Source organism: Octopus bimaculoides, chromosome 14 (genome assembly GCF_046866305.1).
Source record: "Octopus bimaculoides isolate indiv1 chromosome 14, ASM4686630v1, whole genome shotgun sequence".
Lineage (NCBI taxonomy): Eukaryota > Metazoa > Mollusca > Cephalopoda > Octopoda > Octopodidae > Octopus > Octopus bimaculoides.
Genome location: NC_142941.1, coordinates 30,590,664 through 30,662,752, shown reverse-complemented (window position 1 = coordinate 30,662,752; position 72,089 = coordinate 30,590,664). Strand labels below are relative to the sequence as shown.

At 37.5% G+C, this 72,089-nt stretch overlaps 4 protein-coding genes and 1 long non-coding RNA gene across 8 annotated transcripts; all 5 read right to left on the bottom strand.

Moving 5' to 3' along the window:
- Positions 1-3,866: 3,866 nt before the first annotated feature.
- Positions 3,867-9,840, bottom strand: LOC106876606 (uncharacterized). Its single transcript, XM_014925217.3, has one exon. The coding sequence runs from the start codon at positions 5,631-5,633 to the stop codon at positions 4,437-4,439; it is 1,197 nt and encodes a 398-aa protein (XP_014780703.3). The 5' UTR covers positions 5,634-9,840; the 3' UTR covers positions 3,867-4,436.
- Positions 9,841-22,628: 12,788 nt separating this feature from the next.
- On the bottom strand, positions 22,629-24,929 carry LOC149132666 (uncharacterized). The gene has a single exon (XM_089362635.1). The coding sequence runs from the start codon at positions 24,838-24,840 to the stop codon at positions 23,509-23,511; it is 1,332 nt and encodes a 443-aa protein (XP_089218761.1). The 5' UTR covers positions 24,841-24,929; the 3' UTR covers positions 22,629-23,508.
- Positions 22,629-25,642, bottom strand: LOC149132665 (uncharacterized). The gene is made up of 2 exons (XR_016244274.1): positions 24,922-25,642; positions 22,629-23,108 (listed from the first exon to the last, which is right to left on the bottom strand). It is a non-coding gene; the product is annotated as an uncharacterized LOC149132665 (long non-coding RNA).
- Positions 25,643-40,864: 15,222 nt separating this feature from the next.
- On the bottom strand, positions 40,865-54,822 carry LOC106876604 (uncharacterized). Of its 2 annotated transcripts, none has more exons than XM_089362628.1 (2): positions 54,465-54,822; positions 40,865-43,962 (listed from the first exon to the last, which is right to left on the bottom strand). In XM_089362628.1, exon 2 carries the CDS (start codon positions 43,026-43,028, stop codon positions 41,571-41,573), a length of 1,458 nt encoding a protein of 485 aa, XP_089218754.1. In that variant the 5' UTR covers positions 43,029-43,962; positions 54,465-54,822; the 3' UTR covers positions 40,865-41,570. The 2 variants fall into 2 exon arrangements, with proteins under 2 accessions (XP_089218754.1, XP_089218755.1); XM_089362629.1 differs by having other exon boundaries at positions 51,934-54,467.
- A 3,056-nt stretch (positions 54,823-57,878) lies between these two features.
- On the bottom strand, positions 57,879-69,451 carry LOC106876608 (uncharacterized). 3 transcript variants are annotated; one of them, XM_089362625.1, is made up of 3 exons: positions 66,848-69,451; positions 66,168-66,388; positions 57,879-63,534 (listed from the first exon to the last, which is right to left on the bottom strand). In XM_089362625.1, exon 3 carries the CDS (start codon positions 63,241-63,243, stop codon positions 62,128-62,130), a length of 1,116 nt encoding a protein of 371 aa, XP_089218751.1. In that variant the 5' UTR covers positions 63,244-63,534; positions 66,168-66,388; positions 66,848-69,451; the 3' UTR covers positions 57,879-62,127. The 3 variants fall into 3 exon arrangements, with proteins under 3 accessions (XP_089218751.1, XP_089218752.1, XP_014780705.1); XM_089362626.1 differs by lacking the exon at positions 66,168-66,388 and having other exon boundaries at positions 66,475-69,451; XM_014925219.3 differs by lacking the exon at positions 66,168-66,388.
- Positions 69,452-72,089: the final 2,638 nt, after the last annotated feature.

The window sequence follows — 72,089 nt, the reverse complement described above, 5'->3', positions numbered from 1 at the left end:
CAGAACTAGAGGAGAAGTTTCAGGTGTGGAAGCAAGGTCTAGAATTGAAGGGCCTTAGAGTCAACCTAGCTAAAACCAAAATCCTAATAAGTAGGAAGGTAGATAAAACACAAACCCCTTCAGGTAGATGGCCCTGCTCAGTATGTAGAAAAGGAGTAGGTAGTAACTCTATAAGATGTACCCGGTGCAAGCTATGGACACATAAGAGGTGCAGCAACATCAAAGGCAGGTTAACTAGCAAGTTAGTTTTTGTTTGTGGCAGATGTTCAGGTGCAATAAAGACTGCAAACAAACAGGAAACAACTTCTATCTCATTCCAGGGTGAAAAACTAGAGGTAGTCGATAGCTTCCGCTATCTGGGCGACCAAGTTAGTAGTGGGGGTGGGTGCGCTGAAAGTGTAGCTGCTAGAATAAGAATAGCCTGGGCAAAGTTTAGAGAGCTCTTACCCCTGCTGGCGACAAAGGGACTCTCACTCAGAGTAAAAGGCAGACTGTATGACGCATGCGTACGAACAACCATGCTACATGGCAGTGAAACATGGGCTGTAACTGCTGAGGACATACGTAAGCTCGCAAGGAATGAAGCCAGTATGCTCCGTTGGATGTGTAATGTCAATGTGAATACCCGTCAGAGTGTAAGTATCTTGAGAGAAAAGCTGAACATTAGAAGCATCAGTTGTGGCGTGCAAGAGAGACGATTGCGCTGGTATGGACATGTGGTGAGAATGGAGGAGGATAGCTGCGTGAAAAAGTGCCACACCCTAACAGTTGAGGGAACCCGTGGAAGAGGTAGGCCCAGGAAGACCTGGGCTGAGGTGGTGAGGCAAGACCTTCGTACATTGGGCCTCACCGAGGCAATGACTACGGACCGAGACCTTTGGAAATGTGCTGTGCGTGAGAAGACCCGGCAAGCCAAGTGATATCGTTGCCAGTGCCCCTGGACTGGTTCTTGTGCGAGTGGCACATGAGATGCACCATTTTGAGCGTGGCCGTTGCCAGTACCGCCTGACTGGCTCCTGTAGGATTTTCGAGCGAGATCGTTGCCAGTGCCCCTGGACTGGCTTGTGCGGGTGGCACATAAAAGACACCATTTCGAGCGTGGCCGTTTTCGTGCGGGTGACACGTAAAAGCACCCACTACACTCTCTGAGTGGTTGGCGTTAGGAAGGGCATCCAGCTGTAGAAACTCTGCCAAATCAGACTGGAGCCTGGTGTTGCCATCCGGTTTCACCAGTCCTCAGTCAAATCGTCCAACCCATGCTAGCATGGAAAGCGGACGTTAAACGATGATGATGATGATGATGATAAACAGGCTTCTTTCAGATTTTTCAGTTTCTATCTACCAAATCTGGTCACAAGGCTTTGTTCAGCCTGAGTTACTCGTCCAAGGTGCCACACAGTAGGACTGAACCTGGAACCATATGGTTGGGAAGCAAACTGTTTATCACACAGCCACACTTGCATACAACAAGCTTCTTTCACCTTCCATCTACCAAATCTACTCTCAAGGCGTTGGTTGAACAAGAGCTATTGTAAAAGACACTTGTCCACAGACCCACATGGTTTGCAATATTATTATCATCATCAGTATTAATGTCCATGTTCCATGCTGGCATAAACTGGATAGTTTGACAAGGATCCAAGGGTTTGACTTCATCATGCTCCAGTGTTTGCTCTGGCATGATTTTTATGGCTGGATGTCCTTCCTAATGACATCCACTTGACAGTGTGTACTGGGTGCTTTTTTCATGCCACTGGTACTGTTGTGGTTACCAGTTCACAAGTCAACAAGCCCAAGGGAAGGAGGATGCTGCATCTGTATGTTAGATGGAAATTAAGAGATGAAGGAAGAGGTTAGAGCAGAACAGGTTCTCATTGTACAAGTGCTACATGGTTACTCACCTTTAGGAAAGAGAGTGAGAATGAATTAGAAGTAACTCCAAGGAGCTAGTCAGTAGCGGTCACATATCCAGGAGGCACTTTCAGGTAGGTGCAGTAGAGGGTAGAGAGAGTGGGGGGGGGGTTGCTAGAGTGTATGGGGGAAGTAGGAAGAGATAGGCAACATCTGTAAAGATTGAAGAGTTGAAGGGAGAGGGTGCATGAGTTGTGGAAGCTACAGGAATGCTAGGGAGAAGAGAGACATGTTCGAGTAGGCAGCAGAAGCAGAGTAGAAAGATAAAATAGGTGTAATGCAAGAGAAATAATTTGGTAATCCAGAGAGGGGAGATGGCTACTGTAACAAGTGGGCATAGAACAATATTAATGGATGAAAAGTAACTATGGGTATACCAGCAGGTTAGTAGATCCTCATTAAAGTACAACAGGGGTGAATTCTTTCTAGTAATTCACTGTCCAGTATAGCTAGGATAACTAGGGAGTTGTAGCTTTATATGATTTAACCCTTTAACATTTAAACTCCTGTTTTATGTACAAACAGGCAGATGAGGTTTCTCACACATAACCTACAATAACATTCTAAAAAAATTAACAATCAACATCATCAAAATATCATAGCTACAGAATAATGCAGGATTAATTCAAAATAATGTGAATAAATAAGCATTACTTTTGACAGAATAATGTGAATGCTAAGGGAAGGTAATAGGTTCTCAGATTGTTTATTTATATAATATCATTGTAAGGTGGGTGTGAGAGGTTGGATCTAGTCAATTTGAACATAAAACCAGTAGAATATTTGGGGCTGATATGGCCATATTAAATGCTAGAGAGTTAATATTTACCTTTCATATTGAAGTCATGGCACATGTAGAATAACAAGTAATGGCAATTTTACACCAGCAACAGATAAAGAAAAGCAAAAGTGTGTGGTAATGCAACCACCGTCCAAGTAAGGACTGTAATCCAGTAAAAGATAGAAAATACAAAACATCCACCTATCTGCAGGATTCTACCTTATCACCAGAGTTAATTGGACTTTGTGGGAGCAATTACAAAACTGGTAAAATTTCAGCAAACAATTTGGAGCAACAGAAAGATTTAATCCTTTAACATACAAATTACTCAGTCAAATATGTTATGATGTGATAGTTTATGTTTAGATAGATATTGTAGGATAGGTGTGAAAAGCTGGACCTTGGTGGTTTGATCATAAAACAAGTAGAATATTTGAGCCAGATATGGCTGGTTGAAATGTTAAAGGGTTAAGACTTAAACTCTGTTTTTAAAACTTCATTGAACTATCAACATTATTATAAAGGTACAGAATATGTATTCTCAGTCTGTAGAAATAGAAACCAAATCACAACTTGACATCTTAAATGACGAGTTCATCAGACAATTGAGTCCTTGATAGACAAAAAGATGAGATGCACAAAATTTGGATCTAAACAACAGACTAAGGTGTACAGGGGATTCAAGAGATAATGTGACAAAGGCAAGAAACGAAGACCTTCAATAGTTTGTTGACAAACTCGTAATACAGTACTGATACGTACAACTGGTCAGGCAATGAAAGAATATAACCACTGTCCTAAAAGCTAAGTTACTGGGATGTTGACTACTTCAAGTGTATCAACAAAATCATAAAAGATAATTTTGAGTGGTTCTCAACCAGGGTCCATGTAACAAAACAGTAAATTAGGGATTCACAATAGTATATTAAGGGCCCTTGACAAAAAATTTGCTTCAGATGTATTACAAGAAACAGCTAGGTTTCTTTCTCTAGCATTTTACATAGTTCAACCTACACATGTTAATGTGTGAAAAACAAAATAGGAGTTTTGAAAGAAGTTTCTTTAAACATCGAATGGTTATGGGGCTTCACCAGAATAAAATAGTAATCAAAGGGATCCATAGATAAAAAATGGTTGAGAACCCCTGGTCTAGAAGATATCATTCAACAATATATAACATATTTAAATAAGATTTTTAATATAAAATGTATAAGATTTTAATTTACAGATAAAATGTTAGAATTTCAGCCACGTTTTACATGAATTTCTCAGTTCTTTTCAAGTCTATTTACAAGAGATATGTAATAGATCAATCAACACAATGATATTTGCTTGTTTTAACATGGGGTTTTGAAAGAATAATTTTCTGCAAATTTCGCATCTTTCAGGATTTTTACCTTTGTGTTTTTCCAGTTATGATTAATTTTAAAAAATATTTAATGACAACTTTTCCAGAATTGTTTTTGTGGATTTCACGATTAGAAACCCAGAGAATTATTTTTCAAGATTTCACACTAATATTTTCCTCCAGTCAATTTTCAGTTGTGGGTTACATGGGCAGACTTATTTCATGCGTGTGCTCATTTATTAACCACATGTTTATAATTCACAAAAAGATTTCAAAACAGTTTCAGTGAAAGTGGGGGTTAGGGTTAGGGTTAGGGTGGGGGTACATTTGTAGACGACGCGACGAGAATTTCCAACATATTTCATCGAAATAAATGTCTCTTTGGAGGAGCCTTTCTCACGTTTCACTGTTAAAAGTCTTCCCTCCAGCATGTATTCGTTCATGTCTGTTTAAATGACTACTATTGACAAAAGACTTACCACATGTTTCACACCGAAAAGGTTTCTCTCCCGTGTGTCTACGTTTATGAACTAAAAGACTAGAACTAACAGAAAATGATTTATCGCATATTTCACAATAATAAGGTTTTTCTCCAGTGTGTACTCGTTCGTGAGTTTTTAAATCACTGTTATTTACAAATGATTTTGTACATATTTCACAGCTATAGGGTTTCTCTCCAGTATGTCTACGTTTGTGACTAATAAGATCAGAGTTCCGAGAGAAGGATTTACCACACATCTCACAAAGATAAGACTTCTCTCCAGTATGTAATTGCTTGTGGACTATAAGCGAAGACTTCACAGAAAATGATTTCTCACAGATATCACAGTGATAAGGTTTTTCCCCAGTGTGTCTACGTTTGTGGATTGTAAGTTTACAATTTTCAATAAAATACTTCCCACATATTTCACAGTGAAACAGTTTTTCTCCAGTGTGTATTCTTTTATGTGTTGTTAAATTACTGTTATCAACAAAAGATTTTCCGCATATATCACAATGGTAAGGTTTTTCTCCAGTATGTATTCTTCTGTGTCTTGTTAAATTACTGCTATAGACAAAAGCCTTTCCGCATATTTCACAGTGGTAAGGTTTTTCTCCAGTGTGTATCCTTTTGTGTCTCGTTAAATTACTACTATGAACAAAAGATATTCCACATATTTCACAGGGGTAGGGTTTTCCTCCAGTCTGTATGGTTTTGTGTGGTTTTTCTTCCGTGTGATTACGTATGTGAATAACAAGACTCGAATTTTTAATGAATGATTTCCCACATATCTGACACTGAAACGGGTTTTCTTCAGTATGTATTTTTGTGTGTCTAGCGAAATTACTCTTCAAAACAAAAGACTTTCCACATATATCACAGCGGAAGGGTTTTTCCTTGTGGTGTACTTTTCTGTGCGTAATGACTTCGTATTTTGACGAAAACGTTTTCTTACATATCTCACAGCGATATTCAGCAATCTTCCTATGTACTGACGTTTGTTTAGTAAACGTTTCACTACATAATTCTTCGTCATTATATGTCTGCGTATCGGTGTCTATATTGTTAAAAACGGGTTTAGTAGAAGAGTCCAAGTGATTAACGCCCTCCATATTTATTCACGGAGAATTCTTAAAAACTAAAAAAAGCTGTCTGCGAATATATTACCATTAATCTTATATCTTCGATATCATGGGACTGTTTACATGTGTGGAAAACAAGTAAAGTAGATATATTTTCTACTTACCACAAGATCGCTTGTTGTTGTCTGGGTCTTCTAGTGACTCAGATATTCAAAAACAATTCTATTTCTAGGTAACGAAGTAGAGATACGATTAATGGATGTTATATATAAAACCTATAAACTGTCCATAAAATAACTCATGATAAACGTTTTGATGAAATCGGTGTTTTAGTGAGAGAGGTAGTAAGGGGCCTCTCAGGAGAAGTGTTAAGAAAAGATATGTGGGGTGTGATACAGATGTTGGAGAAACAAAATGTGTATGCATCTATCTATATATAAGCTCGGTACTTATATATACGGGTGTGTTTGAATGAATATATGTCAGCGTGTTGTCTTAATTAATCAAGATTTTTTTTCCCACGGAGAACAATGATCAAAATGTTCACAATACAAATAACACTTCCGTTTAGAAGACCAGTTCGTAAGTCAATAAGGGTCAGAAACGCTAATCGCTGATTGGTTGGTAATTAAAACCCATTTCCCGAATGCTGATCTCTCATTGGTTGATTTTTAAAAATCCCACTTATCACATTCTGTAAAATTGAGAATCGATCAATTTACAGTAAATTGTCATGACATGAAATATCTAATTATGCAAGATGATGGAAAACCGACCCTGAAATATACAGATAACCCTATGTTATGCACATATCTTAGACAGTTACAGTAGCTTGAGATAATCGATACATAATATAGCTGAAGTTATTAAGTCAGCGGTGTTGTTGATAACTTTTCCCTGTCTGAATAACGCCGGTGACGTGTTATAAGGTCCCTATTACAATTTAATACATTCAGAAACTATTTCATTTTCCACCTTCAGTTTTTATATTCAGCCAAAACTAAATATATGTTTATACGCTCTATCAACGAGAGGACTCTGTGCAAGATCAATAGACGTATTGGAAAAATAAATCAAGAGAATGGTCACACATTGATCTGTTCGTCTTAGCTGACCTGGTTAATACAGTAAAACCGTCTTTACTTATTTGGTTAAGAACCCCTGGTTGAGACGAACAAATCAGCCCTAGTACTTATTTCGAAGTTTGGTGCTATAGAATTAAGTTTCATTTGCCGAACCGCCAAATTGCAGGGACATAAACAAACAGCACCGGTCATCAAGCGGCGTGAACGTCAATCACAAAGATGCATACACACATACATACATACACACGACGAGCTTCCACACAGTTTCCGTTTAGCAAATTTACTCACAAGGTATCGTTCGGCCCGGGGCTATACGAGGAGGTGCCCAAAAGAAACCAGGGTAATTGTTCAGTTTAGGGATATTAAAAAAGTAAATAAAAAATTAAGTGGGAGATAATTAATAAAGCGACAAATAAGGATATTATTTACTTTGGAACTGATCAGAATGGCACGTGGAAGACCAGCGTACTGCAATTCATTGTTCCTGAAATTCAAATCGTCAACCGTGAATCAATCTTGGAATATCACCCAATGAACCGAATCACGAGAAAAAATTCTTCAGTGGTTGGCACGGCGTCAACTAATTATGAATTTATACACGGGCGAAAATTGTAATTTGCCATGTTACCTTACTACAGTATTTGTTGTTTAACAGTAAGTTGACTTACTAGTTATCTCCCCCTTAATTTTTATTTACTTTTTTAATATTCCTAAACTGAACAATTACCAAAACCAAAATTTAGCAATATTATTTTATTCACTTAGTTTTACATGTTTACACTTTTATTGCCTTCAAAGTATTCTCCATTTAAAGCAATACATTGGTCCAGATGGGTTCTCCACTGTTTGAAGCAGTCCTGGAACTCTTGTGAAGTGATACCTTTTAATGCCTCCGTCGTTTTTTCCTCACCTTTTCCACATCTGCAAATTCTGTAGCACCAACTTTCATCACCAGTGATGACTTTCGAAAAAAAGTCTGGATCAACTTCCAACTGTTCTTTTAGTTCATGACTTGCATTCAGTCGTGACTGCTTTTGATCTTCAGTAAGCAAGAGAGACACAAATTTTGCTGCAATTCCTCACTCAAAATTCGTTGGCAGCAGCTCCAAGACACCCCAATCATATCAACAAGTCCGTCAATTGTTCAGTGACAGTCTTTCAAGATCACTTCAAGAATTTTCATGATGTTCTCATTCATCTAGGAGGTTGACGGTCGTCCTGAACAAGGCTGGTCTTCAAGCGACCAGTGACCATTCCTGGTAAACTTGTGTTTTGCTTGTAGCAGCATCCTTGTAAGCTGTTTGAAGCATGACAACTGTTTCAGCTGCCATTTTCCCCTACAGAAAACAGAATTTCACAGGAGCACACTGTTCCTTCATTTCAACCATTGCCAAAATCTATGAACAGAGAAGAAGCATGTGGCAGTACAACCTCACTTGACGACACTGGTTAGCAGACTGATGACAGAGGCTTGAATCAAGTGGCTTCTAGTGGCAGAACCCCAAACTACAATGGGCTTGTCCCACAGAGAACATTTCTGGCTACTTTTGGGTACCTCATCTTAGTACGAGACACTTTCCCAAGAAAGTGGAACTTGAAACTACATGCTTGCAAAGAGAGCCTTTTAACCACATTGCCATGCCTACAACATTGTATATAATAAATATGCATGTCTGTGACTTTATGTGTATATCTGGATTATGACTTATGTGGTAGCATTTACCACACTTTCAGTAAATGTTTTAATTGTCTATGTCATCGCAAACAAGCATACACTACCCTCTTGATCCTTCCATCCTTTATAACCAGTGGGAAATCCTTTCAACTTACTCTGAAATGAGACACCAAAATGAAGCTGTGTTGAATGCCATGGGTGGCAGTCACAAACAATTGTCATGAAAACTGAAATGCACATGCATGTCATGGAGGTTATGAGTATAAAAATCAACTTGAACTGCGTTCCTAGCATTCATAACTTGGATGCATCAGGTATGACCCGATTGTCAGCAGCTCAGAGAGAACAAGCTACTGGCCAATTGCAAGCAAGGCAACATACCCTGGTTGTTGCGAAAGCTTACAATGTCCATGTCAGCACCATCTATTGCCTGCGACAGTGATACAACACCGACAGCACTGCAGACCATGCCCACAAAGGCTGCCCCCAGATGATCATGCCCAGGCAGGATTGCTTCATCCACCTGCAACACCTCCATGATTGCTTCAGACTGGCCAGCATAATAGCTCGCAAGACTATTGGCACTGGACAGTGACTATCAGGTATGATGTCAACTGTCTCCCAACAACCTGCGTTGCTGTCGTCCTGCTCAAGGGCCTGTCCTCACCACCTGCCATCATCATGTATGACTACAGTGGGTTACACAGCACAGACATTAGTGGTATCGACGAATGTGGTCGATAGTCTTCTCTGATGAGAGCCAGTACTGTGTTTCCACCTCAGATGGCAGAGTGAGGGTGTGGCGTAGGAGGGGTGAACACTACAGAGATGCATCTGTCATGGAGAGAGATGCGTTGGGTGGCCAAAGCATCAAGGTTTGGGGTGCTATAGGCCTGAATCAGAGAATTGGGCCCCATGTGTTCCAAAATGTTGGTGCATACAGAGAGAATGGCTATCTTGACTAGATCCTAAGACCTCACATCGTGCCCCTCTTTGCACGTCACGATAGCCATATGTTCCAGCAGTCCAATGCTCCCTCCCACATGGCCAGGATCACCATGGACTTCCTGTGTCAGCACAACATCAGAACCAGAACCATGCCGTGGCTAGCTCTCAGCCAGGATTTGAACCCAATTGAACACCTGTGGGATGAAATCTCCAGAGATGGCTGAACCAGGTGGACCCAGGCTGACAACTCATATGGAACTGGAGGCAGCTTTCCTCAGGGTGTGGACACAGGTGCCAATGGCTTTTGTGAATCACCTCATGCACTCCAATGGTGTACGGCTGTTTTGAACACCCAGGGAAGACACAATATTGAACATATCACACCTTACAATCTCGATATGCTGGATCCACCCTCAACCAGAACACATGACAACAACCCATAGACTGTGGTCAAAGTGCATCCAAGAAGTTGACTTTATCAGATTTATCAAGATGTATCTCTGACATAATGAAAATAAAACATATTTCACAGTCACACACGTCTCGCATTTCTTTTGTGGTTCAGTGTATTTACCTATAACACTTTCTTGTTTACATGCAATCCTGTCAAAATAGAGGAAGTCATTAAGGACGATTAGCAAGCTTTACTGAGTCTGTGTGAATATAGTTATTTATTCATGTGTTGCCTGCACTATCAGACAAATGTATTGCTACTGGCAGTTATGTAATTAAGTGTTTTCCAATTCAACATAAACACTATTCATTGATGTTGAACTTAGAATAATTGAATATTGAGTGAGCAGAAACCAATTGCTGCTCAAGAATGTAAACATTGGCTTGAGACATTTGAAAATTGCCTTATTTCAAGATAATTTGAACAAATAAGGTTTTTTGTTTTTCATAAACATTGATCCAAGTGATACAAAAATGTCTCAATATTTTTATTTATAAAATGCTATTAGTGTTTTTCCAGATAATATCTAAAACCTATCAATGGAGGTTTTACACGTCATCACCTTACACCTCAGTGATGACCTATCAAAAAGTTTTTAGAAGACTATCTGCAAACCCTATGAAGCTAAAAATTGTAACTTTTAATCAATGAATGCAGCTCAACACTATGAAGAATCAATCTGCAATGCATTTATCAATTGCTTTGAGTTGTTAATTTAGCAGTGTTTATTGAAAAAAGATATTTAGATTTATCGATCATATTTGATCAAACAAAAGCTCTTCATTCAGCTCAAGGAAGTACGTGGTTTACTCAGTTGATACTTGTGACCTAACAATATTTCACGAAATCAGTGTAGACTTCATTCCAGTGATAGCAGCAGTTAGTACTAAATATTTTTCTGTATGGTTTCAAAGTATCCATGGACTAAGTGCATGTTAAGCTGTATCATAAGGGTCATCTTGATGATGTGTGTTGCACTGCTTTGTCGTCCGCTGTCTCTGCTACCACTATTTTTACTAGTCAATCAATGTTGGTAACATCCACAGTCGCTACTGCAAGAGTGAAGCTAGTCATTGAGGGACATAAAGTAAATGGCCTGATAGAGAGTGATTGTTTTGAAAACTGTATCTGTCCTAATTTAGTCAAACTCCACTCAAAACGTGTTTAGCACAAGAGCAGTTCTGTTTACATAGTTATTACTCCACTCTCTACACAAACATTGGACTCTTGGAAGGTGTACCTTTAAAGTGATCAGTCGAAACCCCCAACACTTTAAACAGGTTCTTGACACATATCCTTTACTTCATAGTCACAACAACAAACAAGCTGGTTCAGTTCGAGGTATTCAGTTCAATTCACTTTAATAATAACTACCAGCATGTTCTAATAAGAAATGAAGAAAAAGAATTTAAAAACATTTGCAACTCAAGGAAACTTCTAATAATTTATTCAAGTTGTCTGGTTTCCAGAGTATTGTGAATTTAATTATCAAAGAAAACAAACTAATTAGAACTTTTGCGCACTTGGGACACCATTGCCATTTGGGATCTTTTTTAAAACGGGGGCCACATTTTTCATTAATGAAACACTTTGAAACTTGGAACACTGGTAGAATGTGTCATATAAAACATCTTTTTCTCTTAGTCTTCTTTAAAAAAAAAGAAATCCATAAGTTATTCCATGTTAAAGTTGTCGTATTTCTGTAATTTCAACCAATCACTGACATCCATTCAGCCGATATACATTAAGTGCCGACTACATAAACAAACGATTCTGAAACAATTAACCCTAACCCTAACCCTAACGTTAGGGTTAGGGTTAAAGCAAATTTAAAATGAAAAAAGCAAATAAAACGAAGGTATGGAGATTAAATACGCTTTACATCGCTCAATCAGCCAAAGGAGTAAATGTAAACAACTGAATACTTGTCAGTGATTGGTTGAAATTATCGAAATAAGACAATTTTTTACATGAAATAAATTCGAATACAAAAATATTTTTCTGTTCTATAACACAAAATAGATAAGTATACGAAGTTTGAAAGTCTTTCGGTACCAAAAACACTACGTAAAACATTAATGAAAAATGTGGCCCCCGTTTTAAAATAGATCTGCCATTTGTGATATGACACAGAAAGATCACAATGATAATATTCTAAAGTTATTTACAACTGCTAAAAGAAAGAAAATGTCACAAATTTTATGTTGTCTCAATCTTGTTAAACAAGTTTTCCTCAATGCACTTTACTGAAGTGGCTTCGCTGATTGACAGGTGACGGTCTCGGTTAGAGCATGCGTGGGCTAAGATTACGCGCCTTCCATTATCAGTTAAAGTTTAGACAGTGTCATGTGACAACTTGCTGGGGCTGCCTACTGGACCCTAGCAGCGGGAAATTTAGACAGTGTCACGTGACAACTTGCTGGGGCAGCCTGCTGGAGCCTAGCAGCAGGTATAAAAAAGGGGAATTTGACAAGACAGTCAGTCGGACGCTGACACTCGTTGATGCTGCATCGAAGAGGCCAGGGAATAGAAGAAAGAAGACATTCACCCAACACCAGAGCTGAGGACACCTCCAAAAGGGGAGGCCCCGCCACGTCAAAACGGTAGAGGAGTAGGGGCCAAAACCGGACGTGGTTCCTCCTGATGACGTCTTGAGCTAACTGGATCCTATAAAGGAGCTGTTGTGGTAGCAGACCACGAAACATGGTTGAAATTCCTCTGAGTTGACACTTCATGATCAGAAATCACTTTGGCGTATTATGCAATTCAGGAATTACTTGTTTGCATCAATTTGTGACATATCAAATTATTCCATACTCCATAGAGGATGTTCAACAAGTAGTTGGTTCTTGTAATGCATGCACAGAATGCAAAATAAAATTCCATCATCCAAATAATAGACACCACTAGTCAGTCTCTTAAACTGCAAATCAACTTCAAATGACCCCCTTGTATCAGCAAAAGTCGATATTTTCTTAACATAGTGGATGAATATTCCAGGTTTCCTTGCTTAAAAAATTGTAAATTGTCTTTGCCAGTGGTTTTTTGTTTGCCTGCTCATTCATTTCAGTCGTGGAGCCTCTTTTATGAGTCTGGAAGTGCACAATTCCTCACTGGTAAAAGAATTTCTTGGTTATTACTTTGAAAGTATTGAGAGGTGGTGAGGGTCAATAAAGTAATTTGGGAATTAATTAGAATAGTTTAAAAGCAATGTTTTCCAATAGGGTCTGTATTGCCCTTTAGTGGTAGTCATTTGGAGTTATGAGTGTCGTGAGTGGGGTGCATGAACAAATTTATATATCATCATCAGTGAAATAAAGATAAGAAAAGAACATCAAACTATGCTAACAAATCTGATTATCTTTTAATATACCTAATTATATTTTAGTTTAAAAGTGGTTTTAATTAATACCATGGTGCATTCCATGCACAAAGACCTGAAGATTTTCACTGTAGCCTAACATCTTTCTTGGTGTGCCTGTGTGGATTTTTCAGTCAAGCCGTCTCTTGGTGAGGCTTTTCAGGAAAATCCGTCCACCTTTGAGTGAAGATGTCCATGTCCTTTATTTCAATTAATAATTTCTTAGATACACTCAAATAGCAATATATCAAAATAAATTGTCTGTTACTGGGTACAGCAGGTCATTCAAGGAACCTAAACCTAATTTTTTTTAAGCATTTCCTTGTTTCCTAAAATCTCAAACAAATTGGCAACATTAGCTAAAAGTATAAGCTATGCTCTGAGGAGAATGGATGGTTGACTCTTTCAGCCATCAGTAAGTGAATGACTAATAGGTTTGAATTGATGGAATGTTGGAAAAATCCAATTGTGGAATCAAGCATTTTAAAACCTGAAATTCTGACAATAGCAATCCTTTACCTACTACACTGCTATCAACTTGAATGGCTGGTATCTCAGTAGAATCAGTATGAAGTAGTTCCTCTTTATCCTGAGCATTCTTTATGTTCAACAGATAAAATGTTAGAAATTTCATAATAGTACTTCCATGCCACTTTCAAATCTTCCACAGAAACAGTGAGCCTACCTCTATCATTCCAAATAGATTTCTCTCCAATATATTGTCTTGTAATCCCAAAGAGTTCACGCATCATGTAAAAATCTCTTCTTTTCTGTCTCACTCTTAGCCAAGTATAAATGTCGCATAGGTGCTCTTCTAGCTATTTGATAATGCTCTCAACTACCACCTAACTCTAGTTTTTTTCCAAGCCTGTCTCTTATCCTTTATTGCTCTATCAAACATATCATTCCACCACATCACTTTTTGTTTGGTTGTGATTTTGCCCCAGCCACAGGTTTGCTCTGTAGCCTCAAACAGGTTATTTCGTAGGAATACCCTGTTGACGTCTATGCTACAGGTGTCTAAATCTTTCTTACTACAGTCATATGTGTCAATTAGAATTTTTAAAGACCTATGCTCAATTGCAGTATCTTTTAACTGCCTTCCTTCTCTATATCGCCATCTGTTCCTGTGCCTACCAAGCTCTGGTTTTGAAGTCCTAAGCCACTAAACTATGCTGCATAGTATATGAATATTTTCCCTTCAGTTTTGTATATTTTCATATAACCATAAAATACTGGCCATTTTGTTCTACAGTTATTTCTCTTTTCCTACTCTTTAGAGAGGTGATGATGATATACAAACAAATCTATATAAATAAAAGTGAAATCTTGTCTGTCCAGGACCCCTGTATCTCTGTCTGCATTTGCTCTACATAGACATATTATACCTTTTTGGAATCAGGATTATCCTGAGATTGAAAATCTACTCTTCCTTTGGTTTTTGAACATCCAGCATGGGAATCTGATTAAAAAGCATTTGGGTTGCTATTTTTAGCAGGTCAACCATGAGTGGTTTCAATGATATAGTACAAGAGTTACCTCCCTTAGCTTTAAGCTTCAGTAAGGAATTTAGTGGTTCTTTTATCTTTTCCAGTCATCAGACTGGACACCACCTTGAAGAATTTTTATTGAACAAATCAACACCAGTTCTTTCTTTTATGTCTGGTACTTTTTTTTTATTGGCCTCTTCTACCAAACCACTAAGTCACATGAACGTAAACACACCAATTATCAGGTGATGGTGAGAGACAAACACAGACACAAAACCACAATATATATATCTTCTATTCAAATCTTAAAAGAAGTCCAAAAATTTGTGAACTTACAAGTTTTTCATTTAAACTAAATTTAAAGTGAAACCATATTGGTAGGATAATACCAAATTGGTAGGGTACCAATAAATGCTTTATTATTATTGCTCACTACAGTTTGGGGCTGCAGGCCCAATTAGCCGTCTACAGGAGCTAGCTTAAGTTGATTTTCTCAAATACCCTAGTGGCTCTCTGGAAATAGTGGATAATTTCTGCTACCTAGGGGAACTAATTAGCAGTGGAGGAAGATGTATAGAAAGAGTAATTGCTAGAATAAGAATAGGATGGAGAAAATTCAGGGAGTTTTTACCTCTGTTGGCAACCAAAAGTCTCTCTCTCTCTCTCCAATTGAAAGGAATACTGTACGATTCATGTATACAAACAGCAATGCTATATAGTAGTGAGACATGAGCCCTGAATGTAGAGAACATGCAAAGACTAGAGAGGAACGAAGTCAGTGTACATGTGCGACAAACAGTTGGAGTATTGAAAGAAAAGTTAGGCATAAGAGGAATTTACATGCAATGTGCAAGAGAGAAGACTACACTGGTTTGGTCATGTGATGCATAAAGAAGTGCTAATCACTTAAAGTGGAAGGAACTTGTGGAAAAGGGAGATCCAGGAAGGCATAAAACAAAGTAATGAAAGCCAATCTCAAGACGACAAAGAATTGAGATGTCTGCTGCCTTGCTATACTAAAGACACCACAGCAGAATTGTTATCCTAAAACCACCTTGGTAATGCTTGTTTGTGAGGGGCTCCACCCCACACCCACCTGCATCCTCTCTGTCCCATCAACCATTTCCCCTATTATTTCATTCCCTAACACCAATTACTTCGCTATCACCAGAGCAGAATAGGCACATACTACATCCCACTGGTTTCTTAGTTACCTTCCTTCCCCCACCCTGAACCACTTCCATATCCCATTACCTTTCCCTGCTTACTGTCTCCACCAATCACCTCCTTTTTGTGCCTTCTCTTCTGTGTTGTTAACACCTTGCTATCACCCACAATGCCCTCACATATCTATTACATCCCCCACCCCTGAGTCTCTCCTATATTCACTCTACCATCTACCACAGTCACATGTCCACACACATCTTTGCTGCTTCTATGTCACTACTGCTCTCTTTATCTTGCCTCCTTTCTTTTCCAATTGGGGTATCCATGTATCTACTCTACAGCAAGACACCTATTCCTGTTCCTCTATACCTTTAATCTCTCGTCAAGTGATACAAAACTACCCCACACAATACTAGTCACCATTCCCAGCTAAGGGATTTGTTCTACAAGTTACTAGGTGACCCTGTCAGTGCTGGTGCCATGTAAAAAGCTCCTAGCACATTCTATAAAGTGGTTGGTATTAGAAACAGCATCCAGTCACAGAAACTGTGCCAAAGTATACGATGGCAGCTAGTGCAGCTTCTAGCCTTACCAGCTCCTGTCAAACCATCCAACTCATACCAGAAGGGAAAATGAACATTAAATGATAAAGATGATATTTCAATATATGTGCTCAACAGTCTGTACTTGACTGTAGACAATAAGTCAAGATTTGCAAAAGAAAGATTTCAGATATTTAAAGTTCAGTTTAAAAACTTCCCTTCATTGTGTAGTCTTTGTTTGTCTTTTTAAGACACTGTTTGTAATAAATGATTTGCCACAAAAGTCACAGCAATAGTTTTTGTTTCCAGAATGTATTTGTTCATGTGTTCTTAAATTACTGTTAATGACAAAAGATTTTCATGTCTTACAACAATGTGGTTTTTCTCCAGTATGTACATGTTTATGAACTACAAGCAATTGCACTGAAAGACTTCCCACAGAGCTAACAATGAAATGGTTTTTCTCCATATGTATTCTTTTGTGTTTTGTTAAATCACCATTACAAGCAAAAGATTTGCCACACGTTTCACAATGATAGGGTTTTTCTCCAGTGTGTCTACGTTTGTGAATTGTCAATTTAGAATTCTCAGGGAAGGACTTCCCACAAATTTCACAGTGAAATGGTTGTTCTCCAGTGTGAATTGTTCTGTATATTTTTAAGTGACTGTTTTTCATAAATGATTTCTCACAAATTTCACAATGATATAGTTTTTCTCCAGTGTGTATTATTGTGTGTGTTGCTAAACTATTCTTGTAGACAAAATATTTCCCACATATTTCACAGTGTCAACGTGTTTGTGGATAGTAAGACTTGAATTATTAACAAAAAATTTTCCACATACCTCACGGCAAAACAGCTTCTCTCCCTTACGTATACTTTTATGTCTAGTTAGAGTACTGTTATCGACAAAATGTCTGCCACATATTTCACAATGATAAGGCCTTTCTTCAGTATGACTCCATTTGTGGATTGTAATCTAAGGATTCTCAGAGAAAGATTTCCCACATATTTGACAGTGAAACGGTTTTTCTCCAGTATGCATTCTTTTGTGCCTTATTAATTTACTATTGTAGACAAAATATTTACCACATATATTACAGCAGAAGGGTTTTTCCTTATTGTATATTTCTTTGTGGGAAGGTAATAGTGATAGAATAGGGGGTGAGAGCATACTTCTTGCAAAGAAACAGCTGGATAAGGTCATAGAGGTAGTGAGGGTGCACGATAGAGTACTTAAACTCAGGCTAGTCTTGCAGAATGGTATAGCTACAATTATCTCAGCCTACACCCTACAAGTGGGCCTACCAAATGAACAGAAGGATCACTTTTATGATATTCTTCTGCAGGCTACCTCAAAGACGAGTGACAATGATCTCATCTTTGTGGCTAGAAGTTTTAATGGGCATGTCAGACAGTAATCTGGTATCTTCCATGGTGTACATGGGGACCATGGAGTTGCTACCAGAAATAAAGAGGGAACTAGGCGATTAACTTATGATCTTCATTAGCTTACAGCTGTTTCCACTATAAGTTGTGGTGGACTCCACAGCACCTTATAGCAGAAACAACTGTAAGCTATTGAAGTTCATAAGATAATCATTTATCTCTTTGTCATCTCAAGTGTCTTCTACTATAGCCTCAAGCCAACCAAAGCCTTGTGAATGGATTTGGCAGATGGAAACTGAAAGTAGTGTGTCATATATATATATATATACATCATCATCATCGTTTAAAGTCCGCTTTCCATGCTAGCATGGGTTGGACGATTTGACTGACGACTGGTGAACCAGATGGCTACACCAGGCTTCAATATATATATATATGCATATGTGTTGAGTGTCTTTATGTCTGTGTTTATTACCCTTCACCCTCACTGCCCAATAACTGTTCTAAGAATGTTTACTTAGTGTTTTGGCAAAAGAGATCCATAGAATAAATATCAGGCTTAAAAAATATAAATACTGTAGTCAATTCGTTCAACTAAAATTCTTCAAGGCAGTGCCCCAGCATGGCCGCAGTCTAATGACTGAAACAATATATATATATATATATATATATATAGTAAAAATAGGACTCAAAACCTTAAAATGCTGTGAATGAATATTTATTGCGTAGTTTAGCTTGACATGGTTATAATAATGAGACATACATTACATGTAATGAAACTATAGATGATTGGATGCATCTAGTTATGTAAAGGAAAGCATAAAATATATTAGGATGCCAACTCAGTTCAATACAAAAAAATTAGAAAAGAAAAACTAATAAAGGCTGAAATATGAAAGAGTGAACATTGAGGACTTATTGCTGTGAATAAAACCATGACAAAATTGTCTCCCGTCACAATAAGAAAAAAACTGTCAAGTGCCAGGATTGTTGTCTCATCAGAAATTTCTTTGCCATTTTGAATTTAGCACAAAATGTTTTAAAAGTCGTAGACTGGGCTTAAAATAACCCAAAATAAAAATTTTGCTATTAAATTTTGCAAAAATATGTTTCTTGTAGTTCGATTCTAATTTATTTTCTTGAAAATTTAATGACATCGAATAAGATATTTCACTACTAATTTCTGGCTCATTTTTGACGATGTAATTGCAATAGCATCACTTCACAATAGCAACTGCTTTGTTCAAGTTTCACATTCAGTCTTAAATTGACAAAAGTAGATCTAACCCAATCCAAAGTCTTAGTTCAGTTAGGGTGGAAGTGATTGCATATTCAGGAAAATCTGGCAACCCAGTTATACTTTTAAATGTTACTCTTTTATACTGAAATTCTGCTCATCAGTAGGAATTTTTTCAGTAAATTAAGTGTTTGCAGTTTGTGTTCATAGTTTCTCCAATTTTAGGTTGATCTGCCATAGCTAAAGAGAAAGAGGCAACAGATGAGCAATTATGACTCATATATGCAATTTGACTTCCCTCTATTATTTAATAGTTTCAATGTTAGACTTTATGCCACCCCTTCATTGCATGGGTGTTTGCAATCGCATACAACATTTAGGACAGGCTTTGGTACAAATGTGACTAATCAGTGGCTATCATTCGAATGAGTATGGCACCACTTATTTGGCATCACTGTGAGCATATTCCTCTTTGTGTATGAGGAGAAGGAAAGTGTTTTTTTCACTTGTGTTCAGTTAATAAACTGTAATATCTCTCTTGCTCTGTCTTACTCTATCTGTATGTGCATATTTCGGCATGTGCGTGTGTTTGCCTCCAGTGCTAAAAAATGCCATTGTCCAAACAGGCTAAATGTCCAGTAAGCCACACCAAATCATTTCCTTCTGCAGTCAAGTGCATCTGCATGTTATTTCCAGTTCATTCACATTATAAAATGCTTAAGTTTTCCTTTGACTAATAGTGAGATGTCACAGATCCATCTGGTCTCTTGATGGCTGAGCTAATGATAAAGACAATTCATTTATTTATACACAAATGTTCTTTTTGACACTATCTCACTTCACAGATTTGCTTAACTAATCCAGTTATTCAACTTTGGATTACATACATTGGCACTATCATGCTATTAGCTGTCAGAAGTGAAAGTGCTCACTGCCTGCTAGTGAAGTATCTGTCTGTCTGCCTGTCTGCCTGCATGCCTGTTGCTGGCCTGTCGATTGAGCGAGCTATATGTCTGTCTGTCTCTCTCTCTATCTATCTATTACTCGAAAGTTCGCGCGTCCGTGCTAGCTAGTCGTGAGTAGAAAACACAAATTTAATATAAAAACATATTTCCTGAAATTGCAAATTATTTAAAATATAAAAATATAATTTTCAACAGAGAGAATTTATCAAAATAGAAAACAAATGAAGTTTGAAGTTTAAAAATAATAGGATCGACCACTCACGACTAGCTAGCGCGGACGCGAGTACCCTTATACTCTGTGTTTTCAAACGCATGGATATAGGTGTCAAATTTGTTCCAATAACTTTCGAGTAATAGATAGATAGAGAGATAGAGAGAGAGAGAGACAGACAGACATATAGCTCGCTCCGGCCAGTCATGGTATTAGCTGTCAGTAGCCAAAGAATCGACAGGCCAGCAACAGGCATGCAGGCAGACAGACAGATACTTCACTAGCAGTGAGCACTTTCACTTCTGACAGCTAATAGCATGATAGTGCCCATACATTCTCTGAGAAACTTTCCCTCATAGACACATATTACAAGCTCACTATTTCTTCCATCTTTATGTTTTGAGTTCAACTTCTGCTGAGGTCAACTTTGTCTTTCCTCTTTTCATGGTTAACAGAAGTACCAATTGAGCACTTACCACCACACCTGAAATTGTTGGACCTGTGCAAAAATTTGAAGCCAATATTACAAGCACACTAGAAATATGATGTTCTCAATCACACACAGCTTCAGATTGAAAGTATCTAAAATGTGAACAACTTTTTTAAAAAATTGTGTGGCATTTTTATTTAAATTTATTCTAATAACTAACACACATACATACTTGCTTTTCACTTGTAGTATCAGTTGAGTCCTTCAAAATCAAAGAGAACTGCTTATTAGTAAGGGTAAACCAACAGTATTTTCTTAAGTGCTGTGCATTTATATTATGCAAGTTCAAATCAGTTGCTATTGACGATGAAGTAAATCTTTTATAAATGATGCTACAAATACTCTCATGAAAAACTACAAACAGCCAGAGCAGCTGATTGTAGTCCTCACCAAAGTACAATAGAGATGAATTGATCTTTCGAGTGATTCACTGTTCAGTATAGCTTAGGATAACTATCACCAAAGTTAATGGTGTCAATGGGAGCAACAGTAAAACTGGGAAAATTTCAGCAGCTGTTAACTATAGACAATTTGGAGAGCAAGAGAAAGGTTTAAGATTCAAGGTTAGTTTTTATAACTTTATTGAACTATCAACATTATTGTAAAGGTACAGAATATGGTATTGCTACAGGTTCTCAATCTGCAGAAATAGCAACCAAATCACATCCTACTATCCTAGAAGGATGACACATTTGATGAGTAAATCTTCAATAGACAAAAATTGCGATGCTCAGAATTGGAACACCTTTGATTATAGATCTACTCAATCAATGTTGAACATTGATTAATGAACAACAATAACAAACAAGATGATACAGTGGACTCCAAAAGATCATGCAATAAAGGTGGTAAACTATTGAGATGTTCAAAGTTTTGTTGACTAACTAGCAACTAATCATTAAGATTGCCAAGTTCTGCTGACAAACTAGTATCACAGTATTGAAATCTATGAGTCATTCAATCAAACATTAAGACTGTTGTCATTAAAACCAAGTTACTGGTATGCTCTATCTCAGGTGTATCAAAATACAGGCGTTGGTATCTAGGATTGTGTAAGTTATGTATAGAGACAATATTTTGTTATAACTAGTAGTGAATCAGTTTTCTTATCTGGAAAGTATCCATGCTCAATATGTAGAAAAAGAACAGGTAGGAATACCATACAGTGTACACAAAGTCAACTATGTGTGCACAAGAGGTTAGTGGGAGCATAGGGAGATTAATGTAAACAAAAGATTTCTACATAGTAGATACACAGGAATAGTTAAAAGTAGGAGCAACATTGAAATAAATTTTTTTTAATGCTTAGAAGCCTCCGTATATGTAGGCAATAGCTTCTCTTATCTAAATGACAAAATTAGAAGTGGAAATGGGTGTAGCAGATGAATAGTACCCAGAGTAAGAAGAGGACTGTTCCCTCTGTTGGCAACAAAGGATTTTTCTATCATAATGAAGAAGGGTAAATTGTGGTACTTATATACAAAGTGTGATGCTACACAGTAGTGAAACAGGGTCACTGAGTAAAGACTGGAAAAATGTAAATTGGTTTCCACAATTTCGGGGGTGGGGTAAGTTGATTACTTTGACTCTGGTATTCAACTGGTACATATTTCATTGACCCTGGAAGGATGAAAGGTAAAGTTGACCATGGCAGAATTTGAACTCAGAACATGAAGATGAATGAAATGCTGCTAAGCAATTTGTTCAGCATAACACTTGTGCCAGCTTGCCACCTTTGGAAGATGTAATATTACCATGACAGAGCAACTTAGATGTAGAGTGAAAGAGAGGCACTGAGCTGGCAAAGGCATAAAATGGGCATAGTTGACATTTGGAGAAAGAAATGCCAGATGTTCAAAAGAGGAAGGAACTCATGGAAAGTGAAAAGATGAACCAATCTCAAGATGCTAAATTTTACAAAGGAAATGGTGTACTCTGAAAAGTAGAGAGAAAGAATGCTAGAGAAAACTAGTTCAATTTATGGAAGTATGGAAAAATGAATTTTAAAATGGTGATGATAAAGACAAAAATTTGGTTTATTCAGAAAAAAATCATTGTAGAAAGTTTCCACAAATTTCATACCTAGAAGTTTTTACCGTTTAAGTTTTTCACTTATGGTTTATGAAACTGAGTCTCTGTAAAAAAAAAATTACAGACAAATAACAATGAATAGATCTTTTTTTTAATATATCTATGTATTTGTGGATTACATGAGTAGAAGCTCAGAGAATGGTTTTTCAACATATTTCACCCAAAGAACATTTTTCTCCAGTGTGTATTCAGTAGTGTATTACATGTGCAGACTTATTCCCCACATGTTTCACATTGTATCCAATGTCTACTCATTTATCAATGACCTGTTTATAATTCACAAAGGATTTCCCAAATATTCAGATATAAAACCAATAGATTTCTTTTAAAAGCCATCATATCTAAACATTAACAACTATGCACAGTGGACAAATATTGAGTTGGTCTGTTGAAAATATTCTCTGTAAATAGAAGCAAAAAGAACAAAAGAAAAAAAACTGAGAAATAAAGATCCGTCAAATGAGAGTCTATGTGTAGACAAGAAGATGAGAAGAATTCAAATGGAATGATTTCTGACATATTTTATCATGTTTTTTAGTCTGTACTTGCTGGTGGGCAAAATGTTTAGACTTGCAAGATTAAATTTAACCTGTTAGCATTCAGATTACTTTGTTAAATTTAATACTTATTAATTTGCATTGTTTTAAATTAATCATGCAGTATCTTGTAACTTTGAGATTTTAAAGATGTGATTGTTTATCTTTTTAGAATGACATTGCAGTGGGGTGTGAGAGGCCAGATTTTGACAGTTTGAACATAAAACAGGTAGAACATTTGGGCTGGATATGATCTGTTTAAATGCTAAAAGGTTAAAGATTTATCTCCGGTATGTATTTGTTTGTGTCTTTTTAAGATACTGTTTGTGATAAATAGTTTACCACATATTGCACAGTGATAGTTTTTTTCTCCAGTGTGTATTCGTTCATGGTTTTTTAAATTACTGTTACTGACAAAGGATTTTTCACATATTTTACAGCAATATGGTTTTTCTCCAGTGTGAATTCGTTTGTGAACTACAAGACTAGAATTTTCTACGAAAGATTTTCCACAGATCTCACAGTGAAATGGTTTTTCTCCTGTATGTATTCTTTTGTGTTTTGTTAAATCACCATTACTAACAAAAGATTTGCCACACATTTCACAATGATAGGGTTTTTCTCCAGTGTGACTACGTTTGTGAATTGTCAATTTAGAATTCTCGGGGAAGGACTTCCCACAAATTTCACAGTGAAATGGTTGTTCTCCAGTGTGAATTGTTCTGTGTGTTTTTAAGTGACTGCTTTTCATAAATGATTTCCCACAAATTTCACAATGATATGGTTTTTCTCCAGTATGTCTACGTTTATGGAATATAAGACTAGACTTTTCAATGAAAGATTTCTCACATATTTCACAGTGAAACTGTTTTTCTCCAGTATGTATTCTTTTGTGCTTTGTTAAATTACTGTTAGAGACAAAATATGTTCCACATATTTCACAGTGATAAGGCTTTTCTCCAGTGTGACTATGTTTGTGGATAACAAGACTAGAATTATTGACAAAAGATTTCCCGCATATTTCACAGCAATAAGGTTTTTCTCCAGTGTGGCTACGTTTGTGGATTTTCAGCTTAGAATTCTCAGAGAACGATTTCCCACACATTTCACAGTGAAACGGCTTCTCTCCAGTGTGTATCCTTTTATGTCTAGTTAAATTACTGTTATCGACAAAATGTTTTCCGCATATTTCACAATGATAGGGCTTTTCTCCAGTATGACTCCGTTTGTGGATTGTAAGCTGAGAATTCTCGGAGAAAGATTTTCCACATATTTGACAGTGAAACGGTTTTTCTCCAGTATGCATTCTTTTGTGACTTGTTAAAATACTGTTATAGACAAAATATTTACCACATATATCACAGCGGAAGGGGTTTTCCCTGCCGTGTGTTTCTTTATGCGTTAAGACTTCATGTTCGGAAAAGAATGTTTTCTTACAAATCTCACAGTGATATTCAGGCATCTTTCTCTGTACTGAGTTTTGTTTAGTAAATGTTCCATTACATAAAGATTCTTCATCACTATACATCTGTGTATCTGTATGTATATTGTTGAAAACCGGTTTATTAAAAGTGTCCAAGTAATTAACGTTCTCCATATTTCTCAGAGAATTCTTAAAAGCTGGGTGTCTGTTTACATGATCGGAAAATATTCAATCTAAATTACATTTTCTACTTACCATTAGAAGGCTTGATGCTGAATACGTCTGATCCAGGTGGCCAACATTTTTGGAGATAAAAATAATTCTATATCTACGTAAATGTGATTATTATTAATGGATGCTATGTTAATTAAAAACTATATTCACCGTCCATAAATAATTAGTGACAGGCGTTTTGATGCAATTGGCATTCTTCTACATTGGTTGTAATGGAAAGCACGGTCAGAAGTGTGAAATAAGGAAAACTACAACGGTTTAGGACAGATGTCGGAGAAACAAAAATGTGAGTGCGCGCAAGCGAGAGTACCAATAATGAATCTGGACCGTTCACCCCCAATAATTGAAAAATGTATAGAGTGTTGTAATAACAATCTAAATAATATTGGATTTCAATGTGAAAACCATTTGAAAAATGAAAATGGGACGTTAACTGCTTATTGGTGTATAATTAAAATCAAAATGGGATCAAACAAGTCATGATATAGGATACATTGAAACGAAATGAAATGCAAGTTATGGAACAGAGATCTTAATAGATGTCTGGCGGTGTAAATTATACAGAAACGTTAAATGTTTACATTAGCAAGAAATAAGTGTTTCAAATGTTATTAAATTAAATTAAGCTACAAAGACGGCGGTGTCATTGACAATTTTCTACTGCCTGAACGACTCCGGTGCAACAAATTATGAAGTCCCTCGTTTAATTTATACATCCAGAAAATTTATTTCAAACTGTTCTTTCATTTGTATCCAATCAATGGGTAACTCATATCATCACAATAATATAATTACCATGTATCATGATTATTTATTGCTCACAAGGGGCCAACAAAGAGGGGACAATACAACACATTTGGGGACACTGAACAAATGAAAAAAAAAACGTAAGGTACAATGGTAATGAAAAAATGAAAAATGAAAGTGACGCTACCTGCCCCACCAAGTAACATCACTTACTATTTTTTTTCTTTGTATTTCATTATTTCAAGTCCATAGTTTTCTTTAAGTTCCTCAGACTCTATATCCTTAGGTAATCTTCCCTTTTCATATTCTTCCTTCCAAACATCATAATTTCCTTTGTGTTTTTTTTTCCAATCTCATTTTTTTTTTTTTTGGTCTTCTGTTATTTGAAGGCATGAATGGCTCCCGTAAACACTTTCATCCTCCACTCTAACCATCACTGTATTTTCCCATCCCATCACCTGTTTAACCAGTTCATCGTTTGCTTCCTCGAAAACCACACACGCATAACAACCAGTGGGAGGGGAAGTTTGTGGATTCCTGTATGTTATTGTTTTACAATAATATAATTACTTTGTATCGACGAAACAGCATTTACGTGCTTACTTAACCAACAACAAATAGCAACCAAAACTTCCCCAAATCATACTCTACTATCTTAAAAATAAGACAGCAAAATTAAACAGCACCGTCTTGTTTTATTCTTAATTCACAAGGAATAGTTCATGAAAATGTTTGTGAACTTACCCATTCACCTTGCAATCCTTGATCCAACTTCACTTACATACACCTTATATAACTTGAGAATACCCTCTTCCCCATCATCTCATCTTCTCTCTCCTGTCTCACTGAGGTAGCCATGTATCTTCTTTACAAGATGCCCATTTCTACCCTTCTACTCATGTGCTAACCTTTCATTTGCCCGCAATACTACCTAGCTGAACTGGGGCTACATAACAAAAACAGTTCATAGAAGAGAGAAATGTTATTCCTGTAATATCTGTGTGATGGTATCTTCTGATAAATTCATTCAATTGCAAATAAACTGCAAAAGTTCTGGCATAAAAACCTACCTAATGAGAGACCATAGGAAACTGGCAGAGAATATTGAGATCAATCAAGGAAGTTATTGTGCTTATCGTTACTAAAAACAGAATTTACTGGAGTGTTACAAAAACCTTGTGTCTCAAGTTGTGAACTTATAAATATCTTTTTCACCAGTGTTTAAATATAGAAACAAATTAAGTAAGTCAACTAGAAAATACCATTGCACACATATTACAGGAATAAAATGTCTTTCTTCTATGAACTGTTTGCTATTTAACCCCAGGTCTGCACTGAGTGAATAGACTTAAGTTCAAAGTCTGATCATCCTGAGATTCTTTTTTTAATGCAACCATCCTTCACTTAAAATCAGAAGCTGCTGGCTTTAAGTCTGTCCTCTTTGGGGTGGGTCTGTGTAACTTCATCTGAAAGAAATATTAGATGTTTTGTGTTGTGGTTGTAAAGATCTTACCTGAATTATTACTATGTGAATGCTGTCTGTCATAAACAGCATTTAATTCTTTAAACATCTTTTTTATTTCACATTTATTTTTGAAAGTAAAGTGTTCAGATTTTTTAAAAATGTATTCTGTGTACGAGTTATGAAGGTCCACTGAAAAGTTCATAGGCTGACCAAGACACTCTCATCAAATGCGGCCAAATGAGGTTTATTTTTCCATATAGTTCTGCCTTGCAGTCCACACACTTCTTCCATCAGTGTTGCAATGCTTAGATCCTATTGGTGAAAAAGCTTTCATGTTGTTGCTCAAAAAAATCATCATCACTGTGCTACTGGTTCCCAGCCAAGTGTTTTTTCATGCTGGGGAACAAATGATAGTCAAATGGTGCCAAATCAGGAGAATAGGGAGGATGATCAACCAGTTCAAAGCCACAGCAGCCATTGAAAGCAATGATTTGTGTGCTGGAGTATTCTCCTGATGAAACAAGACATCTTTCGTCAGTTTTCCTAGGTGTTTGGTCTTGATAGCCTTTCATAACTACCAGAGCAAGTTGGCATACTACTCTTCATTGATAGTGTGGTACTTTTGAAGATAGTCAATAAACACAATGCCCTTTGCAGCTCAAAAACTGAGGCCATTACCTTACCTGCAGATGAAATGACTTTGGCCTTCTTTGGAGAAGGTGAGGAGGAGCGTTTCCACTGCATGGATTGTCTCTGGCTCAAAATGATGAACTAAGCACTCATCCTGGGTGAGGAAACCAGCTGCATCTGCCTCAAACAATGTCAAATTTTCTCATGATCTGATCAGCTTGGTACACTTCTGATCAGATGTCAGAAGACATGGGTGCCATGTCTTCTGACACCTGATCATGATGCAGAATATTCTCAACTCTCTCACAGGATATGCTAAGAGCATTGGCTATTTGATTTATAGTCAATTTATGGTGAACACGATCAATGTTTTCCTTGGTGGTGGCAGTTGCAGGACGTTCAAACCTTGGGTCATCTTCAAGACTCTCCCTTCCGTTCCTAAATTTGGCAGCCTACTTTTGCACTGATACATCTTCCTAATGCATCAACCATTTCAGGAAGAATGTCATTGGGGGGGGGGGGGGTTAACCTTTTTTCTGCATGATGCCTAATTTTGTCCATTTTCGAGAGAAGTCACTACTAGTTACTTTTGAAGTCTTCTTTGAAGAGTCAGATGTCAGTTTACCTGGAAAGACACAATGCAGTTATTAATAAGGGTTGAAAATAATGCATGCAAGATTTCATAGTTTTAGCATCACTCCTTCATAGACAGCCATTGAACTTTTCAGCCCATCTGCATGTGTTGAAAAGGTAATATTTTGTTTTTATTGCTGTTTAAATCTCATGTACAAGGGAATGCTGAAAAGTTCTTGGCTCTAAGGCCTAGTTGGAGGCCCAACCTTCCAAGTTCTTTTACATGGCTTAGAAAAACTGAAGGACTGCTGCAATAAGTGTGTGAATCTAAAAGGAGAATATGTTGTATTAAATTATAATTAACTCATCTTCCTGTATTTCTTTTTTTTACCCAAAGCCAGGGACTTTTCAACACCCCCTCATAATTGTGTAGAGTTTTTCTAAATGATGATGGTGGAGTGGATTTAAGTGTTTTTGTAACCAATTTCTAATAGGTTTTACAACTTGTTAGAACATGAGTTAGAACATGAAGTAAATATATCAGAATGATAAATCCATGTCATTCTATCATCATTCAGGTTGCGACCATCTTACCCTCATTTCTGACATATATTTAGGATTAACCCATTTTGATGATGGTAGGGTAGAATTTAAAGGATATTTGACCCCAAATTTGGCTGGCCAAGCAACCATATGTTGTCTTCCTCACTGGCCCATGGTATATGCTATTGTAGATACTGGGTACTATATTGATTGTCACATCCTAAATATATGGGATGTTTGGAATTTTCTATTGCTTTTTTTTTGTGTCTGATGGAAGGAAGGTTGAAAATCATGGTCCGTGGGAAATTTTCATTTTGTGTGAATTTTTTATGGCAAGTTTTGCTAAATGCCTCTTGAAGAAGGCTTTTACTTGGCATTGGAGTGTGGGTATGTCATTTAAAGTTGTGAGATGATGTGGCAGAGACTTGTTAGACCTGCAGCTGAATACTACATTGTGTTCTCGTGTCTGGGATACAAATTTCTAGTTTTCTGAGGTTTTTAGGAACTTCTTGTTTTAGGTGCAGTACGGTTGAATGGTTAAGAAGCTCACTTTGTAACGACAAGGTCTTGTGCTCAATCCCACTGTATCGCATCTTGGGCAAACGCCGTTTTCAATAACTTCAAGTCAAGCCAAGCCTTGTGGCTGAAATTGGGTAATGTGAAAGTGTGTAATAGACTGTTGGGTGGTTTCTACCTGTATTTCAAAAAGTACAGCCTTATCACACACTTTGTCACAGTGATTCTTTTTGAAAATTACATTTAGGGTACATATGTCTGGAATCCTCAACCACTTACATGTTAATTCAAGAGCAGGTAACTCAGCTGATCAACAAACTGAATCCTCATCATTGAATAATGGAGATTTACCATTTTCTTTGTTATTTCCCTTTACCATTAAAAAATGAAAGTTATAGCGACATATATGATACTTTTTATCTTTTACTTGGTTTCAGTCGTTAGACTGCGGCCAAGCTAGGGCACTGCCTTGTAGAATTTTAGTTGAATAAATCGACCCCAGTACTTATTATTTTTGTAAAGCTTGTTAATTACTCTATTGTTCTCTTTTGCGAAACTGCTAACTTATGAGGATGTAAACAGACCAACACCTGTTGTCAAGCAGTGGTGGAGGGCAAACGGACACACACACACACATATATATATACGATGGGCTTCTTTCAGTTTCTGTCAACCAAATCCACTCACAAGGTAAGTGGAAGACACTTACCCAAGGTGTCACACAGTGGAAATGAACCCAGAACCAAACTTCTTACCACACAGCCATGCCATAGATTACAAAAAGATGAAATTTTCATGGTTGGAGCAATTCTAATCATAGGGCTGTCTGCTCAATCAGGGGACCTGGGGTTAAACAACAACGACAAACCAGGCGACCACAGGGACTATGGGATAAAGGCAATATACTACTAAGATATTCAACGCTTTGTTGACCAACTAACAACAGATCATTGACCTCTTCTACAAGTTAACTAATAAAACAATATGACCACTCACTAAGTGCAAGGTTCCAACGACTACAACAGGTGTATCAAGATGTAGGAGCCATGTAAGTTGTGTATAGAGACAGGTTTTATGAAATCATCCTTTCTACTTTTAGCACAAGACCAGAGTTGATTACATCAACCCCAGTACTTGACTGGTACTTATTTCATTGGTCCCCAAAAGGATGAAAGGCTAAGTTGATCTTGGTGGAATTCGAACTCAGAACGTAAAGACGGGTGAAATTCTGCTAAGCATTTTGTCTGGCATGCTAACAATTCTGCCAGCTCACCATCTTATATGTTATTAGAAAATATCTTGGTAGTGTTTTCAGCAGTGAAAGATAATTTTGATGGTTTAGACAGTGATATCCAAAAATATTTAGCATAATAGTTTCAAAGTTTTAGCCCAAGGCCAGCAATTTTGGTGGTGGGGTTAAGTTGATTACATTAACCCTAGTGCTTAACTGATATTTATTTTATCAGCCCTGAAACGATGAAACGGCAGAATTTGAGCTCAGAATGTAAAGATGGATGAAACACTGCTAAGCATTTTGCTTGACGTACAAATGATTCTGACAGCTTGCTGCCCTAACAATATACAAGTTGGTATCAAAAAGTTCCAGGACTAGTTATTTTTAATAAAAAATAACTTAGGTAAATAACTTTTAACATCATCTCCTTCAAAATAGTCACCTTGTGCAGCACTACACTGATCCCAATGTTCCTGTCACTTTTGGAATCTGGCCTAGAAGTCTTTTTCTGTAAACGAGTCAAGGACTTTTTGTGATTCACACTGGATTTTGACAATGGTGTTAGAATGGCAAATTTTGAGCTGCATTTTCATCTTGGGGAAGAGATGGAAGTTTGCAGGTGCTAAATCTGGCGAATAGGACAGGCGCAGAAGTGATACTATGTCATTTCTGATGAGAAACTTACAAGTGAGGAGAGCTCAGTGACAGGGTGCATTGTCATGAAGAATCCAATTCTTTGTGCTCCACAGATCAGGTCGCTTTCACCAAATATCCTCCCTCAAATGCTTGAAAACATTGTAGTAGAATTCTCGATTGATAGTCTGGCCCTGGGGACAAATTCTCGAGGCACAATACCACATTTCCGCAGGTGATGCTCATTGACTTCTAGGGATGTTCTTCCACTTTTGAAGCTCTCATTACACAACTCGTTGTCTCATCGCCATAGGCTTGCTGAAGCATGTTCAATGTCTCTGTAGCAGACTTCCCAAGTTTAACACAAAATTTCACGTTGGCTCTTTGTTCCTGTCCATGGCAAAATCGCAGACTACAGCATACACACAATCACAAAAACACAAATTTCACAACTTGCGAAGTAAACACAGCAATGTCACTTGGCACACAGCTTCATGAAGGTCACTACTAGTTCTCACTGCACACACAACCAGTGCTTCCATCTATTGGTGCACTACAGAACTAGTTTTGGAACTCTTTGATACCACCTTGTATAACATATTGTGATAAGATTTAAGTATAAAATTTATAACATTTTTAAGTTACATATAAAGCTAAATATTTTGTTAGAAATTTCAGTGACAAGATTTTACATGAATTTGGTTTTATTTTATTTTTTTTACTTTATTTGTAGAGAATATTTTGAATAGACCAATGCATTAATATTTGTCCACTGTACATATTGGCTTATGGTTAATAAGATTAAGTTTTAAATATTCCACAAATTTCAAAGCTCTTAATGTTGCTTATCATGATCAGTGAAGTTGCATATTGTGGACAGGGCCATTAGACTAAAGAAACAGGCTTGGAAGGCCTGGAAAAGTGGGGGTAGCAGGAGAATGTATCAGACAGCCAAAAGGGAAGCTAGGAGACAGGTATATATGGCCAAGGGAGTAGCAGAAAAGAAGTTTGCCAATGTTCAGTGATATGAGAACCAAAGAATTGAAGTATTCCGGATTGCAAGACAGTGTGTGAGAGAAAACTATGATGTCATTGGAAGGAAATGTGTCCGCATGGACGATGGTGCCCTTGCACTTAATGATTCTGCAAAGAAAGAGATTTGGAGATGCCATTATGAAAGACTGCTGAATATAGAGAATGAATGGGAAGAGGAGAGTCTGCCAAAGGTTGACCCAATTGAGGGATGAGCTACCCGAATTGACAGTACCCTGGTAGATAAAGCAATTAAGGATATAAAGACAAGGAAAGCACCTGGCCCATCAGGAATCACTGCTGGGATGCTTAAAATATCGAGCAGTGTGGGATATGGTCTTGTCATCTGCATCATAAATCAGGTAATTCCTGAAAGAGTCATACCCAATGATTGGTGTAGCAGCACCATAGTCAACTGCTACAAGTGGAAAGGTGAAATAACTACAGGGGTATCAAATTATTGGATCAGGGGATGAAAATTACAGAGAGGGTCATAGCCCAACTAATTAGGGAGAGAGTTAGCCTAGATAAGATGCAGTTTGGTTTTGTGCCAGGCAGAAGCACCATTGATGCTATATTTCTGGTAAGGCAACTGCAGGAGAAATACCTAGCCAAAGATAAACCTCTGTACTTGGCTTTTGTTGACTTGAAGAAAGCCTTTGACAAGCCCCCTCCCCCCGATCCCTTATCTGATGGTCAATGTAGAAACTGGGGATAGACAAGTGGTTAGAAAGAGCTGTACAAGCCCTAAGGTGAGGATTGGCAACATGTATAGTGAAGAATTTTAAGTAGGAGTTCACCAATGATCAGTCCTCAGCCCTCTATTATTCATTATAGTCCTCCAGGCAGTAACAGAGGAATTCAAGACAGGCTGCCCCTGGGAGCTCCTCTATGCTGATGACCTTGCTCCAATAGCCAAGTCACTGCCAGAACTACAAAGTTTAGGGTGTGGAAGCAAGGTCTAGAATCGAAGGGCCTTAGGGTTAACCTAGCAAAAACATCAGTAGCCCCGCAAATTTTAAAGAAACCCTCTGCGATAAAACAGCAACAGACAAGATCCGGTTGAAACGTAAGATTCCCAGCAAAGTATGTTCAAGTTTGTTACATTTGAGTTGATTTTTTTCTTTCTTAACTATTGAACTGCCGCATTCAGTACAAACAAAACAACTCAGTGTGAAGAATATTTTTTTTATAAACGATTTCTTCACAAGCTTTGCCAACAATCACAAACCAAGAAACTATTTGGCATAAGAAAACTTTTGTTACATAATGTACAAGAAACTTTTTTTTTTTATTGTGCAAATCACCGGACAAAAATTATCTTTCTACTTTACATCAATGTACTTCTGCATGCAACCTTGCAAAATACTGTTGATATTTTTGTGATTTTCATAATTGTCATGTAAAATTTTTACTTTTTCTTACTGGTTGGTACATGTGAGGACATCGAGACATAGTGATTAAGGACACAAACTAATTTAAATTATTGTTCGAAATTTTTTTTTCTCTCGAATTTCTCTCCAGGGGGAGGGTCATGTAACGGACACCTTATAGTTTTAGATTGAGTGAGTTAAGATTTCACCATAGCTAAAAATAGATCGTCTACCTCGCTGCTGACTATAAATACAACACAGGGAACAGTAGATGGGCAGTCTGAATTTAGTTTCTGACTTGAACGTATGAAAAGCGGTTTTAACTGCTATCAACTCAGCCAAGATATGCAACAACTCAGAACAGCGGTTTTCACTGCTATCAACCAAGCGGAACCAAATACATGCTTTCTCCGCATATAACTCGTAGCTAGTTATACACGTTTGTAATGTAGTGATATGTTTCGATGTCCGATCAACGCAGTATCATTTATCCTAAATAAATGAAATTATACTCCGATTACCGAGTCTCTGTAGTTTATTCAAACTCAACAGACCAACTCACTACGACAGGATACATATCCACTACACACTCTAGAAGTTATTTCAAACAATCACATTCATTATAATCCATCCATTTCCTCTTTTCAACAGTCATTTCATTGCACTGATAGTTTTTCATTAATAACGTAGATATTTCACTGTGCACAAAGCTAGTTTAAATTTTAGTTTCCAAACAAGTCTTTCAATATAATGATCAATCTATTTGAGCCTGAGCTCTCTGCATTGGGACCCCAGTATTTGCCAGCTTATCCAAGCTTTGTTGAAGGAGAAGAGCTAAAAAACACCACCCTATAAAACACAACAGTAAATACAGAAATCCCAGCAGAAGAGATATCACTACTTGACTTGGGAAGAAGCCTTAGAAGAAGGATCCATGAAGAAACCTAATAAGAAACAATCTCTCAATCTGTATAGCGATTATACACTCTGTTGTTTCTATACATTAAAAAAGGGGGGGGGGTAAAAAAGTTTTGACTAGCAGCAATTAGCATAATTTAAAAATGAACAAAAAGAATGAATTCATGTGAGCCAATGGTATGGATTCTGATAAACTAAAGGATGTGAACCGAATGATTTGCTTACAGACAATTAGATTTCCCTTAAAATATGTTAATTTTTGTGTAATTATTAGTAAGTCATGAAATTACCTTCCCCTTTTTTTTTATTGGAATCACGATTTTTTTTTTCAACTTTAGGAAATCTACAACTTAAGAAAATCCAAGTTGAGAATTATTTGCAAAAGTCATTTAGTCCATCATCCTTTATTTATTTTATAACTCCAGTGAACAACCAATATAACTGTACAGATCCAAGACATAGTATTTCTATGTTGTCTTTCAGTCTGTTAAAAATAAGTCAAGATTCAAAAGAGACCATGGAATAAAGGCAACAGACCATTGAGATCTTCAGTGGTTTTTTGACAAACTAGCAACACAATAATGAAATAGCTCCACAACTAATTAATCAATGAAACATAACCACTGTCACTAAAACCAAATTACCTGTCAGGTGTATCAAGTTGAGGGAGTTACAATTTTGAGACTTTTGTTTATGTATAAAAACAGTTTTCGTTAAATATTTGGTTACAAATATGCTTTCTATAGTAAATTAATTTTGAAGAATATAATTTCAGCTATATCATCCACATAGTCATAGCTCAGTTAATTAGAAAAAAAGTTAACCTAGATGAGATGCAGTTTGGATTCATGCCAGGGAAAAGTACTGCTGATGCTCTCTTTATAGTATGGAAACTGCAGGAGAGGTATGTAGTTGAAAGTAAACCACTGTACTTGTTGACCTGGAGAAAACCTTTCACAGGGTGTCTCACTCGCTGATGGTTACTGTGGAAGCAAGGAGTAGATGAATGAGTAGCGAGAGTTGTTCATGCTATGTAGGGGAATGGTGTTCATAAAGTGGGTTAGCAATAAGTACAGCAATGAATTTAGTGCGTAGGTAGTTCACCAGAGTTTGGTTATCAATCCTCTACAATTTATTATAGTCCTCCAGGCCATAACAGAGGTATTTAAGGCTGAATTGCTATAGGAACTTGTATATGGTGATAAGCTTTTTACACCAGAAACTATAGTAGAACTGGAAATGAAGTTCCAAGTGTGAAAGCAAAACCTAGAATGAAAGGGCTTTAAAGTCAACTTAGCAATGACCAAAGCTCTAGTTAGCAAGAAAAGAGACAGGATGCTAATCCTTTTGCATATATGGCCCTGTTCAATATGTAGAAGAGGTGAAGGTAGAAATTTCATGGAGTGTACTCAGTGCAAATTATGGACACATTAGAGGGACAGTGGAATGACAGGAAGGTTAGCAGAGAGAGTAGATTTTGTGGCAGACACATAGGTGCAATAACACTAAGAGCAAACAAGAAATAGATTTTCTGGAATGCCCAGAAGGATCCTTAGCGGTAGTTGATTGTTTTTGCTATCAATGAGATTTGATAACCAGTGGATCAGAAGAGGAAATACTGAAAGTATGGTTGTTAGAAAAAGAACTGACTGGAGAAAGTTCATAGAGATATTACTTCAGTTGGCAACAAAAGCTTCCCTCTCAGAGTGAAAGGTAGATTGTGAAGACCGACCTCCACCACATGGAAGAGAGCAAGGGACCAAAATGAATGGCAATATTCAGTGCTTGAGAAAACCTACACATCTCAGCAAAAATGAGTGCCTGTCAAGCCTTCACCCACAAGTCATTTCTAACACTCATCATCCCTCCTTAAACTGCAGTACTACTCACTTAGCTGCAGTAAATGGTTTCATTTATCACCTCACACTTCACATTGTATACCTCTTACCACTGTCCACCGCAATCCCATCTCTAATCATGTCACACACTTTTTCACTCAAATGCTCTTACCTACCCATCATCTTCTCTGTTCTCTCTCACATATCCATCTTGTATCATGATCTCAAATCTTTCTCTTTTGTTCCAGATAGGGAAGCCATGCATTCACTTCTTCAGCAAGACACCTGCTCCAATCTCTTTATCATACTTTCACATCCCCCAAGACTTATACCCCACTCAGTTGAGGGGTCTTGTCTTGCAAGTACTTGGTGACCACACCAGTGCTGATGCTATGAAAAGAGTACTCACTACACTCTGTAAAGTGGCTGGTGTTAGGAAGGACACCCAGCTATAGAAACCATGCCAAAGCATACATTGAAACTCAACACAGCCCTCTGGCACAACAGTTCCTGTACATCAAACTCACACCAGCATGGAGAAAAGGATGTTAAATCCCTCTCTCTATTATATATAGTTTATAGATCCACAAGAAGTAGAATTTAAAAAAAAAAGTACTCCATCCAATTTAATAAACAAATGAAAGAGCTACTAATAGTTTCATGCTATTATGATATTTGAACAGGCACATTCATAAAATACACCATCTATCTCCAAGCAATCTTTCAAGCTGTTTCTATATTAATAGCTTTTTTGGTTGCGTATTAAATTGATATATACATATATATAGAAATAAGAGTGAAAAAAATGACTCGAATAGCCACACAAAGCACTAACCTCATCAATTGATGACTTTTCTCATAAGTTGTACAAGGCAAGCTACCCTTTTTAACCCAGAGTATCAGTTTTCTGATGAGAACTAAGATTATAATGATCAGAGTTCAAAATCATGTGACAAGGCTATGTCAACTTACTTCATTTTGTGAGTTTATCTCACCATGGAATGGTGCTTTAGCTCTCTGCCTCACTTTCCATCAATTTATAAGGTTATTGCTTTGTGAGTCGGTTTTTTTTTTTTACTCTTATTTCTAGCAAATGGTTTCTACAGCTTGATGCCCTTCCTAACGTCAACCACTCCGAGAGTGTAATGAGTGTGTTTTTGTGCCACTGGCACAGTTGCCATTTGCATGACACCGGTATCTGCAATGACCGATTTTACTTGGCTTGATGGGTCTTCTTCTCAAGCACGATGTAATGCCAAAGGTCTGTCACTGCCTCCATGAGGCCCACTGCCTGAATGGAACTCAGCCACTTTGCCTCCGTGAGGCCCAGTGCTCAAAAGTACTCTTTATGTGCCACCAGCATGAGTGCCAGTTACATGACACCAGCATCAGTTACAACTGTGATTTCACTTGGCTTGATGGGTTTCCTCAAGCACAGCATATCACTAAAGGTCTTTGTCACTGGTCATTGCCTCTGTGAAGCTCAAAGTTCAAAAATCATGCTTCACCACCTCTTCCCATGTCTTCTTGGGTCTACTTCTACCACAGGTTCCCTCCACAGTTAAAGATCGGCACTTCTTTACACAGCTGTCCTCTTCCATACACATCATATGACCACACCATCACAGTCATCTCTCTTGCACACCACATCTGATGCCTCTTATACCTAATTTTTCTCTCAAGATGCTTACACTGTCGAACATGCACACTTATATTGCGTATCCAGTGAAGCATACTGGCTTCATTTCTTTCAAGCCTATGCATGTCCTTGGCTGTCACAGCCTGTTCCACTGCTATGTGGCATAGCTGTATGCACACAGACATCATGCAATCTACCTTTCACTCTGAGAGATAGGCTCTTTGTTGCCAGCTGAGGTAGGAGCTCTCTGAACTTTGCCCAGCCTAATCTTATTCTCACAGCTACATTCTCAGAGCATCTACCTCCACTACTAACTTGGTCACCTAGATAACGGAAGCTATCTACTATCTCTAGCTTGTCCCCTGGCAGTTGATGGAATCTATTTTCAGTGTTTATTGTAACTGTGCATCTTCCACATACAAAAGCTATTATCCCTGTTAGCCTTCCTCTGATATTGCTGCACCTTTAATGTGTCCAAAGCTTATACCAGCTGCATTTTATGGAGTTTACACCTATGCCTTTTCTACAGGTTGCACAGGGCCCTCTACCTGAGGGGATTTGTGATTTGTCTGCCTTCCTACTTACTAAGACTTTGTTTTTGCTAAGTTAATTCTAAGGCCCTTCGATTCTAGACTGTGCTTCCATACCTGGAACTTCTCTAGTTCTAGTAGTGATTCATTTATAAGAGCAATGTCATCAGCATAGAGGAACTCCCAAGGGCAACCTGTTTTAAATTCCCCTGTTATTGCCTGGAGGACTATGATGAACAAGAGGAGGCTGAGGACCAGTCCTTGGTGAACCCCTACTTGTACCCTGAATTCTTCACTGTACTCATTGCCCACTCTCATCTGACTGGTAGCATCCCTGTACAAGACTTGTGCAGCTGTCACCAACCACTTGTTTATCCCTAGTTTCCGCATTGACCACCAGATAAGGCTTTTTTCAAGTCAACAAAAGCAAAGTACAGAGGTTTACCTTTGGCTAGGTATTTCTCCTGCAGTTGCCTTACCAAAAATATAGTCAGTGGTGCTTCTACCTGGCACAAAACCAAACTGCATCTCATCTAGAGTAACAGATTCCTTAATGATTTGGGCTATTACTCTCTGTAACTTTCGTCACTTGATCCAACAATTTAATACCTCTGTAATTATTTCTAAGGCATCACCTTTACCTTTGTAACAGTTGACCATGGTGCTGCTACACCAGTCATTGGGTATGACTCTTTTGTGAACACCTGATTTACAATACGAGGGACTAGACCATAACTCACACTGCCAGATATTTTAAGCATCTCAGTGGTGATTCCTGATGGGCTCAGGGCTTTCCCTGTCTTCATATCCTGAATTACTTTATCTACCAGAGTACTGGTCCCTCAACTGGGTCAACATTTGGCAGACTCTCTTCCTCCCATTCATTCTCCATGTTCAGCATTCTTTCATAATGGCATCTCCGAGCCTCTTTCTTTGCAGAATCATCAAAAGCAAGTGCACTATCATCCATGCAGACACATTCCTCTCCTATGACATCACAGTTTTCTCTCACACACTGTCTTGTGTCTTAATATCTTATTGTATGAATATATATATATATATATATATATATATATATATATACACCCACACATATGCATATAAATTTGCTCCAGTTCTTTGTGTTCTGAGTTTAAATCTCACACATTGGCTTCCATAGGTGGTAGACTTAATCCATCACCAATTCTAATACCCACCACCTGGCAACTCCAGTACCTTTAGCAGAATTCACTTTGTGGCAAGAATTCAAGCCAAGTCTCTAATTTTAGAATATCTTTCTCTCTTCCCACTCCTCTCACTAGTTGTAAAGGGCTCTGTAAAAGTATCCAGCTGCAGTAGAAAAAAAAATTTTAAAAAAAGAATAAATACACATAGGTGAAGGCAAGGCTGTGTGATAAAGAAGCTCATTTTACAATCATGTGGTTCTGAGTTAGTCCCACTGTCTGACACTGAGGGCAAGTGTCTTCTACTATAACTCTGAGCCGATCAATGCCATGGGAGTGAATTTGGTAGACAGAAACTGTGTGAAAGCCCATTATATATACACACATGTGTATGTGTGTGTGAATATGTCTGCATCTTTGTGTTTGTTACCCCATTCCAACTGCTTGACAACTGATGCTGGTTTGTTTATGTTCTTGCTCAACAAAAAAGACCTGTAGAATAAGTACCTGACTTAAAAACGCAAGTACTGGGGTCGATTTGTTTGACCAAAACCTTTCAAGGTGGTGCCTCAGCATGGCTGCTGCAGTCCAATGGCTGAAATAAGTAAAAGTGACAAATTTTCTGTTATGTCAAATGGTTAAAAATAGGGATGAGATGAAGTGAGATCCATTTACACACCAGGAAAAATAGATGTGATGATGATGATGATGATAATGATGAGGAAGACGATGATGAAACCATGGGACAAAAATATAGAAATATAATAAAAGGTGCAGGCTTGTTTCCCAACCACTTGGTTCCAGGTTCACTCCTACTGTGTGACACTTTGGGCATGCTACAGCCTCAGGTCGACCAAAGTGTTGTGAGTGGATTTGGTAGACAGAAACTGTAAGAAGCCAGTTGTATATAGATATGTGTGAGTGTGTTTGTCCCACTACCACTGTTTGACAACTGTTTAAATCCCATAACTTAGCAGCAGTTCAGCAAAAGAGACTGAGAGAATAAGTACCAGGTTTAGTAAAAAAAAGAAAACTGGGGTCAATTCATTCAACTAAAAATTCAAGGCAGTGTCCCAGCATGGCCACAGTCTAATGACTGAAACAAGTAAAAGATAAAAAATAAACAATGGTACAAGTAACATACATTTTATTCTCATAATTGTTGCTTTTATTATTATTATTTTGTTATTGTTCAAATGTATATGGAAAAACATCTTTCTTTCTACTGATCTAGAGCAATGTTGGTTGGAAATGGAAGTTGAGTTGAGTGAAATACACAACATTATCGGTGGAGGTGGGCATGGGGATGGGTGACAACTATAACTGAAATAATATAATGGGTTGACATATAAAAAATATTGGACAAATGTACATTAGTACATGCAGGCACACATATATATATACATACACACACACACATATATATTCATATCTATCTATACACACACACACACACATATATATATATATCAGACATACATTGTGTACATAGCAAGACCCACACAGGAAAATGCTTTGTATGTGTATATATGAATGCATGTATACATATATATATATATATACACACAATATATATATGTATGTATACCCTATATGTATATACATACAAAACAAAAATGCAGACATACACACAAGTCTGAGGGCATCTTATCTAGATTGCAATTGTAAACATTTCAAGATATTATTGAAACTGCAACTGGTGGATGCTAGTGCAGCTCAATCTGCATTAGTTCCAAAGAAGTTGATCCAATGGCTAGCAAACATTGCTCCCCCACCCTACATTACTAAGGAAATTCCATCAGACTGTTGTATGAAGTGTGTATGTCAGAAAGCTGCTCACTCTCTTGGTCTGCCTTGGTTGCAGGTATGGTTGACTTGTGCGTCTGTCCAGCCAGGTGTCCATGGAGTTGTGAGAGCAGATGCTGCAGAAGCACCTGATGACCAGTTCCCAAAACTGGTACCAGGTGTGGTTGATCGCCATGCAGGGATGTTAGCTCCAGTGCAAGGTTGCTGGGTTACAACAGCAGACTGGTGCTGCTGGTTGTGATGGGGGTGGTGGTGGTGATGATGATGGCCATGTTGATGAGGATGGTGATGGTGAGCATGTGGTGATGATGACGGCAGAGGCTGTCGAAGTGCTGGAGGAGGAGGTGGAGGTGGAGGCGGAGGTGGTGATTTGGAAGCTTTACACATCACCTTGTTGATATTGTTGTTGTTGTTGCTTTGGTTACCACTACTTGCAGCAGAAGCTGGTGATGATGTGTTCTGATGCTGTTTGTCATGATGGTGATGATGGTGGTGATGATGATGGTGATGGTGATGATGATGAGGATGTGCTGTCTCACCCATTGATACACCTTTGCAAGAACCTTGGTTGCAGCTACCACCCATTCCTGGTGATGATGATGACTGTATGTGGGCACGGCTGTGTTTCTTGAGGTGTGCCCTTTGCGAAAATGACTTCTGGCAGATCACACATAGAAATGGCTTCTCTCCACTATGTGTGCGACTGTGGTTGACTAGGTGGTCTTTCTGACTAAATCTTTTCGGACACTGGTTGCAAGCATATGGCCGAATACCACTGTGGATTCTGGAATGTGTGGTCAGATGAGTTCGTTGACCAAATGATTTACCACACACCTGACATGTAAATGGCCTCACCCCAGAGTGAGTACGAATGTGATTAGTCAGCTTTTCCCGCTGGCTGAAGGCTTTGTGACACTGAGTGCAGTAAAAGTGTTTCTCCTCATCTGGCATTAACTCATGTTTGTGGAGATTAGCTTTTACAGAAAAGCCCTTCCGACACACACCACACCGATAGGGTTTGCGACTACTATGACCAGTATAGACACCGTAATTTGTCATGCCAGATAGTGGTACAGGAATGTTCTGGTGGCTGTGGTTGCTGTGACTTACTGCATCATGGCTACCACTGGCTACTGAGTGTTCATCACCAGGTGAAGCTGCTGTGTTGCCACCATTGTTATTGTTAGCAACAATAACAATGGTACCTAAACCTGGCGAAATGCTCTGTGAATGGTTGTGGTGATTGTGGTTATGGTTGCCAGTACTGTCCAAGTTATTGGAATTGTTATTGCTAGAATGACTGCCATGTTGCTGCTTGTGAGCCCTCGTCGAATCTTCAGCTGCTGGTTGAGGGTCAGCATAAATCTTAGTGCAGCTACTGAAATCATATTGTTGTTGTTGTTGCTGCTGCTGCTGTTGTTGTTGTTGTTGTTGTTGCTGCTGTGGGTTTCCTACTGTAGTATATACACCGGAATGAGCAGTATACATTCTTGTTTTGTTATTGTTTTATGTTCTTATAAACTGTTTCCTAATAAAATTGTTTCGAACATTTGTACATTTGTAGTTACAACGTTTAACTATACCAAAGTGTGTTTTTATCATAAAAGTACACAAATATAAATATAAAGGTTAACACAAACTTACATATTTATAGACATGTATGTTTGTGTGTATGTGCATGCATGTATGTGTATGCAGAGCATGTAGATATACACATATGATGTGTTCAGATATTCTCTAAACCTGTACGTTTTGTATGTATGTAGAATTACAATACTGAAACCCAGATCCCAGCAAATCAAAATACGTTTCTGGAATTCTATGTAAATGTCATCAATCAGTGTATCAGAGGTTCTGGTTCCTACCAGTTGTGTGGTATGGTATATATAAAGCAAAAAATAATTTATCTTTATCCAATATACTTTTAGTAAAAAAACGTTATATTTGAGCAAAAGTTGGGATGAAAATATAATGTAATAGTTTCTGCTCTAAAAATATTCTGTAGGGTCTATGAAACAATGAAGCATTAGATGGATGAGGTGGTGATGAAAAAGGGATTGGTAAAAAAGGTGAAACAGAGAAAGAGAGATGGGGTAGAGAATGAAAACAAAAGTGGATGGGGTTAGAAATTCCTTTGTAATAATGGAATGTCACCAAAAGGTAAGAAGTCCTGAAGAACAAAATATGAAAATATTTAGTTATGTTTTCCGTGCCAGTATATTGAACAAATTTGTTTTTTTCATGTGGCAAGGTGGTGGTGGTGAGGAGGAGGCTGTTCTGTTACACTGGAAGCATTTGTCTTTGAGTATACATGCAAATCATTACAATTTCTGCACACAACAGGAATACACTGGAGACTTCTGGGCTGGAGTAGTTTCTTAGGCGTAGCAAAGACTGGGTTTTCATCTTGTGTCAGCCATGTCTGTTAAAAGGAAAGAAAATGTGTGATAATAGATATTTCCATAAAAAAATGCTGCCCTTCTTCCATATGACTTATTCCACCAACTGCCTACATGCACCATAGATGATGATGACGTTGGTAGTGGTGGTTTTAGTGATAACATAGTGAAGGAATACACAAAATGAGAGATGACTATCTCCCCACCCACCACCGTTCTTTGTTACATCAACCAACCCACTGTGGATGTTTCTCACCTGACACACATAACACCAGGGGAACAAAGTTATACATATTTATTATGTTTACTAAAACTACAAGATATCTAGATCTTAAATTTTCATTTTTCATTTACCACAATCTATTGTCAAACTCATCATCATTAAAAAAGACTTTTCTGTAAAGAAACAATAAATATAAGGAAATTTTTTAAAAAAAATGGAATTTCCAAGGGTTCTGTAAGTATAAAAATTGTCCCTTTGGTAAAGCAGGTTATTTGTATGTCTGTGTTTGTCCCCTCAACACCAATGTTGGTGTGTTTACGTCCCTGTAACTTAGCAGTTCGGCAAAAAGAGACTGATAGAATAAGTACTAGGCTTACAAAGAATAAGTCCTGGGGTTGACTTGCTCGACCAAAGGTGGTGCTCCAGCATAGCCACAGTCAAATGACTGAAACAAGTAAAAGAATAAAAGAATATATATATATATATATATATATATATAGAGAGAGAGAGAGAGAGAGGGAGGGATCAGACTGTAGACATGACTGTGTAGTTGAGAAGTTTGCTTCCAAAACATGTAGTGTACAATCCCACTGTACAACACCTTGGGTAAATATCTTCTACTACAATTTTGGGGCAATCAAAGCCATGACAGTGGATCTGGTAGATGGAAACTCAAAGAAGCCTGTCATATAAGTTTGTGTGTGCGTATGACTCTACTGACATCGCATGATGGTTGTAAATGAGTATCACCATCATACTAATAATGTCATTCATTTCCATGAAAAGCACGTCGGAAAATGGGGAAATATTAACTTGCTTGGAAACAGGTGAGAGTTGGTAACAGAAAGGGCGTTAGGTAATACAAAATCTGTCTTGAATTCCATCTCTCCCATACAAGCATGGAAAAGTGAATATTAAAACAATGATGACACACACACATATATATATATAATCAAACCTGCTTGTACTTGATATACTCTACAATCAGCCTCTCTCTTTTGAGCCACTGATTATTGATGTCTACCACTCTTTCTTCCCTTGTACTACCCCCCACCCCACCCCCACCCCCGTTACATCCTTTCTACACTTATACTCTTTCGCTTCACTTATCCATCCTGGTTTTTCTTTGGTCAACCCTCATGCTTCTACTCTGCATCCTTCTCTGTCATCCTGCCTTCAGTGAACAAATGTATTATAGAGCAACTGAGGTTTTTTTAATTCTATGCGGTACAAGATAACACCATTGGTGTATGTGTGTATATATAACAGCATTCTGTACATCTTACTTAACATGGATATACTATAGAAAGCCACAAAACTGTAGTATTTGTCTTGAGAAAGCATCATGTATAGACATGTTGAGCTAAAAAGCACAAAAATGTGTCAGTAGTAGAAGAAAAGTGTCCAGCAGCAGTGGTGGAATTGCTGAGTCATGATTACTGTGTCTTTGCACACCATCAGTAGCAAGTGCTTAGACAAATGTAGACTCCACTGATATAGGAAAACAGTGATAAAGAAACAATCACTGGTATCACAAATAGCTGGCAGGGTAAATAAACTTTTGTCAAAAGTGGCTTCCAGGTACGGCATCCATCTTTAAAATAATGCTACTATGGGAAAATCATAATCATCATTATCATTGTTAATGTCCACCTTCCATGCTGTCATGGGTTCGATGGTTGGACAGGAGCCTGCACCAGACTTGTGTCTGTTTTGGTAGGGTTTTTACAGCTTGATGCCCTTCCAAACACCAATCACCCTGCAGAGTGAACTAAAAAAAAATGGACATAAAACACACACACACACACACTTATATATATATATATATGTATGTATATATATATATATATATATATATATATATATATATATATATATATACATAGATATATAAACCATATACATGTAAGACCAGCAATTTTGGGGTAGAGGTAAATCAATTACATTGCCTCCATTGATCAACTGGTTTTTATTTTATCAACCCCAGAAAGGATGACAGGCAAAATTAACCTTGATGGAATTTAAATTCAGAAAGTAAAGACAAATGAAATGTCACTAACCATTTTGTCTGACATGCCAATGATTCTGCCAGTCACCTATACACACACACACATATATATATATATATATATATATATATATATATATCATCATCATCATCATCATCGTTTAACGTCCGCTTTCCATGCTAGCATGGGTTGGACGATTTGACTGAGGACTGGTGAAACCGGATGGCAACACCAGGCTCCAGTCTGATTTGGCAGAGTTTCTACAGCTGGATGCCCTTCCTAACGCCAACCACTCAGAGAGTGTAGTGGGTGCTTTTACGTGTCACCCGCACGAAAACGGCCACGCTCGAAATGGTGTCTTTTATGTGCCACCCGCACAAGCCAGTCCAGGGGCACTGGCAACGATCTCGCTCGAAAATCCTACAGGAGCCAGTCAGGCGGTACTGGCAACGGCCACGCTCAAAATGGTGCATCTCATGTGCCACCCGCACAAGAACCAGTCCAGGGGCACTGGCAACGATCTCGCTCATATATATGATGTGCTTGAGGAAAATGGGTATTTGATTGGATTGCAGATAGAACTTACAAATATAAAATTTATGTATGCATAAATGAATGCGAAGATTTGTATAAATATACAAATGCAGATGTATGTACCTGTATATGAGTGTATGTATGTATGTGTACATGTATATATCTATGTATATATATATTCATATATATATTTATAGAAGTTATGAGAGGTAATGGTGTCAATAAGACCTAAAGGCGTCAGGTAATGCTGAGTAGATGCTATGGATAGACCATAGTTATGCTCCAGGTTCTGTGATTATGCAAATAAGGAGTCCAATGTCGGTCATATATCAGCATGTGTATATATAAAAAATGTTTGTTCAGAATGAGATAAAAAAATCAAGGCTGTGAAGATTTTAGAACATTTATAAATAGAAGGTCTTACAGCTGTTTCCAGGATATTTATTATATCCCTTCATCGGAAACGGTGTGAGAAAATGGTTAAGCAATAGTTAAACAAAATAGAGAGTGAAGTGGAGAATGAAAATAGATGTGAGATATGCAGGGATATTGCATTTATATGTGTGTATGTACGTATATATAGATGTATTGTATATATATAGGTGTATGTATTTGAGGTAATATAGTATGTGTTGTTGACAGGGCCATTAGAGAAAAGAAACAGGCTTGGAAGGACTGGAAGAACGGTGGTAGCAGGGAATTGTATCAGACTGCCAGAAGGGAAGCTAGGAGACAGGTTTATTTAGTCAAAGGGAAAGCAGATAAGAAAAAATTTGCCAATGTTCTGTGCCGTGAGGACCAAAGACTTGAGGTATTTCGTATTGCAAGACAGTGTGTGAGAGAGAATAGTGATGTTGTAGGAGAGAAATGTGTCCGCATGGATGATAGTTCACTTGCACTAAACGAGGCTGCAAAGAAAAAGGTTTGGAGATGCCACTATGAAAGGTTGCTTAATACAGAGAATGAATGGGAAAAAGAGAGTCTGCCGAATGTCGACCCAACAGAGGGACTAGCTATCCAAATTGACAGTACCTTGTTAGATAAAGCAATTAAGCGTATGAAGACAAGGAAAGCCTCTGGGCCATCAGAAATCACTGCAGAGATGCTCAAAATACCTGGTGGTGTTGGCTATAGCCTAGTCACCCATATAGTTAACCAGGTGATACACAAAGGAGTCATACCCAATGAATGGTGGAGCAGCACCATAGTCAACTGCTACGAAGGTAAAGGTGACGCTTTAGATACAAATAATTACAAAGGTATCAAGTTGTTGGATCAGGTAATGACAGTCACGGAGAGGGTCATAGCCCAACTAATTAAGGAGAGTCAGTTTAAATGAGATGCAGTTTGGGTCCATAACAGGGAAAAGCACCACTGATGCTATATTTCTGGTAAGACAGCTGCAGGAGAAATACCTAGCCAAAGATAAACCTCTGTACCTGGCTTTCGTTGACATGGAGAAAGCCTTTGACAGGGTCCCTTGATCCCCTATCTGGTGGTAAATGAGGAAACTAGGGATAGATGAATGGTTAGTGAGAGCTGTGCAAGTCATGTACAGGGACGCTGCCAGTAAGGTGAGGGTTGGCAATGAGTACAGTGAAGAATTCCAGATAGAGGTAGGGGTCCACCAAGGTTCAGTTCTCAGCCCCCTCCTATTTATCACAGTCCTCCAGGCAATAACAGAGGATTTCAAGACAGGATGCCCCTGGGAGCTCCTCTATGCTGACGACCTTGCCCTAATTGATGAATCACTATCAGAACTAGAAGAGAAGTTTCAGGTGTGGAAGCAAGGATTAAAATCGAAGGGCCTTAGAGTCAACCTAGCTAAAACCAAAGTCCTAATAAGTAGGAAGACAGACAAACCACAAATCCCTTCAGGTAGATGGCCCTGCTCGATCTGTAGAAAAGGCGTAGGTAGAAACTCTATAAGATGTGCCCAGTGTAAGCTATGGACACATAAGGGGTGCAGCAATATCAAAGGAAGGCTAACTGGGAAGATAGCTTTTGTATGTGGCAGATGCTCAGGAGCAATAAACACTGAAAATAAATATGCAGAGAACAACTTCCGCCACATTCCAGGGAGAAAAACTAGAAGTAGTTGATAGCTTCCGTTACCTAGGTGACCAAGTCAGTAGCGGGGGAGGGTGTGCTGAAAGTGTAGCTGCTAGTATAAGAATAGCCTGGGTAAAGTTCAGAGAGCTCTTACCTCTGCTGGTGACAAAGAGCCTCTCGCTCAGAGGCATGTGTACGAACAGCCATGCTACATGGCAGTGAAACATGGCCGTGACTGTTGAGGACATGCATAAGCTAGCAAGGAATGCAGCCAGTATGCTCCGAGGGATGTGTAATGTCAGTGTGCATACTCGACAGAGTATAAGTACCTCGAGAGAAAAGTTGGACCTAAGAAGCATCAGATGTGGTGTGCAAGAGAGACGACTGCGTTGGTATGGTCATATGGTGAGAATGGGTGAGGATAGCTGTGAAAAAGTGCCACACCCTAGCAGTTGAGGGAACCTGTGGAAAAGGTAGACCCAAGACTTGGGATGAGGTGGTGAAGCGCGACCTTTGAACATTAGGCCTCACTGAGACAATGACTTGTGACTGAGACTTTGGAAATATGCTGTGTGTGAGAAGACCCGGCAAGGCAAGTGAGACCTTAACCCGTGACCTATGCCAGGGGTGTAACCAGCTCACTTATGCGTACCTTTCTTTCATTAGCCACTAAACTCTGCTTGCAAAGACCTGTTGAGGGAAGTGAAATCGAAATCAAATTCAACGACTGACATCCGTGCTAGTGGAGCACTAAGAGCACCATCCGAGCAACATCGTTGCCAGAGGAGCTCTCTGGCTTCTGTACTGGTGGCATGTAAAAAGCACCATTTGAGCATGATCGTTACCAGCGTCACCTTACTGGTACTTATGCCGGTGGCATGTGAAAAAACATTCGAGTGAGGTTGTTGCCAGTGCTGCTGGACTGACTCCTGTGCAGGTGGCACATAAAAAACACCATTTGAGTGTGGCCTTTGACAGTACTGACTGACTGGCCCTCATGCCAATGGCACGTAAAAATACCCACTATACTCTCGGAGTGGTTGGCGTTAGGAAGGGCATCCAGCTGTAGAAACTCTGCCAGATCAGATTGAAGCCTAGTGCAGCCATCTGGTTCATCAGTCCTCAGTCAAATCGTCCAACCCATGTCAGCATGGAAAGCAGACGTTAAATGATGATGATGATATAGATGTTCTAGTGCCAGGTAGGTGGCAACAGTCTGGTGCCCTATCTATAATACTCTGCTGAGTAGGTTTTTCTTTTATTAAAAGTTTATGTCTTCCATGATTTTCCTGCCAGTACCATAAACTAATTAAGATTTGAGAAATCAGATAGTTTTTGAACTTGGCCCTTATAAGCAGCCAATATATTCTATTATTATTCTAAAGAAACCTCACTTCCCACCATGTAGCTTGATGAGCAAGTCAACTTATATCTTCTGCCTTACCTGTTTGCGTATTTTTGGCATGGTGTATTCCAAAGATGCATCGATAAAATGCTGCCAAAACAGCTGTTGTGAATTTTGAACCCCACTGTTCTTTTATACATATGCGGCAGAGGAAACCATCCCTGAGTTGGATCTACATTTTGTAAGGATCAGGTACCTATGTTTATATATAGATTTGTCTATATGCACTTATACATAGATAAACGTGTAGATGTTTATGTACACATTTACAGCATACAACCAACAAACAATAAAATCAATTATTCCTGAGTATTTCAAGCCCAGAACCCGACCTTTCATAGTATCATACATGTTGAAATACATAGATTCTAACAAACCTTGCCACTGAATATAGACAATATTAAAAATAAGGATTACTCCAAAGTAGCAACAGCATTACCTTTGATTCTATAATTATATACTGCCTCTTAAGACTGACATGTTTCATTTGCACTGATTAGTAACTGTTGCAATTGCAACCCAACAATATTATGGTGCAGTCACTTCAGGGTCTGAACTTGATATCTCTCGGTATGGCCGTTTAACGATTTTCTTTTATAAACTCTGCGTTGTATAGTGTAGAGCTGTCTATTAAGTCAGACATGAAAATCTCTACATCAAGTTCTTATAGGATAATCATTTTTAGTCCATCATTTCAAAACCTTCTATAGTTTAAATGATAATTATTCATTTATACTTGGCAATTTCCTCATGTGCAAGCATCTCAGTGCTTGCTCCTGTCTAGAGTTTATTACATTACCCTTGGATGTGAAAATTCTCTCTATATATATATGTATGTATGTGTGTCTGTGTTTGTCCCCCCACCATCGCTTGACAACCGATGCTGGTGTGTTTACGTCCCCGTAACTTAGCGGTTCGGCAAAAAGAGACCGATAGAATAAGTACTAGGCTTACAAAGAAGAAGTCCTGGGGCCGATATGCTCGACTAAAGGCAGTGCTCCAGCATGGCCGCAGTCAAATGACTAAAACAAGTAAAAGAGAGTACATAAGTCACATCTATTGGTTCCAAGTCTGTATGGTTTTGCAGTACAAATTAATTCCCATTTAATCATATAGTCCTTGTTACTGCCCTTAAAAGACTGGATTAATTTGCCAAGACTTGTTTGGAACCTTTTATTTTTGTCTTTAAATAAACTCAATTGATTTGCCAGTCTTCTCTCGAAAATTAATGATGTCCCGCCAATGTAAAAGAATTCCTTACACTTATTTTCCACATAAAAGGATTCCCGTTTAGAACAACTGCAAAGATAGCCTTTTATATTTCCCTCAGATCTAGTTTCAATTTAATCATTTGTTGTAGAATTAAGTTCATTTCCATCAAGTTCTTTATTACTATTTACTCCATTAGATAACGTTATCTTAGTTCTATTTGTAGCTGAACTTTTATTCGATTTGACGTTATTATTTATGTTAAATTGGGTTGTTTCCCTTACCACGACATTTAATTTCCTAGCGTTCCCTTCTTTTTGAGTTTCTTTATTCCGTTTAAAGTTATTCTGCTTCAAATTTAGTGTGCTATTCTGATTGTAATTGCTTTTTTGAAATTTCGATATTATTTTAACATGATATGCTGCTATAATTTGAGCAATATTATGGCTAAGACAATACCCGATCTAATTTTATGTTAATTAAAAATTTTGTAATATTTGTGGTTTCTTGGAAAATATTTTTAAATGGTGAAATTAAACAATTTGGAAAAATTGTAATTTACCTGTTTATCAAATGGAACGATTAGCCATAAAGTATTCTTCGAGTTAAGATCATAATTTTGATGCTTATATCTGTTTTTTGAAGGAGTAAGTATTCTCTGATTTCGATCCATTTTAAAGTTAAAGAACTTTATTGGATTTATATGTTAACTGTTGAATAACATATTTTGAATACTTAACTGAGAGCAAACTGGTAATCGTTTTTGGAGTAATCTCTTACTGTTTACTAATATTTCGTCATCCCAATCATGAACTCCAGTCTCCTGAAATCAGCTTTCAGCATCTCTTCCTATGGTTTCACTTTCATACATTCCTCTCACTTGAATAATTCAAAACTTCTTTACACAACTGTCCTTCTCCATATGTGTTACATGTTTATACTAACTCAGCCTTCTCTTTTGTGCACTACACCTAATTCTTCTTACACTGTTTTCTCTCAACTAATTTGCGCTGCTCCATTATTACATATTAACATTACACATAAAGCAGAGCATGCTCCCCGAATTTCTTTCCAGTATTTACATATCCTCAGCATTCAATGCCCATGTTTTGCAGCATTGCATTCGTGTACATACATCATACAATATGCCTTTCACTCTTTGTCGCCAGTAAAGGTAGTAGTATTATAAACTTTCCCTACTATTCTTCCAGACACTCTCCTCAACTGTGCATAAGGTCATCTAAACAATATAAGCTACCAGCCATGGCTAGGGAGCCCTCAAACATTCCAAAACATGTATATTATGAGTGCTCTGTTAACTCCTTCTGCACATCTGCTACATTCAATGTCCATTTCTGTCAGCTTACCTCTCATCTCACTGCAGTGTATGCGTAGTCTATGTTGGATACACTCTATGGAACTCCTACTTAGGTTGTCTTTATAGGCAAAGCAATGCCGGTTAACACAGTATACATAAATTAGCATTTCACCCCTCCTCTAAAACTCGTGGAGACCCCAAGCAAGAATCCATGCCCATAAGATGGCACAGCTCCCACTCTTTTCCTGTATATCAAGCATGGCCACTGTACAGACTATACTTTAGTCCTGTTATGTTTCCATGCTACCCAATACTCTTATCTTTGCTTATATGTTTCGCATTTCTTCTCTAATTCTTTAATAGATTTAGCTACGAGAACTAAGTCATTGGTATACAGAAGCCCCATCAGATAGCTGGTTTTAAACTCCTATTATTGCATGGAATAGACTGAAAACCAAGTTCCGATGGTCATCTACTTGCATTTTCCTATTCACTTTCATCTCACTGATATCAGCTCTGCATAGCTTCCCCCATCCATCAACACCACCTTTTATCAGTAGCCCTCAGACAACAGAATATGTTTATTTTATTCCAAATTAGTTATACCATAATTATTTCTGCTATTTTAGTTTGATCCATCAATTTGATAACTCTGTAGCTGTTTATTCCTAGAGCACCGCCTTTGCCTTATTAACCATTAACGAACCTTTTTTCAAGTACCTGATTGACTGCATGTGTGACTCGTGGGCAGCATCACGAAGACGACCCCTGATGGTCTGGTTGCTTTTCCTGACTCGATATCCTTAATGAAGTAGACCTGATGACTGATAATTCAATAGCTGGTCTTGTTGGGTCTCCGAAACAGTTTTCTCGTAGTAGCATTATTATATCCTTTTCTACTCTGCATCAGCAAAGGTGGGTACCCTGCTATTATTATGTATACATTTTTTCACAAATGATGTCCCAATTCCCACTGACACCAGTACTCGTCAATTGAGAACACCTCGTTGTAGTATGTCCCAGCTAAGAAGAGTTAGGCGCTCTTAAAGCGTTGTGTATAAATGACGTTTGCTATGGGATAATATATAGACTTGTTCCACAGCGATGGTATGTAGCTACCTCTACGTTTTAATTATGATAGGTAACCCTAGTACTAAGCTAGTATTTGCTATACTGGGAGCTGGGTTTTTTTTTATTGTCAGACTACCTTTCCAACACGTCTTTATTTTATATTGATAGTGCCCCTATTTACATAGTTTTCATAGTTATGGCTCCTGCTAGTTCTTACTCTCGGATGATACAAAACACACCTTATACTGTTTTCATTCTTTTATTATTCATTACCTTCTCTTCACCATAACAGTAAATCCTTTCCCCCCCTTTTCATCTCCAAAGGATACTTCAACTATTACTATAATAACCCATATCCATATTTTTATCGTAATTAAAATGCTGGCAGCGCGAAGTATTTTTGAAACGAAGAAAAAGATAGAGGAAAATAGCAAAGAATTACAAACACAAAGAAAGAAAGAAAGAAAGAAAATGGTAAAAAAAAAAAAAATAAAGCCAATAGTGGGGGGGGGGGGGGTAAATACAACCATCTCCTGCAAACGGCCGATACAGAGACAGGTCATTTTTTTCTCCAGCACCTTTCTTCTCGCTTACTTTCGTTTGTGGTTCATAACGTTTCATGTTAGTTTATCAGTCACGATTGTGTAATGGAAGTTAAACGAGGAAATTTTTTGTAAAGAAAACAGTTATAAAAAAAGACTTACCTTGATGAAATAGAGAGAGAAGGAGAGAGAGAAAGAGTCTGCACAGGTTGAAAGTATGAGGTGGTGGTGATGGTGAGAGGGACAATGTGAATGGAGCAAGGGCAGATAATCTCGTAAACATCACGTAGAGGATCTAATTTCATTATCGATATTTTGTGCTTAATTTTATTTTTGCTTTAAAAAAATAGTCACTTTGTAGATTGATATGATTTTGTTATAACTTAACTTCATCTACAACGCTGTAATTAAATCTAATACATTCAAATGAAACAATTAAGAAAACAAAGAATATTATCTATATCATCGTGCCGGAATTTTTTAATGTTATTAACTGTGGGGTAAATCACCGATGAAAGCGGTCATCCCATTGTTCTTATCCTGAACAAAGAAAATAAAACATGAAACACTTATATGGTCCTTCATTGTTTTGAACCCCCCCACTTTCTTTGTGTATACTTCAACACGCATGTAATCTGTGTGTCTGTATGTTAGTATATATAATACATACATACATATATATATATATATATATATATATATATATATATATATATATATATATATATATATATATGTGTGTGTGTGTATGGATATATATATATATATATATATATATATATATATATATATATATATATATATATATAAAACATATCAGAAAGGAAGCACACTAAAGAATAGAGGATGTGGCTTTCGTGGATGTGAAACCTTTGGTAACTCTATGACCAGAATTTAACTCTTTGTTTTAATATATATATAGGCGTAGGAGTGGCTGTGTGGTAAGCAGCTTGCTTACTAACCACGTGGTTCTGGGTTCAGTCCCACTGCGTGGCACTTGGGCAAAGCCTTGTGAGTGGATTTGGTAGACGGAAACTGAAAGAAGCCCGTCGTATATATATATATATATATATATATATATATATATATATGTGTGTGTGTGTGTATGTGTAACGTAGCGGTTCGGCAAAAGAGACCAATAGAATAAGTCCTGGGGTCGATTTGCTTGACTAAAAAGGCGGTGCTCCAGCATGGCCACAGTCAAATGACTGAAACGAGTAAAAGAGTAAACTGCATGTGTGTGCTTACATGTAATATGTACTATAATACATATTTACAATACATACTAAAGACAGAAAATACATAAAATTACCTTAGTATGCATGAAATAAATCACGCTGAATGGTTGAAAATCGATATTAAAATCACTTTTTATGTGTCATATTGACCCCAGTATTTGTTTTTAAGTTTTGTATTTATTTTAGCATTCGCTAATGTCACACTGGAGAGAAGTGCCATACTTGTCGACCACCGACAGATTCTTAAAAGAACATACGAGCGTGTACAGAGAGAGAGAGAGGGGGGGGATCTTCCTGCAGTTTTACCTACAAGGCATTGGTCTACCTGATGCTAAAAGACATACACTTACCTAAGATGACATGTGAGACCAAACCAAAACCATATAATTGCAAAATGAACTTATTAAGTACACAGCCATGTGTGCTTCTTCACACACACACGTGCTTTATGCTTCTTATAGTTTTGTAGGCTCCTTACAGAAACCTAGCTCATTCACACTCATTTAACTGAATGAAGAGGTACAGGAAGTCACAAAGCACTACATGGGCATGACAGCTACTGACTTCAATGGAAGGTACACACACAGTGTATGCACACACTTAGATACCTGCATCTAAGTGAGTGCATACACCGTGTGTAGAGAGAATTCCACTTCTTTGCCACATTTCCCCTGGTGACTCTGTGGTCTCTGGAACGAAACCTACAACAGTGAATGGACCATCATTGATAGGGCTTCAGCAGACTCATCCAGCACCCACAGTTGCCAACTCTGTCCCTACAAAAGACTGTTCATTCTTCACTAACCTGCAATGTCTAACAACAGGATATACAAACTCATTTGTTGCCACCAAATGAATATCAAACCCTGGCCACCGACACCCCAAATATACCAACTTAACATTGGTTGTACTTCTGCGCTGGCTGCTCCACTACCAAGGACAGGGTTCCTAACCACCGATGCCTATGCAGACCTACACAGGCTGACCTCCCAACCTTGCGTATCCTGTGTGGCCCCCACCTTTTACTTTTCATCCTCCTTCACACACCAACAAATCTCAGTCCAATGCCAGTTGTCTCCCACCACCAGGAATGCTGTTGCAACTACACTACCATATATCTGTCATGCCCACATACATAAATACCAGAAGCACAAATATATATATATTTGTACATACACATGCACACACCATGTAAAAACACATGCATATATGTTCTTCCAGACAAACATGGGCACATTCATATGTTCACATATAAATACAAGAATGTATATACTCATGTTCACCAAGCATCCATACACACATATACAGCAGGCACTGACACACAAGAATTCACATACATACACATGCATAAACAACCAATAATGCACTCAGCTTATGTATACAGTTGACACATACTCCTTCAGATTTGTGCATGCTAGTACTCACACACAGCTGATAAACACCTGCATCCATATGTACATACACCCCACCAAACACACACTTACACATCAATGAGCTAAAACTCTCAGACCTCACCCATATGCCAGTCCTCACCTGTATGCCAGCTTACACAGACGCACACCTCCCCCACCATTGTACACATGCATAGCTGACATGCATATAGATATCAGACATCCACAGCGACGCATTCATACATCTTTTATATGCACACCCCACCTTGCCATCCATGTTTCTATCAGCCTGCAATTCACTTTAAGACCGGCCAGACTCCAAGACGCCACCAGCTTTCTGTTCAGCCATGGGATCCAAGAAATTTTACTTTCTAATGCATCTGGTGTTGCAGAAATGTGATCTGCCTTGACCAACAGTAGCCTAATTTCCAGGAGCCATCTTCGACTTCCTGTATCTCTTCATTCATTTAACTGAACCTGAATGAGCTTGCAAAAGGAGCTAACTCTGGTTCACCTATCATAGTAATCTGTATTGAAACTCCTTGGTTGCTTACCTGCTAGAAATAGCAACCCAAATGCTTTAAAATCAAATCTAAATGCTGAATGTTCAAGAACCAAATGAAGGGCAGATTTTCAATCCCAGGATCAACCCAATTCCAAACAGGTATAATATGTCTATGTAGACTGAGATACAGGGATCCCAGATGGACAGACAGGATTTCACTTTTATTAATATAGATGACAGTAATTTGAGAGAGATTTGGCTACTATTTCTAACAGGTTGAGCAGCTATGTAGAAAATACCTCGTAGATTTGTTAGAGATGAAAATTAAATCAGTTTTCTCATTTACACAGGCTGTAATTAAAAATGATGAAATCATATTGACATGGAGACATTGAAATAGAATTACCATCACAGGAGAAAATAAAAGATGAAAAAAGCAATCTCAAAGTTACATCATTTATTAAAAGAGATGAAAATGAAGATAACAGTTGTGGGTATGGAACATCTGAAAAATATATAAGATATTTCCAAACATACAATTTAATTAAATTTAGCAGTCTGCATGAAAATGAGAAAATGTATGTTAAATTACTTTATCTATTTAGTTTTGATAGTGTAATCAATGAACGATTGCATCATTCATCACATGTTCCCTGATGAGTTAATCACTGGTTCACTGCCATTATGGTAGTGAGAGAGAAAAGGGAGTGTGTGTAATTCAGTGCAGAATAAATATAGCAAGGGACTTTACTCAAAGTAGAGTGCTTTATTTTTCTTGCTGATATTCAGATCCATCACTGATAAACATCAGTTAAGGTCACACATACGCGGTTGTATATATTATAATTAATACTGCAATGCATGAGAGAGAGCAATGTTGCTTCTATGAATTTTTAACAGATAAATACTTAGATCTTAAGCTAATGCTCTCAAAATGTGGTTACTCAGCCTCCATTGATCAATTGACCTTCCAGCTGCATGTAAAAAAAACTTTATTAGGATTAAGGTGGTGAGCTGGCAGAATTGTTAGCATTTTGTTCATCTTTCATTCTGAGTTCAAATACTGCCAAGGTCAACTTTGCTTTTCATCCTTTTAGGGTTGATAAAATAAGTACCTGTTATGTACTATGGTCAATGTAATCAACTTCTCCTCCCCTTGAAAAACTGCTGGCCATGTGCCAAAATTTGAAACCATTATTATTATTAGGATGATGTAGTAACGTAATCATTTGGATGTCCAACAAAATACATTGTGATGCTTGTTTCTGCTCTTTACATTTTGAATTCAACTCCCATTAAGGTTAAACTACCTTTCATCCCACCAGGTCAATAAAGTGCCAGTTAAATACTTTATTTTCTCAATTTATTCACCTAATTCTTCCCCTACATTTGAAACATTATTATTATTAAGAAGTGGCTGTGTGGTAAGTAGCTTGCTTACCAACCACATGGTTCTGGGTTCAGTCTCACTGCGTGGCACCTTGGGCAAGTGTCTTCTACTATAGCCTCGGGGTATGCTTTCATCCTCATCATCATCTCTCTCTCACTTTCTAGCTGTGAATGCCATGTATCTCCTCATCAGCAAGATATCTACTCCTATCATACTTTCACCTCCTTCAATACTACTTACCACTCAACTGAGGGGTCTTGTCTTGCAAGTACATAGTGACATCACTATGATAAAAGCATCTAATACACTCTGTAAAGTGATTGGTCCAGCAGTAGAAACGAAGGCAAATCAGACATTGGAACTTGGTGCAGCCCTCTGGCTTATCAGTTCTTGTTGAACTAACCCATGGCAGCACTGAAAAAGGCTTTTAAATGATGAAGATGACAATGATGATGATGTTTTCTCATTAAATCTCAGCTCTCCAGTTTCCCTTTTCATTCAATAAGATACTGAAGAAGTTCATTCAATTCCATCTATTATCCCTTCTTACACAAAAAAAAGAGGATTTTCACACAAATATGGTTGGACAGGACACATTTAAAGTATTCAGTTTGGTGCATTCAAGTCCCTTTCACAATGGGTTTCATGTCTGTACAGTTGATGCAAAGGACCTATAATGGAAAGAGTTTACTTTAAAACACATTGCACTCATTAACACATTAAGAAGCAACAGCAACCAAGATAATAATAATTTCATTATCAAGAAAAATCATTATTATCATTAATATGTGAGGAGATGACTGTTACTTCATTTATTAAATCACTTTCACTGGTCAAAGATGATAATCAGAGAATATATTCCAACAAAAATCATGGTCAAAGTTTTAACTTTGGAAGAACAAAAAATAAAACCTTCCCATGATTGCAACCATGGCCACATGTTTAAGACATTTCCTTAGCAACTATTTGGTTTCATGTTCAGAACTTTGGGCAAGTACCTTCTACTTCAGCCCTAGACCAACTAATGCCTTGTAAGTGAATTTGGTAAACTAAAACTGTAGAAACCCATCATTTTATATGCATATGTGTGTGTGTGTGTGCTGTTATCTCTCACTACTTGACAACTGGTGTTCAATTGTGTCCATTATAACTTGGTAGTTCAGCAAAAAAAAACCCAACTGGATAAGTTCTTGGGTCAATTTTATTGACTAAATCTTTCAAGGTAGTACTCCAGCGTAGCCATAAACCAACGAATGAAATAAAAGAATAAAAGGATATATGTATATATCTTTTTCCAAGTGATATCAACCTCCTAATATTGCATTTGTTAACTCAAAATGACGCTGTATATTGCCAATTCAGCTTTGTATTGAGGAGCAGAGGACTTAGATGCTGACATAGTTATTTGCTAAATTTTGATAACATAACAGAAGCCAGATGCCCATAGTCTCAGGTTCATTCTCACTGTATGACACTTCAAGCAAGTGTCATCCAATATAGCTCTAGGGTTCTGACTGAATTTGATAGACAGAACCTGCACAAAGCCTATCATGTGCATACAAATGTGAACACACACACATTATATATATAGTAAATGAAAGACGGAAGATTGAAGATATGAGAATTTTTATTACAATTGTTTCAACACATCTGGCATCGATCCCAAATGAGTGGGATACTTAACTGGTTCAGGAGTATCCAATGGTGCAGATGTCTCTTCAGGTGATAAATAGATATAACTTGTTAAAATAACAGTTCCACAATGTATTTTCTCATTTTGTATATATATATATATATATATATATATATATATACACATATGTATATAAATACACATATACACCACACACATGTATACACTTACATCAGACAGTGAAAATGAGTGGTGAATACATGGGTGGATAGATATTCTTTATTTGTGGGTTAACAAGGCTACCATTGGTTTCATGCAGAGAATTCTCAGCAATTATCAAACTGGCCACATTGGGATGTTGGTACTCATCTGCATCTTGGACGAAATATATATGTGTGTATATATCATCATCATCATCGTTTAACGTCCATTTTCCATGTTACCATGGGTTGGATGATTTGACTGAGGACTGGCAAGCCAGAAGGCTGCACCAGGCTCCAATCTGATCTGGCAGAGTTTCTACAGCTGAATGCCCTTCCTAATGCCAACCAATCTGAGAGTGTAGTGGGTGCTTTAACGTGCCACCGGCACGAGGGCCAGTCACACGGTACTGGCAACGGCCACGCTCAAAAAGGTGTTTTTTACGTGCCACCTGCACGGGAGCCATACATATATATACATATATATATATGTTTAACAGCCAGATACCTTTCCTAATGCTAATGCTTACCTATTTTCCAAGCAAGGGCTCTCTTATTCCACCCAGCTTCAAAGGCACAAAGCAGATGATTTATTGATAGAAGTACCAACATCAGCATTTGAACATCATGATCTTTAAATAAGAATAAACAAATACACATCACAGACATGCGTATGTACACAAACATCTATATGTGTGGTGTATGTTTACATACAAAAGGCCTCTTACTAGTTTCTGTCAAATTGACTTACAAGGCTTTGGTTGACCTGGAGAGCTAGTAGAAGTCACTTACCCAAGGTTTCTGTGCACTGGTACTAAACCTGAAATCATGTGATTGGGCAGTGTACTTCTTAATACATACATATATGTGTATAACTGAATGCTCACATTGGGCTTTACATGAAAATGCACTGAACTATGGACAATGATTTTGTTGACATTTTCCTTTCAACAAATTTTCTGCTAGCTCCACACATTGAAAGATAAGTGGAATGAAAAATTCTTTACTTGAGAAACAGTTAAGTGTTAGCAATACAGACTTGTCTGCCATGATAGCATGGAAATAAGGATTAAAGCAAATAAATGAATTCCACTTTAGAGAAAATGGAGCCAGAAAATTAAATAAAATAATTTTCTACTGTGATGGTATTTGTTTCTTCTGTTTAGAGATCAAATACCTTCAAATTTTTTTTCTCTTGAGATATTTTTTTATTGCTTAGCCAGGAAAGAAAAAAAAAGATAGTGACCGTTCTCTTCTTTATTCCTTCTGAGACTAGAGGGTGGGGAAGGAAGAGAAGTTATCCATACATTAGAGAACTAGTAAGAATTCTTGCAAGAAAGTCGACTCCACCAAAGGCACACACGGATCAGCTGTTAAACTGGGTGACAGATTTAGTTTACCACAGTTTACATAGACAAGAACCTAAACAGACCAATAGATATGCAGTCTTCAAGTTTCAGGCATGGTATTATTTAGTGACATAAATGTGTGGTGAGGGAATACTGAGAGGCGCTGCACTTGTATACATTTGTAGGGCAGGGAAAATTGCTGGAGTCATTTGAACAGTTGTTGGGAACACTGGCAATACAGATGCCACTTGACCAGAATTAGCCAGAATAATAGGCATTTTGGTGTTCTCTTCTGGTACAAGGATTTCACTTATTTGGGCTGGCAAAGAGCTTTGATTGATTGTAAGATTTGTTGACTGGTTCTTAACTATTTCTTGTTGAGGTAGCTCACATTGGTTGTTGACTTGGTGAGCATTAGTGCTTTCTTGTTTACAATTTGATGTTGAAGAGTCCAGAAAGACATATGCTGTCTCTTTGTGCGTTTTATCAGATGGATCACTGTCATTGCTACTATTCCTTTGGGATTGTTGATGGCACTGAGGCAGTGATGGTATTGCAGGGTTTAAATTTACTATTAACTGGTTGCTTATACTCATTTCAATGTTGTCCAACTCAGTTAATTCTTTAGTTTGAGCAGTAAAATTAGGTGGAACACAACTGAGCTTTCTTTTACCCTTGCTCAACTGATTGTGCTTTACTAATCTGTCACGCCTACTGAATGCAAAACCACATATCTGGCATTTGAACGGACGTTCACCTGTATGTATCCTCCGATGTACTTTGAGATGGTCGCTACGAGACAGTGCTTTGCCACAGATATCACATTTGAATCTCTTCTCACTCAAATGTGATCCCATGTGCCGCATGAGGTGATGATTCCTAGAAAACGTGCAGCCACAAGTCTCACACCTATATGGTCGGACACCAGTGTGAATTGTTTTGTGTAGTTTCAAGTGATCTCTTCGTGACAGCATTTTGCCACAAATGTCACATGTGAATGAATGAGGATTGCTATGAGACAATCCAACAGATGATGATGATGATGATGATATTGATGATGATGATGATGTTATTGATGATGATGATGATGTTAATGATGATGATGATGATGATGATGCAATGGCAGCCTGTGGAGTGACCAATATTCCATTGTGAAAGTCATTTTCAGACACTCTAACCGTATTTATGTTTGATTTGTCAATACATAACATGTCTGCATGAAGTTCATCTTTCATCGCTGAGTTATTGGAAGAAATGTCACCAGAAAGTGAAAGATAGATATGGTGAGAAGTCTTTTGAGAGTTGTCAGGTAAATTAGTATGATACTGGGTTCGATTTCAAATGTATTGTTGCTATTGATGGTTGTATTAGTGCTATCGTTGTGAATATGGATGTTGCAACAGAGTCAGGGTTTGTTACAGTACAACACATCTTGGTTCCTGATGTTTTTTCATTGAGGTAACTTTGTCTTTGAGATGGATGAACTTGTCAGCAAGGAGGATTATATATCTCATGCCTGCTTAAGACTGAAATGAAACAAAAACTCAATTAAATCAATTAAATACAAAAACATTGTCATGCAGCTATCTAGAAGTAATATTTCATTAAAGATTATAAACACAGTTCACAAATATTGGCATAAATTTTTGTACATTTATCAGCCAGTAAGGAAGCCTCTTAATGGTCACTCAACATAATAGTAACAGTAAACAAATTTCCTTCAAATTACACTGTCACCTTAAAAAGAAATTCCAGATGGTTTAGACTGGAACATTTGTGATTATAGGGCAGTTGCATCAAGGCTGACCAAGGATTAAAAAACATTAGCACCTACACAGGTAAAATATAATTTATATAAATATTGAAATCTCTTACACAAAACATTACACACAATGACATGTAGCATTATAACTCATGTAGACAGCCACACTTACGTCATTCCCTACCACCACATATAGCTCATATGTTAACACCCACATCTGAAGTAACACTTCAAACTGCTCATAGTAATGTGTCACCTCATATGCAATTTGCTGTAGCTAATCTCTCTGATGGAAATCACTGGGCACAGGCTGTATATCTAATCATTTTCTATCCCAGATTTCACAAAAGAGAATAAGTCACTTTGTATTACATTACCATCTGATATTCCTTACCTCTCATATCATTAAATTATTTGAGATGACCTTTTTCCTTAAGTCCTTTGCTCCTTATAGGCCATCAACAACTTTTCTCCACTTTTCTTGACTTTGGGATGTTTTTGCTGCTTCTCTCCAGTTTGATTTTTCCTTTTCCTTTTTGGACTTTGCTAGATCACACTATGCTGAGAAGGTCTTCTCTCATATTTTGCTGATTCTGAATTGTCATCAATGCTTCTGTATTTTTTATTTTTTTCTAGGTAGGGATGTTGATTCTATGCAAACCCATTTTTACTTCTGGGAAGAGATGGTCCATATTAATCTGGCCTCTATTCTTTAACCTGTACAGCGTTGGAGGCCATACCAAGAGCTTGTGCTCTGCTAGACATAGCTCTCAGGGCCACTGATACACTCAAGCCATCACACAGCAACAAGGACTGGACTTTATCGGAGATTTGAGGTGGTAGTAAGATAAACAATAACTGAGTTTCTAGAGGTCAACAAACTTCTAAATCCCAACCAGCATTGTTTTCACAACGGCAGAGACTTTCTTACAATATCTGCAGCACTTTGATAACATTTTAAATGCTTAGGAAGAGGGTTCCAAATCATTGCTTCAACAGATAAAGGTGACCACAACATTCTATGCAAAAGCTATCTAATATTGGAGTTAAGAGGAAGCTACTGCAGTGGATTAACCAAACATGCTGTGATCAACTGAATCATTAGTGGTATCCCCTAAGGCCAATGGTTCTCAAAATGCCAAATACCAGTCTTTCCACTAAATATTAGTGAAAAATTTTGCCACTACCACTTTATTAATGAGAAGATCAAATAGTTTGCATCCTGATAATTCTTCTTTCTTTATAATAGTGTTGGACAAGTTTAAAACAATCTCAATTTTAATTTTTTTACTCCCTTTTCAGTTAGGCCCACATGTCATCATTACATACATGAGACCATAAATTCATCAAACACAGTAAAATAAAATTTTTTACAGAAGTCTAGGCCCCAGAAAATCATCAATGGATTTAATGATTCAACAGAAGTCCTGACTTAGATGATATTATTTAATGGATGGAGGGAGTGGAATCTCCAGCATGTTACTATAGGAAGAAAAATTTGAGTTCATCTCCTTTAGAAAAGTGAATTTACTTAAACAACATTATCTTCTCTTGAGAGAGCCTCATGTGGTAACAAATAATGTCAGTCTTAGGTGTACTGCCAACAATAACAACGAAGTCAATAGGATTTGCTGATGTGCTCTTGGATCTTTAGTAGGGTGATAAGAGGAGGGTTGTGCAAGGAGGTAGTCTAAGACTTTCCAACATTATAAAGGTTGAATAAGGACAGAATTTTCCACTTTAAGGATCCTGATGCTATACTTTTTCTCATTATATTTATTTCCTTGATATCACCTTGAATACCGTTACCAACTGTGAGCAAAATATGATAATTGAAGCACCCGAGAGACCAATTATCAAAAAATATGTATATATTAAGGCATTTATGTGAATATATATTTAAATATAAAGTATATTCAATTAATTGTATGTGGTTTTAAAATACATAAAAATAATAAACATTGAATAAATATGTAGAATCTGATATATAACATATTTTATTCAGACTGATTTCGATGTTTTGCCAATCGTGGTTCATCCAAATAATTTGAACAAGCTGCAGTTGGCGATACTTAGAAGTTACAGTCGATAAAATCATAATGCACACATACTTGTGCGTGTATGTATATGTATTTATGTATGTACACACACACATGCGTATATGAGTGCGTAAATCAGTTCACAACCGCGGCTCTCAGGGCCGCATACGACCCTAGAAATTGTATAAAAAATTAAAATATTTTGTGTTTTGTAGAAGTATAGCCAATTCATTGCACATAGAATTTAACAATAAAATTTTATATGGACCTCACCCAAGGGGGGGGGGAGGTCCACTGAGTTAAAAAGATACATAGACAAACAGCGATAATTAATAGATTGATTTGAAAATATATTTACCTCTAAGTTAATCAACCGACGTGTTGATTATGATATATTCGTTGAAACAAACTTTACATGCCTATCGCATCTACAAAGAAGGTTTCGTGCAAAATCGTCCATGCTTTGTAATAGATACTAGACTAATGGATACTAGTCATATTTATATATATATATATATATATAGTTTTTTTCTATTAACAACAGTCACTTGAAAGTTGCTACAACAGCTCAATGAAAATCTGAAGGGTAAAAGATATATATTAAATCAGGGAATACAATATATCATGCAAAAATTAGTTTGTTTGTTTGTTGCATTGACACATACCAAAGACATATACTATAATTAGTCTGGAAGAGGGCGAAAAAGAAGAAAGGTGCAGCATTCATGCCTTGTCCAAAGAGCAATTAATGAATCAAAACAAAGCAAGAATGAGAAGAGGGCAGGGAAACAAAGTATGATGTGTATGTACGTATGTGAGCGCGCATGTATGCTTGTATGTATGCATGAATGTGTATGTATACGAGTATGAGTGTGCGCGCTCGAGTGTACATGTGCACATGTGTGTGCGTGTATGTGTTTACGCTCGTGTGTATGCGTACGTGTGCGTGTGTGTGTCTATAACCTTTACGAAGAAAAAGTAAAAGTATTTTTTTAAAATGTTATGGTAAAGAAATAATCAACTGAAATCAAAGATTACTTTTAGTTGGTCTCACGACTTTTCGCGTGTCGACGCTTTTTAGTTTGGTGAAAACATTCGTATTATACATCAACGCGTACTAATGATGGTGAGACTTGTAAACATAAAAATCACATGAAAAACAACACAAACAAATGCAAGAAAAACACATCCAAGGGAGATAAGATGGCGGACTTTTTTGTCTCTAACAGTAAATCTAATTCATTAATTATAAAATTTAATAGAGGAATGCTGCCGTTCGATTTTATTAAAACAGTTAACGATGAAAACAAATTAAAATATGGGTGATGAAAGTTAAAACATTCCAATAAAATTCTTTTTTTCTGACTACTGCAAATGCAGTCGGGTTGTTGTGGAGGATGTTTAGCCCCCGGTCAGGCGTTGTGACCATTCCGACTTTTCTTTTGACAGTTATGTATTATCCACTGTATTCATCTTTTTTATTAAGATTGTAAGACTCCGTCTTAGATTATATTCAAATGTTGAATGATTACAGAGCACAAGAAAACTATTCTTTTTACTATAGGCACACGGCTTGGAATTTTGAGGGAGAGGGTTAGTCGATTACAACGACCCCAGTGCATTTATTTCATCGACTTCGACAGGATGAAAGGCAAAGTCGGCCTCGGCAGAATTTGAGCTCAGAACGTTAAGACAGACGAAATGCTGCGAAGCATTTTCCCCGGCATGCTAACAATTCTGCCAGTTCGCCGTCTTCAAGCACAAGGAAAACTATGACGAATGAGATAATTAATGAGTGGAACAAAAACAGGCCACATTCATATCTCAGTCATTGATTTTAATGTACCTCCACGTACAAAGATAAAGGCGAAGCCAAAATCTTTTGGCTTTTGCAAAATGTATTGTGTCAAAAGCTGACGACAAACGATTGCAAAGTAACACTTTAGTCATTAAAATGTAAAGCAATGATGCTATCAAGGTAGGATTGTCAGATTAGAAAATTAGATATACGGGACACTCTTAAAATCTCCCTCTATATAAATTTATACATGTCTACACACCTAGAACAATATGTTATATAAAAGTCGAGACATAAGTTAAAAACATAAAGCAATTATTTTAATGGGTTATGAGAAAAACAAAAGTAAAATCATTTCAAAATTATTTAATACAAGCTAAAAATAAAATAAATTCTGTTAAAGTGAAATAATTTGAAAATATTTCTTTAATACAGAAACAGAGAAATAAAAAAAAAATCTGTTATATCGAAATCATTGTAATTTTTTTAAATTTAATGGCAAATAAGGACAATATAGAAAAAAAATCTTTTAACGTGAATGCATTTGAATATTATTTTTTAAGACAAGCAATAACTAAAAGAAATACTGAGAAAGTGAAATAATTGCAAAATTCAATAAAGACAATAGAAAAATGCAAAAGAAATAATGTAGAAAATTGCTATCTAATGCAAACAATTCAGAAAATAGGCTAAAAAGTTGTGTTTCATATGAAGAACATGAAAACAAACAAAACTGATAAGCTTATATGCAAAATTTTCTTAAAAGACTACGCGAGAATGAAAACCATTTTTCATAGCACAGTTTGGTCTTCCATTAATCAGGCTTGATCTGCATCTCTTTAGCAAGGAGTTTTTTAAATGTTGACCACTGACAGAAAAGAATGTTGTCAATTTTTTATACCTTTGTTCTTTAACACTAGACAAGGCGATTCTACATGTTCCCACGCTGGGAATGTATCTAATAACATCCATGTAAAGTTATCAAAATTTTGAAAAGGCAAACCCATTTCCTTAGGTTGTCATGGCAAGTGCCGTAGTAGTTATCCACTTCAAGACGTAGTAATTTCTTTTTCTCTTCATATTTGACATCGTCAGCAATCCGTCACACTGAGAGGAATAAACTTTTTCATTAATTCTTTTCTTTATAACTGCAACGAGTTCTTTAAAACAACCAAGCACTTCAATAATGCTATTTTCTCTCTATTCTATCTTCATAATCCTGTTGCTAAAAGCATATTCAAAACTGCGAACAAGATATAAGTAGGCTTCGTTCAGCGGATTATTGAAGGACTCTACAAGAATTTGAGGGACCTTTTCTTCAAAATAAAAAAAAAAAGGATTCTCTCAACTGCTCTTATCAAGGAAAGCCAACGAGTTTTAGAATGTGAGAGAATTGAGGCATACTGCACATCAACGTACATCTTCTGAAATCGAATAGTATAACTGCTAAAGCATGAAAACAATATAACAACAATTGCTTCAACATCAACAGAAAGAACATTGGCTGCGGTATGAGCAGAATTGTGCAGAATATAGGCTGGACATCCAGCACCATCTATCGATTCATTCATGCTTTCCTTGAATTTTGAATAGACTTTATTTGTGCCAGTGCGCAAACGTCCACCAAAATTAGTATTTGTGTTATCTCTACTAAAAGCTATGCTTTCTTCACATCTAGTCCTAACTTGACGAGGCTCTCTCTGCAGAAGCTTGCTATTGTTTCCGAGGTCTCATTTGGAGGGATTTTAACTTTATCAGTAAAACCTTTTCACGTGAAAAACATTGCATAATCAACGGGAAAATTTTCTCAGCGTTGTGATTATTTACACCTGTAGATATGCTCTAAAAAAGAGTTATTTATATCTTTAACAATCCCCGCAATAGTGTATGGAGCCATAACATTTTTTAATATTGCAGCACATTTAATCTTAGCACTTGAAAAATTGCATGCAATTTTAGAATCAGGAAATACTGTTGGTAGTAGTACGTTCGTACAGTCATTTGAACACAGTATAAAATGCCATTGCAACTTCTGCGGCTATTATTTTACTTTCTTCATCTATGTTTTTCTTGATCAAGAAGTTTGTTATTTTACCAGCTCCTTTTGAAGTAGAGGGAATACTACTTTTGTGCTTTGCTGTTTCTAAGTGTTGCTTGATGTCAGACTTCCTACTATGTTCAATACTGAACTATAGTCAATAAACTCACAGCAATTCGAAAGAAGGTTCTTTGGTTCATTGCACTCATTAGAGCTGGTGTTATCGATAAATTTGCTATCAATTGCTTAAAACCCTCACTAAAGCGCACACAAACCACAATCCACCAGAACACAAAGCAGTACTACCGCTGCAATGTCTGCACAAACTCAGTCTACATATAATATATAGACCAGGACTCTGGAAAGGAGCTTTCTGGATTGGAACAAAATTCCAGAAATTATTACACTAAAAGTGATGTGATCTCTAGGTGTGAGCTAACAGAAGTAGGAAAATCTAATAATGATTTCAGATTCTGGCATAAGGCCAGCAATTTTAGAGAGGGAATGATCGATGGCATCGATTCCAATACTCAACTGGTACTTATTTTTTATCGACCCCGAAAGGATTAAAGGTAAAGTTGACATCAACGGAATTTGGACTTAGAACTTAAAGGGTTGGAAGAAACGTCACGAAGCATTTTAAGATTAACACCGACTCAAAAGGCGGCATATGACCTATCTATCTATCTATCTATCTATCTATCTATCTATCTATCTATCTATCTATTTATCTATCTATCGATCTGTCCGTCCGTCCGTCCGTCCGTCCGTCCGTCCGTCCGTCCGTCCGTCCGTCTGTCTGTCTGTATGCCTGTCCGTCCGTACGTCCTTCCGTCTATCTGCTTATGCATGCATGTATGTGCGTGTATGTATGTATGTATGGATGGATGGATGCATGCATGTATCTGCTTGTCTGTCTCCTTTCTCTTAGAGAGAGAGAGAGAGAGAGAGAGAGAGAGAGAGAGAAAGGAAGGGAAAGAATTGATATGTAAATATCCAAAAAATATATCCACAGCAATTAAGAGGTTAATTAATAATAAGTCCAGTCACTAGCGTAGCTAGAGGTGGCGCGGTCCGCTCGGGCGGCACTTTTAAAAGGGCACCACTTTTGGGTCTGCTGTAGGCAATATGTGTTTTTGTGGGGTCCGTGTGCAGCAAACAGATGGCCGCCCCGGGCGGCACACACTCTAGCTACGCTAGTGGGTCCTGTATGCTATCACACTTCTATAAATCCACGAGTAATTATGTATTTTAATTACGTAATTAATGAAATAATCATGTTTATTATCAATAAAACAGTTGTTTAGCATAATCATGAACTATATGTGATACACATGTTTTTCTTTTTATCAAATACTAGCAGAAATACCCGGCGTTGCCCGGGTTAAAGAGAATAATGAAATCTAAAAACGCCGTCTAGACTACGCATCATCTTTATATATAGAGATGTATATACACACACGCACCCAAACACACGCATATATATGTATATCAATATAAATATATGAACGTCAATGAAGTTTCGTAAAAGAAGGTGATCATGTACATACTTTCTTGCTGTTGTGATAATAACACCACGTTGTAAACAATGTTCCTTGTTTTCCCTTGTGGAGCATATACAAATAGGTTTTTTTTGCTGCCCACTCTTGAGCAGCCAACATACAGTTGTCCATGTGAGAAGCAGGGCTCTTCCAAGAGAAGACCAGCTACAGACAGTATTTGACCCTGAGATTTGTTTATGGACATGGCAAAAGTCACACGAAGGGGGAATTGTAGTCTTCTGAATGTAAAAGGAATGTCTGCTCCTGATGGAGTAAGAGGAATTCTTGGAATAAAGACGTCATCCCCTTTTGCACATCCAGAAAGAATGGTAGCCTCGATAACGTGTGACATCATTTTCTTTATCACGAGTCGTGTTCCATTGCAAAGTCTTGGTGGTTCCAGATTGCGGAGCAGCATAACAGGCGTTCCAACTTTAAGTGATAATATGTGGGGAGGTAGTCCTGGAGGCTCCAGCGAATTGAGAAATTCAGGAGGATAGTTCACCACTTCATTTGTATCTGGAACTGTATCAACAGACTTGTAAGTTTGAAGATTGCCGGGAAGAGAATGCATCAGGTGTTGATTAATTTTTGTAACAGCTACGTTTTTTGGAGCTAATATTGCTCTTTCACATAGCCAATTGTGATTTTGGTAGTTTTGTTTAAAGTTGGGAAAGACTTTGTGTTTGAGGTCATCTACAGAATTAACAACAGAACAAAATGGCCATACTTCTATTTCTTCTGCAGCATCAAGAGGCACCTTGCCATCACCAATTGTCAAAATGTCCTGTGCGAATTTTTTGGACATTTGGTCACCGTGTAGCTGAGCTCTCATGTTAGTGTTAAGAGTGAGGATAGTAACATGATGCCACAGGGTAGAGGACTTTAGGCATGCTTGGACCT

Coding starts and splice junctions, on each gene's coding strand:
- LOC106876606 (XM_014925217.3), bottom strand. CDS start 5,633: ATGGAGGGCGTTAATCACTTGGACTCTTCTACTAAACCCGTTTTTAAC.
- LOC149132666 (XM_089362635.1), bottom strand. CDS start 24,840: ATGGAGAACGTTAATTACTTGGACACTTTTAATAAACCGGTTTTCAAC.
- LOC106876604 (XM_089362628.1), bottom strand. CDS start 43,028: ATGTATACTGCTCATTCCGGTGTATATACTACAGTAGGAAACCCACAG.
- LOC106876608 (XM_089362626.1), bottom strand. CDS start 63,243: ATGAAAGATGAACTTCATGCAGACATGTTATGTATTGACAAATCAAAC.